Raw genomic sequence first — 72,089 nt, 5'->3', positions numbered from 1 at the left:
TTCAGGTCTTAGGTCTCTGATCATTTGCTTACATTCAGGAATTCCTTTTTAGTGTTTTTTTTAGCTCTCTTCTATTGCTATCTGAATCAGACCTTTTTAACCAGCTTGCTATTCTGACCCCCAAGCTGCAGATGATGATATTGGTTTGGTACTTCACTGTGATGAGCAGAACATGCTGCAGGCATGGGGCAAAGCCTGCTGCTCATACCTGGAGGATGCAGAGGGGACTTTCCCCTGCCCTCTTTCCTAAGACAAGTCTCACAAACAGGCTTCAAGCTGTTTGCACATAAATGCTGCACTGCCACCCACACTTCTTCGGTCTGCATACCATAGGTAAACTCTTTTGGCTGCATGAAATGCAGATATTCACACCAGCAAAATGTACACACCTTACCAGCCTTGTTAATTCTTACCTGTACCAAAAAACACGATGCTGTTTGAGATACCCAGAAAAGGTACTTTTTAAGCATTTGTCATTGCATACCTAGTGCATACAAAGTGCTACTCTTTGCATTTACCTCTGCAGTGCAGCATTTGAGAATGTACCTCTATATATTACCTTACTGTGGGCCACAAACACAAGCTTGGTGTTAAAATCATATCATTGTGACAGTTGTCCAGCCTATACGTTAGGAGGACAATTCTGCAGACTCATTTGCATAGCCAGCATGGCAAAAATCTATTAAAAGAAGGAACTTTAGAAATAAAACCCTGGATGCTACAAATCTAGGACGAATAAAATACTAAAAGTTACGCAAAATCATGCAGACCTCATTTTGGACTAGCTGAACTTACAAGAACAGCTGCTTCAGACATTTTTTCAAGAGAATTGAAAGGTACTGGAGGAAAAAGAATTTGTGTGCATACATGCATATCTTGTGCATACACACAGGCACATACATTATATTTATTTATGCACCTGACACGATTTCTCCTTTACTGCAAATAAAGCATACAGGATCTTAAGGACTACCAATTAATTTGGTGTATTTTATCTTCAGATATAGAGCACAGCTGCTAAATGACAGAAATGGATTGAGTGCCACAGACTTTTTTTTTTCCTCATCTGGTGCTGATATAATTTATCAGAAGCAGAGCTGGAATGCCAACCTGGACCAGCAGTCAGCTGCAGCCCTGGCACATTAGCTCCCAGTTCCTTCTGTTAGTTGTGTACATCCATGTATCTACCAGCCTGTCAGGCCCAACTTCTGAACACCTTTAATGTGCTCCAAAGATAAACACTTCTATATGTAGGACAGGAAATGAGGCTTCTTTTGCTGATAAAAAAAAGATTTACAACAAGTGTAGGGAAAGAACCATTCCAATTAAAACACCACTTAAGCATTTTTTTTGTCCTCAATATCAATGAAATCAGAACACCACTGTAATTCTGTTTGATAATTTTAACTTAGTTTATTAGAAATTATCCCCCTGAGCCAATAGCTGACCTCCAAAGCACTCCAGCTTCCTGTGGGATAACAAAGAATAACATAAAACATGCTACTGTGAAATAAGCATGGCTGGTGTGAAGTTTGTTCCTGTGTTGTCCGATAGACAAACCTATAGCAAGTATTCAGCAGTGATCAAATAAATATCCAGAGACCTTTTTCTAACAGACAACTCAGCAATTTCAAACAGATTTCTTGAGCTAATTCTCTTGTGGTATGGTCTGATACAGCAGTGTTAATCTCCTACTTTAAATCAAGTCTCTGTCATAAGGGTCTATTAATCTCTCCCAAGTTATCAAGTATCTTAGTGGTAGGAAATTATACCTCTAAATTGAATTTTGTTCTCTTTCAGTGTAGCAAAAAATATTTTTCAAACTTCTAACAGGAACTGTAAAACCTATGATGCCAACAATACATTTAAATAAATAAAAGCCATAATTTAAAGCCATTCTCTCCCAAGCCCAAACGTTACAGCGAAATAATAGAAATTGCTTACCTGAAAAGGAGAAATTAAACACAAGATTTTAAATGAAAGTGAAGCAGAAGGTTAACGTTTTTATCTTTTTATAGCAATTGGGGTTTTTTTTAAGAATCCTTTATGTCAAACAATCTCCAGGCACTAATAAAACACTTACTGATTCTTAGCATGTACACTTACTCTACAAGATATCCTAACCTGCAGTTTCCATTATTTTTAACAGAAACAGATACCTTTTACATAAGTCTGCAAAGTTAGTGCCCCTTTGTTTCATGGGAGACAAATTTACAGTAAGTAAATATCTCTGCATTAAATTTACTATGCTTAAGTTAAAATTAATAACCATAGGTGACAAAATAACTTGATTTTATGGCCAGCAATAGAGCTGCAGGGTGACTAGCGGCAGGAGACACCAGAATGTAACTGCAGCATCAATAAATTTTATGGCCTTTGCTTTCCAAGAAGAGCTCCACATTCTCTGTAAGGTTTAGATAGACCTGTCCCGCTGGGTTATTTGAATCTTATCTACTGCTGACCATTACCATCTCACCAAGTGCAACAAACAGCACTGGTCAGTGCTTAGATCAGAAATGCTGCCTGCATGGTCACACAGCAGTAAATACAGAGACCTCTTACGCATCAACATAATAGGATTTGCATTAAGCAGAGTGTTCAAGGCCACAGGGCCAGGGCATCACCACTCAATTGATGTCAGCTTTGCAGTCAAACCAAAATCCAGGCAGTACAAGGAATCAGCTTGACTTACGAGGTTTGAGGTAAGACGGATTCAATTTCACTTAGATGAAATTCACATTACAAAAATAAACACAAGAACAACAAACTAAAAAAAAAACCCATCCATGCTTGCTATGGATTTATTCTCTCTGTAGCAATTAGATTTTTCTCACAAAAATGGAAGTCAAAACACTTGGCACAAAGCTGTTTCTTTGGGAGAGGCTGTGAGGTGGGAAGGATAGTGTTACCTTTTAAGTTCAACTGGGACACAGGGTGTAAGAATTGAATACCACCAAGAGCACTGCAAGATTGGAGCAAGAAGCATTTTAAATGACTGCTGCCTCAAGTTTAATTTTAGCTGACCTTCATTAACTGTTCGGAGTTGACTTGTATTAAACTTTCCTATGACAAAGGTCTCAGAGTCTCCTCGGACATCACTATGATCTTCCTCGCTGCATTTTCTAATACGTGCCAACCTTTAAAGCATCTGCTCTAATAATCAAAGCTGCTAATGAAAACTGGAAATAGCTGTGAAAGCTAAAGGAAAATTTATTGTTAACATTTTTCAAGGCTGGCACAAGCATGTGCTTGGTGTATGTGCAGGGAGGGCAGACTCATCCAGACACAAAACAAGCAAGAGGAGCCAGCTGAGGGGGCTACGGTGGAGCACATCTCAGACTGCTGGTTTTTCTGGTGGCATGAATTAAGATTCGATGCAGAGCAAATAACATAGCTAAAGCGTTTCCACAAAACAGAGCTCTTTCTTTCCAACCTGCTTTCTTTGTGACAAATGGAAGGATAATTCTCCCTGTCAACAGAAAAACAGAGAAAGATGAGAAAGGGAGGAGGAGAGAGAGAAAAGAAGAAGCAACAGAGAGAAGGGCAGTTGCAGCTACCAAGGCTGGAAGGAAATAGCATATCGTAGAGCTAAGAAGCCTCAGGTGAGCATTGCAGCAGCCCTCCTGCAGTTTCTGCAAATAATTAGAAGTGAAAGGAGTCTGTTCTTGTCCATGCATCCAAAGGGGCCCCGACAGTTTTTATAGTTCCTTTGTTTGCCCATCAGGCTTCTCCCTCAAGACATTAATTTTATCCTCTTTTAAGTAAAGCTGTTTTACTGGCACATTTGAGTGATATTTGCAGCCCGAGCTCTGAAACAAATATATGATGTATTCAGAAGCCTGGGCACACCACATTTCTGTGGAAACTTCTTCCCCAGTTTGCCCTAGGTACCCTGTAATAAGTAGCAGAAGAAATGCCTCATGAAGACATTGATTTTTCTCTGGAGACTGCTGATCAGAGTCTTTTCCTACCACAAACTCTGAGATCCAGCAATAAAGAGGAAATATGGTCTTAGGACAACATAAGCAGAAACACATGCTCCTTCAAAATTCAGAATTTTAATAATTCCTCAAGACTACATATGAAAATACAGATGGCAGATGGGCAGATTTTAACTTCCGTGTTTCAAGCTGGTCTTATACATGGAGAAAGAGAATTTGAAGAGAGTAAATAGCTCCTCAGAGGTAAGTGTCCTCATTTGTGTTACCTGAATTCAGTAAAGATTTAGATAAATCACTGCTCAGAACATAAATTTAGCAGTTTGGCAATAAAAAGATATCAAAAAGGGGAGCAAATGACAAGGCACATTATTCAAAGGTCAAACTCACACCTTCCACAGACAGCTGTCTACAAAAAGAAGAGCAACACACAAACACTAAATTCATTAGAGGAAAGAGGAATTGGACTAATTAACTCTGTATTAAATATTCTTCATTAGAGGCATATTTTATAATCTTCCCATTCCAGCAACTTATACCAATTTACAAGCATGAGACCATTTTCTTAAACAAGTCATTGATAAAAATTACGCTTTTGCCCAAAAGTTAAAAGCCTTTGGAAGATCAGCAAAGGTTTCTGAATAAAGACCTACCCTTACCCACCAATTTACATGAGTCTGATGAACAGGATATACCACATGTAGTTTGGCCTTTGGCAGCTGGAAAACCTGGTAGCCTACAAAGATTGAAATCAGATAAAAATGTCAAAGTAATTAAATTCCCTTACTTAAGCAGGTTCAGACATACTGAACTAGTACAGGTTTATGGTCCAGGATCAGAGTAGTTTTTCCTAAGGCAGCAAAGTCAATGGAAATATTTTAGATACTTCGCACTCCTTTTTTGAGGGATGGTAGGAGTTGATGCTTGGCATAAATCACCACATAACTCTGTGTCATCTTCAAAATTAGAGACCTTCAGACCCTGCAGATTCTTTGCTGGTTTACTGCTTTCTATCCTACCTTCCATCCTGCTCAGAAGCCTTCCTGATGCTGTGAAGCTTGATTTGCCTGAAGGGGAGGGTAATTGCATGAAATTGAAAGATCTGATATTCCACAGTCATAGGAAAAATAAGGTATGTTTTTTAAAAGTAGCATCTCTGTACTCTGAATGAAGAGACCAGCACATTTCTGGAAAAATCAAGGAACTCCCCACCCTTGTTCCCCAAATTGTTGAGTTTTTTAAGCGCCATCCATTTCAAATACAGACCTAATGTCTTTTCATGTAGGTAACTGCTCATCTTAAAAAGATACAACTGCACTGGGCTTTATTTTATTAAACCAAAAATCATATTCATTGCAAATATATATTGAAGGTCCAGATTAAATTTAGAGTCTGTACATAACAGAAAGAAAATGCAGACTCCAAGTATTAGATTGCACTAGTGAGAGCTTGTACATATAGAAAAAAGGTAGGATCAACACCAGATGGACTTTTGGGATTTTTTCAACTTTAGGCAGTTAGTCTTGGAACAGAAGTTGCCAGGTGATGTTGAATGGATACAGAAACTGACCCAAATAAGAGCAGCATGACAATCACCATCAAGGCTTCTGAAAATTAAATTCACTTCTGCTTTAAGGAGAAAGTAAGATTTGCCTGCCATAGTATAACTCCTACTGCTTAAAAGCAACTTTTCAACTTTGTTACAAACCAGAAAGCAACGCTTAGATCCTTATTTATCTAAAAGTTAAGGAATTAGCATTAAACCATGGGGATTTGTAGCCTTATCAGAAGCACCTCTCCATTCAGACCATCAGTATCTGGGTGTAAAAGCCTCCAGCATCAAGGCTACAAAGGCTCTTGACAAGATGGTGCTTCTAGGGCAAATTAAAGCACTTGAGTCACACTTGTATGGAGCATCCCCACCAGTTCACTGGTTATCAGACATGACTGCCTTCCAGACAGACCACAGGAATGAACATATTCCCCTACACTTTACCAAGCATATGGTCATGGTGACAGGGCAGGACAAGACACTGAAAGCAGAAGCAAGTTTTGGAGAGAGTTTGGTTGATTCCCAAGCCCTTCAGTTACCATTTTCAAAATGTGCGACTGGTGAGCACTAAACAGCATTTTCAAGATACCGAGGTTTCCTAAGCACAAGTTTATGACAACCATCTGCTCCAGTTTGCTCCAGCTGCCAGAATGGCTCAGCAGGATGGGTGAGACAGAAGAGCAAGTACACTCCTGAGACCCCACTCAAGGACGGTCCCCAAGGAACAGAAGTAAACCCTGGGTAAAAACACAGACGCTATGTCTGGATACTTCCACAAATCGCTGCCAAGCTCATCCTCTCTGCACGGTGTCACACAGACACACAGAGGCTGTCTCCGTCCCTCAGAAGTTTACAGTCTAACTGCAATAGCACAGCCTACGTACAGAGACACAAAGGCATTCACCGAGGTTACAAAGGGGGTCAGTGGCAGACACAGACATCAAACACGAGCCACAGCAGTCTCCCTGTCATCTGCCTGTCCATTGAACTTTGCTGTCTGTTAACTACAAAGATACATGACAGAGCAAAGGACCCTAGTGAACTCACATCAAACCAGTCAGGACTGAGTAAGTGAGAAGCTTGGTACTGGAAATAAGACAGAGAGACAAGCAGAAACAAAACCTACAGGCCAGCAGGGCAAGACACGGTAAAAGGGTTTTTTGTTTGTTTTTTGGTTTTTTTTCTGTTAAAGACAGCAAGAAAAACCTTTTCTTCAGGCATTTACACACATACACAAAGTGCACATTGCTATGAGCTGTAATTACACACTGCTGGACCTTTAGACAGTTTAAACCAAAGTATTAATGCACCTTGTGAAAAGCATAGCTTTAGTTTACCTGTGATAAACTTTACGAAGTTTATCACAGTTGTTCTCTCGTGCATTTATATTATTTCAGTTTATTCCTCTGGTAGCATTACCAGTGAAGACACAGGAAATTGTCACACAAGGTACAGAAACTAATGAATAGCAAAGACTGAATGTACATTTGCCTGGTCTAAGACAGTTCTTAAATTGCCACAATCCAGTCAATACTGAAGATGGAGATTCTAAATACACTAAAATAAAAACACTTCCACAAAGATTCACAACCTAAACAGAGACTATTTCCAAAACAAACACACAACATAAATAAGGTGCATTTTAAAATTATGCCAAGGTGCTAAGGACCAAAAGCACAGATATGACAATTAACCCCCATGTGTCCTGCCCATGGATTTGAATTTTCCTAAACTGGAGACACATTTCAGCAGTTATTCATGCCACTGTGCTTAATGGCGAGCATCTCACTTCCACAGAAGGGAGCCCCTTCCCACATACAATTTGAAGTGGTGCCCTTTCAGCAGAAGCTTAACTTGCTTTAGCAAACACTGCCAACAAATCTAGCTTAAGGCTTGGGGTGGGGGGGATATACCAAAAGGACAAGTCAGCAGTAGGCTCATTCTGAGCTAGTATCAAACATAAAGAAAATCCACCACGCTCCAGCAACCCTCCTGGCTGAGCCCAACCAGTCTTCCCAGTCTCAGTGGCAGAAAACTGCAGCCTTCAGACCAGGCAGGGAAGAAAAAAGGATCATATCTCTACAAGGCCCAGGCACTTTTCCCATCTGCCAGCAGAATGACATATCTGTTCTCAAAACATCCATTATTCCACATTTATATTCAGGACACAACTCACCTCTTTCCTGAAGATACTCTTCACTTTCAGAAGTGTGCCTCTACCATTTATTTCCTCTTTTTTCTTGCTTATGGTCCTACACCTAAGAACATCACTAATACGTCCCACAAATCAGGGGTAAAGCACAGTAGTTGTCTCCAGGCCACCTCTCCAGACCTAATCTAATACAAAATTTAGATCCCCCATAGAACAATCCCATCTTTCAGCTGACATACACCGAAACTCCATGCTGTCGTAATATCCACAGGAATCCAAATACCAATCAATAGCTGCATCACTTTGTAGAAATAAAGTCAGCAATTAGAAGAATTAATCTAAAATAATGTTTATACATTGACCTAAATATATCAGAATAAACTTACCAGCACAGAAAAGCTGCCTATTAGACACCTGTGAAATCTTTGCCCTATGCATGTTAACTAGTATCATTCTTCAAGCGTTCAGTTTTCTTTCCAATCCACGTAATTTGTAGACCAAAGGTGTTTTTATATACTGGACAGCACTAGGGTTCAGTTTCCTTTTACCAGGGGTAATAAATTTGACTAGACAGCAACAATTGCTTTTTAATCTAAGCAAACTGGTATGTCAGAGGCAATCAGTATGGCGAAGCTATCCCAGGAGTATCCTAATAATCCCAATGAATCACTTGGTGTTGTATGAAACTGAATAGCTGAACTCTTAGCACAGAATGTCACAAGCACTTAATGCAGCAAGTATATGCAGCTGCAAACAGCGAGCTCAGGGACACTTCCCTTCCTAGTGTTTATACTCCTGCTCAACTTCTGCTCTTTTGGCATTAACCAGTTTCCAATCGTATTAGCGTATTTTATTTTTTAAAAACAATTTCCCATGGGAAAAACCTGACACAAATTTGCTATTCCTACCAATGGTTATAGGTTACATGCAGAGAAAAAGTTCAGGGAAAATCTCAGAGGGCTCTGATATAAGAGAAAATCTATCAATATAAAGTAGCTAATAAAATAAGGAGACCAAACTGCTTCCAATGAGAGACTTTTTAACACACAAATTACCGACACAAATGACATTGATTTCAGAGGAAATATTTCAGTGGACCACTGCAGCACTTCTTAGTGGTGTTTTGAGCCTAATCTGTAGCATTTCAAACATATTAAGTGAGCATTTCAAAAATAATGTTCTCCAACTAAATTGTATGCCATTTATGGAAAGACATGCAATAATGCCATTTTTAAACCCGAACTAAAGGTGCAGTTTGTCTTAATTCCATTTTTATTAATATATTCTATTAGTTTGAATTACATGCAGATTTTTAAAACTGAAGCTAGAAATACTGCTTTACACACATAATTAGAAATGTTTCAATATACCTAACTGCACAGAACTATTTTCAAATGAAACTAGCCAGTAATTAACCTAAGACTAAGTCAGTAACTTTACACTAGGTTTCCTTATGTGGTGTGATTCATACTGCCTCTAAACAACAGCTATCCCCACAGAAGTACTTTAACTCTGTTGGTGTCCTCAGAGTGTAAAAATGTTGTTGAATTGACAAGTGTGTCTATAAAACATGTATCACAGTCTCTTGTCTATCTATCTTGTCTCTTGTCTGTATGATTACCTATAGTAACTCTGGATAAAAACAGATGTTCTGACTTGAAAAGCACTTATCTTTACAACTCAAGAATCTCTGAGGAGGTTTAATCTAGTTGATTTAAAGCTTTGCTTCTTAGCATCAGTTTAGTAGTTCGCTGATTTTACTTCTTAACTAGACAAATGCTCTTCTATGGACACACTAAAAATTCTCAGAAATAATAGCTGCATAAACTACTGACTTGCCTATAATTTCTAAAGCACAGGTGAGCCTAATATCTTTTCCTACTGTGCACATGAAAGTCCCCAAGTATCTGGAAAATTCGGGCCAGCCAGCCACCATCTTCTTTTCATTCCCTTTTCAATCTTATTTGACTATGGAACATACAGTAGAAGTCATTAAGCTGCATTTCACAGTTTATGGTTTTAATGGTTTTGCAACATTAGATGCACAACACATTTTCAAGCATCAAAAACTAGGCTTTGCTATCTAACATTTCATAAAGATAATAAAAACTAATGAGCACTCATGATCTATGATCTGACAAGACATCTGTTCTGTTCTTTCCAAGACAAAAGACTCACCCTGCCTTGTTCTGGCACAGTGGGAGAGAACAAATATAAACCAATTAACCATTCTAAACTATAAGCTATATTAAGTTATAGTTTCTCAACAGGCTTTTCATACCCTGTTGCTAATAGGGCACAGGTGTCCTTAAAAAAAAAAAAAAAATCTTTCAATGCAGTAATTAAATCCTGCTAATTTCACATGGTCAGCTGCAGTCAACAGCATTGTTCAGTTTCAGCAGGAAAAACCCCTCTTCAAAACAAACAATGACAAGGTTGAGGTTACACCAAGAGCCCACTATGAATAGCTCCCTTCCCATTATCTACATCTTTACATCGTGCTTTCTTATTGCAGGAGGATTTTAGAGGAATTTCATTCTGATCTGTTGGGGGGGGGGTAAGTAGTGCAAACATTACAAGAAATCCTACAAGATACATCACAAGGGACATGACTAACGTGGGGCACAGAGGCAACAAGAATAATCTGCTCTACCATTGTGAGGCTGTAACAGGGAGATCTGTCATAGGAAACTGCTAAGAACAATAAAAATCTGCCTCCGCCTTTACATTTCAAAACCAGCTGCCAAGCATGTTAGGTAAACTGTTTGAGACCAAATTCAGTTTGTTGTCACCTACAGTATACTACAGAGGTGGGAAAAAAATTTCTTTTTTGTCTTCATTCAGCCTTGCAGTATGACTTACTTGGAACACTGCAGGAGCATGCAATGTTTTGGCTTCCTGGAAACTGCTGTATAGTCCTGTAAATAAAACATGTGAAAGGGGAAAAAAAATCACAGATTGCATAGCAGTTAACGAACAACATTATTTACAGTAAAACCTTAGAAAAAGACAAAAATCCCAGTTTGCATAAAGAAAACAAATACCCAATGCCTGATAAATACCTTATACTGCTCAAAACACTGTCCTCCTATCAATCTACCTTGCAGAAGCACATGGTAATAATAAGCAATAGAACCAGGGAACCAAGCACAGCCCAGCTGTGCAAGAAAGCAAAGTACTTTTGCTGAACTGAAAGATCCAAGGTAACTGGGATTTAATATTAAAACCCTACACGTCCTCAAACATATTACCTATTCAAGTAGCATAAGCTTCCTCAAGCAAGTCAGAAAAGAACAGCACATCCCCCATTTCCTTTCAGAAAGGGAATCAAATCTTGCAATTTCAATGAAGATTATTTGGACAAGCTTCAGTCCATTTCTCTGCAATTCTTGTCATCCCATTCACCTTTATTCCGAAACAATATTGCCTTTTTTTTTGTTAACATTTCTTCAGTTCCTTCTCCTTGTTCTTTATTTACCTTTCTTCCCTGATTTCAGAATTTTAGTTGGAGTAATTTTGGCAAGTTTTGGTCCTTTTCACTGCCCCTCATTTCATCTCATTCCATTTGGTTGTAGTCACTCCATTTCCAAATATTCTGAGTTTTTTCCAATTGCATTTGTTTTAACCATATCTCCTTTCCAGAGTATTTGTTAGACTTTGTTCTCTGATTTCAAAATTTCATTCCCTTTCCTGAAAGCAGCTTTCCCTGAACTGTTCTGCTGGAAGTCTGCTCTTTCCACTAACTAAAACTGGTATTCTCCTCATGTTGCAGCCACAGACTCTGCTTCAGAATTTAAACCAACATTTATACAATATGTGCACAAACAGAACCAAAAAGGAAGTGAAGCTACTAAGTTCATGTATAAAGCTTAGTCCAGACAAAAATTACCATGGCAAGAAGGTTCATGGATTTTTCTCTCACGCCCACAGAGAGGTTATGTATACTTAAAATAAATAAAATCTAAAAAAAAACTAAATAAGCACTATATAAGCAGCCTAAATCAGCTGGTGAACTTAGGCTACACATCTATTAGCATTTAGTGTAGGAAAACATCAAAGGATCAGTAGGAAACAGTTTCTGCTGTGGACCTGAACCTTAAAATTTGCATGTTTGGTGAGTTTGCTATGACCAGTTAATTTGGGCTCTTCAGATCTGTAATATTCTTCTGTGATATTCTTCATATCATTTAAGCCTTGCAGACATAAATTTGCTGCTCATCCATTAGCATTTGGTACATTTTTGGATCAATTTTTTTTGTCTAGTTTCATTTGGACAGAATTCAATTTGCATTCTCCAAGGCAAAAGCATGACAAGCAGGGATGACCAGATTAATTTACAAAGAAAAAACATACCCGCAACTGAAAAAACATACCAACAGCAAAAAAACATTCCTAACCTGGATCAAAATAATAATGTAGGCCTACCCCAGGGTCCCTAGAAAAGCAGTCATGCAATAGCATCATCAACCCCAACATGTGCAGCTACTTATCAAATGTGCTGCACTCCTGCTGTGTATTTTCGGATATTATAATTGTAAAACATTCTAATTCTATATAAATTTTGACAGGTTATTCTAACTATCATAGTTTAGTCAGTTAACCTCCTAAACTCAATTTACTTCCTTGTGCATTTTTTTATGTCCATCCTTACACTTTGACTTCTCAAATACTGGTTCCATGACAATTTAAATTATAGGAAGATTAATAAAAACCTGATAGAAAAAAGAATAATCTGCCCACAGAGACACAAAATTTGTCACATTCCGATTCTGGTTAAAATATTAAAATTTAATTAATACCATTTGAACATACAATTATATCAAGGGAAGAGGAAAGGCATTCAAACAATGGATATAGATCTTAAACAATATTTACAAATTCTAAACTGCAAGTTGACTATAAAGTCACAAATACTTTAAATATTTAGTAGAATATAGTGTAAATTCTAATATAAACTAGATAAACTCAATCTGTTGTTTTTTTCCAGTCATAACAGTCTAATCTTTACATATTATATACATTAGAATGCTAAAAAGTTATAAAATTTTCTTTCTGTTACTATGCAAAGAAATGGAAAATACATCAGCTCTTACTGTACAATATTCCAATTGAACTTTCTGTAGTGGTCTGCAAAAATAAATGGCACTTTCACATGCAACAAGGCATAAAGTACAACTCTTTTCATTTGCAGTATTCCATCTGAGTGCAAAGTAAACTGCAATGCAAATGTCATTCAACTACATAGCTGGAAATCAAATGTAAACTGTGGAAAGAGATCTGAAAAACTTTCTCAGATTGAAGTAATAATGAAAAGCATGTAAACTGATTTCCATACAGATCTGTAATTTTAAAAAATGAAATTATGGCATACTGAGAAGTTTGTTATGATGGTATCAGAGCTACCTTGACAACACAATAATGGAGGAAAAGCTGATGATGATGTGCCAGTTCTCTGAAGCCCAGCCCTGCCAATGGGCTGCAGCATCTAAGATGTTTCTCTATTGACAGTTTCCAAAATTATTTCTGCCACTCAAAACTGCACATTAACAGTCAGATGGGTTTTCTTATGCCATTGTGTAACCATAACTTCCACAGTGCAATGCCACAAGAAGCCTGTCTTTCAGGATTTCTTTACTTGGGTATTCAGGTAACTTGAGCATATTGATACTGAAAAGAAAAAACAAAAAAGGATACCACAGTTCAGCAAAAAACTCAACATTAAAGATTTCTGATTAAAACCCCTGAAGAGACCATATGCATGGAAGAAAACAAGCCTGTGCAGACTTATAGTACCACTGAGCACTTAAATATATTGTAGGAAATTATGTTACTTTTTCACTTCAATAAGTTCTAATACAATAATTTAACTTCAATATTCCTTTATTAATTTCACTACCTTTAATTAAACAAATTCAAGTTGCAAACAATGAGGAAACATAATGCTACATCATTTGGGATAAAACCCACCACTTTCATGTTGGAGAGTGAATACTGCAGAAACTGTTTAAAATTTTTTGGACCTTTTAAAATTCTAAAGAACTGTACTTTCGACTGTGACTGACATGAAAAAGCTCTGGTTTTAAGATATTTTGATGAGAATAGTTAACATACCATGTGCTTGATGTTGGTAAAAGATTTGCAGTATATGGTACCGCAGCAATGGTAAAATTTTGCAATCCACTGCCACCCATTATGTGGGCAAAGCCACCATGAGGCACCCTGGAACTGAGAATATGTACAGAAATTAGATCAGTGTGATAATGTTATAAGGCAAAAAAATGTAATCTTTACACTGAAAATATCACTTACTTAGGATGATTTGACAGTTACTAATACTTTTACTAAAGTTCCCTTTTTCTTACTGATATCAAAATTCTCATTGTTAAAAAGCTTTTAATTACAAGACTGAGTAACACATTGGTCCACTTACAATAGGCATCATATTGTTTGACTGACATTTAAGATAATTCAGCCTGCAAGAAGGACTCATTTCTACAACCAGTTTTTGTAGCAGAATGTTCATGGAATCAGAATATTCTGAGTTGGTAAGGACCCACAAGGACTGAAAGCTGACTCCTAATGCTGCAGGGATTGCACCATGTGCCTAACAGCGTTGTCCAAACCCTTCTTGAATTCTGTCAGGCTGGTGCTGTGACCATTTCCCTGGGGAGCCTGTTCCAGTGCCTGACCACCTTCTGGAGGAAGAACCTTTCCCTAACATTCAACCTCAAACTCCCTGATATAGCTTCACATCATTCCCTTGGGTCCTGTCTCTGGTCACCAGAGAAGAGATCAGTGTCTGCCCCTCCTCTTCCCCTCTTGAGGAAGCTGTAGACTGCAATGAGGTCTCCAAGGTCTCCCCTCTGTCACCTCCAGGCTGAACAGACCAAGTGACCTCAGCTGTTCCTCACACAGTTTCCCTTCAAGGCCCTTCGCCATCTTCATGGCCTCTTTGAATGCTTTTTAACAGATTTATATCCTTCTTATATTGTGACATTATCTCAGTTAAGACAAACATGTCTATTTATGTTTAAAGTTTAAGCTATATCACAAAACAGTTTATACTCTGATTACTATCTGTGGGACAAATGACCAAAGTGCCCTTGACATGTCTGTTCATTTAGTACTTCAGACCAAATATTTCAAGTAACTAATAAAACCATTACTTCAGTCACACTATAGCCCAGTGATAAACTATGGCAAAACTAGAACACACTAAAAAAATCGACACCTTCAGGAATGCAATCTCACTTAATCGTATTACTCCTTTTTTTCTTTCACCAACGTATTATTTAAAGATTACTCCACATGTAAATGGGCAATAGCTCATTGTGTTCAGACTCCCTCTCTGTCATTCTAAACTAACAAATAGAATAAAATTCAGATATTCAGATATTTTCATAGTATCGACTTAAGCTGACATGCACTACAAGATAACATCTTGCTAGCACAGCCCTCCCATCTAAAAAAGCCTCAACCCCCACTCAAACTCCACTATAATGAAAGGATAAAGGAAGTTGAATGCACTAGGAACAATGCCACCAGTAGGGAGAGGGTGATTATCCTTTCTCTGCACTTGGGGAAAAACATTCAGCTCCCAACTCCCCACTACAGGAGTGACAGGGACATAATGCAGCAAGCTGAGTGAAGGCCCATAAGGATTATAAGGGATTGGAGCACCTGACATAAGACAAAAGTGAGCTGGGACTGTTCAGCCTGGAGAAGTGAGAGCTCAGAACAATCTGATCAATGTGTATAAATATTTGAAGGAAGTACAAGAGGCAACAAGCACAAACTGAAGTCTAGGAAATTTCCATTTAAACGTAAAGAACACTTTTATACTGTGAGGAGGTCAAACACTAGTAAAAGTTGCCCAGAGATGTTGAGAGGTCAGCATTCCAGGAGACAGTCAAAACTGGTCTGGACAAGATCTTGAGCATCCAGCTGTAGCTGACCCTGCTCTGAACACCATGTTGGACTAGACAAAGAGATTACATCCATTGGTTAGAGCATGGTACTAATAATGCCAAGGTGGATCCCTGTATGAGCCATTCGCTTAAGAGTTGGATCTGATAATCCTTGTGCATCCCTTTCAACTCAAGAATATTCTGTGAAAGTTAATCTCAAGAGGTGCCTTTCAGTCTCAGCTGTTCTGTGATTTTGTAGCTAGCAAAGAAACAATCTGATTAAAAAAAAGAAACCTTCCAAAATATGTAACAGCTGTTAGAATTCTGGATTACAGGTACCTATACTAAAAGCAGTGCTCACCAATCAAGTGACTGTAAAAGCCAGAAGCAAGTGTAACAGAAGTAATGTTTCTACTCACAGTAAAACCACCTGGCAAAAATGCAAAAGCATAATGGTTGCTGCTGCTGAACGTGAAGGAGCTGGGACACAACTCACAGTAACACCTTTTAAACATACCTTTTAGAACCAGCTGTAGTATCCAACACAAATCTGTATTACCTAGCTTAACAACAGCAGTGTTGAGCATATAGTTCTAACACTGCAACACAAAGTAACCACTACGGAGAGAAGTGCTGATTATTTGCAGCATATTATTTCTGACACAAATGGAATTGTGCTTACAGCAACAATTCAGAACAGTGGTAAAAGATCAGTACTCTTATACCACAGTTTTGGCTCACATTCCAATACAGTCCTGCCTCCTCTGCAAGGACTTTTTTTCTCCGCTCTGATAAATATCCCACGTTCAAATCAGCAATAAAACAGAGACCTAACTGCTGAAAATTTCTTTCAGCCCATTATTATCTAAAAGTTTTTTCAATGTTACTTATTATAATATTTTCCATATAACAAGTCAAAATTGTAAAGCACGGTCAAAGCCTTGAACATTTAAAGGAAAAGATTGCTGCCAACTTGTGCCTCCAGGAATTAGTTTTCTCTGTAAGCAAAACATTGCCAATATAGTAAAGAAAACCTTCCAAACAGATGCCAAAAAAAAATCACAATAGCTGTGAGTAAGAGCAACAACACAATTTCATAGCTCTGGAAATTTCTACGTTTACATCTGAATCATGACTTTTTTTACCTATTTTTCCACTAACAAGTTTTGCATATATTTCCTTGGAATGAAAACACTGTAGAAGAGATTTTAAACTTGTTGTCTTATGTTTTCTTATTCTTATGTGACAGGAGACACATACATCTCTCATATTTAACAACAATGCTGAATTTTTCTTAAAATAGCATAAGCATATTGCTTATTGCTCAAGAAAAACTACAGTCCCCAAAGAAGTTCTATACAATCTTTGCAGCTGTAGGATACAAATAAAGTAGAATTTATAATTTAGAATCTATCAAGCTGTCAACACTTCCTTCCAACTGTTCACTAAAAAACCCATCAGAAGTTGCCAGTGGAGAATTAACAATAAATTAACCAAATACTATTATAAATACCAAACAGATCAAGGGGGAAAAAATAAGAAAAGCTTGTAGAATTGGCAATATCATCTCGAGCAGCTGTTACCTAAGAAAGAATAAATGACATCATAAGTGAACTTTCAGATCCCCAACATGAGCCTCAAAAACATTTAGGATTTTTCTTGAGTGTGCTAAGACCTTCAAATATGCTCAAACTTTGCTCACTACAATTACTTTACTATTAAAAGATGTCTCAAAATTGGTATTAATGACAAATGCAATGTTATCTCCACTGAAACTACCAAAGCAAGACTTCATAAGAGAAAAAGAGAAAGATGTAAAAATGGGGGAAGAAGACAAAGGGCAAAGTCTAAGAAATATTTAGAGACGTCAGAGAAACACTGAAGACATAATCATAAATCTAAGTATTTTATTTAATTTACTAGATTTATTCCACAGTCTTTGATTGGAAAGAAAGAATACTTCCACTTCACACACACAGAAAATCAAGTGAATGTACAAAAGAGATTAAAGGGAAATGGAGAGAAAAAAAGACTTTTAAATGTAGCCTACCTACCTGTACCCATAGAAACAAATTCTTCACTAAGGCAAGAAAAATATCATAGTTTGAAATCAGGTATACTTTTAATGTAAAATTTTACTTAAGATACCAGCCTGTCTACTATACTAGGCTCACAGAAAAGTCAGCATCTAATCTTCCATTTAAAAGAAAGTAGGACTGTCTGGAGACTTATGTGCAAAAATGCCAGCTGCACATCACAATTAGAGGTAACTTTCAAAAGTTAAATAGTTATGGAAAAATATATCTGTTGCATTTCAAACACTGAAGAAAAAACAAAGGGTTCCTCCTAGCTGATACAGAAAAGAAAAATCCTGAGCGGATTGTTTTTAAATTCCAGACCAGAGTTCTCAAAGCCACACTAAAAATTTCTTTTGTACTAACAAGAAAATGGGTAAGAACAAGACAGTAGGTGATTTGTGACCAAAACAAATGATGCTGATGCACGTATTAATGAGACAGTGTAACTGTTTACTTGATAGAAAGTGTCCCTTAGAATCCAGTAGATTAGCCCAAATGCCGTGAAAATACTGAATTCCACTTCAGTATCATTTGGAATGTTTTTAAGAAGCATTTGAAACATGACCTTACATTTTAAAGATCCTTTTTTGCTGTCTAGATTTAGAAATGGACAAGTCTACTAAAAATGAAAGACTGGCAGTTGGCATGCCACACGTGCAGTTACAATTTCAGGAATCATTTCTTCAGAGGACAAAAAGATAAATGTGCATACAACTAGCTTCTTAAATCATCCATGATCCCTAAAACCAAGGAAATTCATAATAAATCAAGTGAAACTAAAAGAATTTGGAAACCAGGCCATTTGATGATACATCCGTGACTGTGAAATTCCTTAATATACAAGGTAGATTTGATGATCCTAATTTGTATTTTACCATTGTTTAACCACAAAACTTATACACAAAAGGTCAACTACTCTACTAATCCTAGAATATTAAGGGAACATCAAACTAAGAAGATGGTGTGATCTCTGCCTGCTACCAGAAAAAGACTGGATTGCACAACTCGGGTGTCATATTTATGATTTTGTGAAATGTCTGTACCCACAAGCTCAGCAACCCACCCAGCTCACAGGGGCATTTATTGCTAAAGCATTCCCTCACTGCCCCCAAACCGTAAGGGAAATAAAAGTGGCTTTCCCTAGAGAACGAATAGATTTAGTACAGAAAACCTTTATAAAGCAGACAGTCTTCCATAAGGTTACATCTTTACTTCTCTTGGCACATTGCACTAACGTTAAATTCAACTTAGGGTGAGGAGAAGGATATTCTGTGCACACTGACTGAAGTGATACCTACTTATCTCATATATTACAGCCTCAGCTGATTACTGGAAAAGCCAAGAGTCATATAAATATGCAACAGGAACAAGAATATAAAGCTCAGTTAAATTCACTACAGCCTTGTCAAGAACGGCCTGGACAGCAACAAAGGCCTCTTGCAAAGTGGTCAAGTATAATAAATACATAATCAATCATTTTGCAGTAAAATGTACAAAAAAGAGACAGTGAAAGTATTAACACACACTTCGTCTACTTTGATCAACATATAGAACAACCAGTATACAGAACAGCTTCTAGGAGATCTTTTATGGCCTCTCAAGTCTCTTATCTTATTTCAGAGTATCTAGACAATGTATTTGTTCTTACAGAAGAGTCTCTCACCTGCCAGTAACAAATTGTAATAGTAGCACTCTCTCTTCCTGAGTTAGCTCTTCCACCACGTCCCAGAACCACTAAATGACAAAGAAGTTAGTTTGTACTTTCCTTTAAATACTTGTAGTATGTGAAAATACACTGATGAACCAATAAATGGAATATATCTGAGTTTGCTACTTAAATTATGAAATTTTTTTGTACCAAATTCATACAGATTTAAGTTACTGAATGTAGAAATACAGTATAAAAAAACCTCCACAAATTTCAGCCAAAATAAGCTTCTATACAGATAATGACAACAAAACCACATTTTTTGGATTAAATAGTGTACATTATTAAAAAAAATACATATATATATATAATTTTACCTGAATAACTTGGTCGCCTCTCTCATAACCACTGGTGTATTCTGTATTTTTTAACCAGTCATTCACATCAATTTCTGGCATACCAGACAACAAAAGCTCCTTCAGGAGAAACACAGAGATTGTGATTAGTCCTCCTGGCTAACCCCTTATTTCTAGAGTTTATGCTATTTTAAGAAGTAATGTTTTAAGAAGTAGAAAGCTTACAGTGCTTTTTCAGTTTATTGCAACCTCATGGAACCCATGACTAAATTTTAATACATGAAAATTCTTGAATTCAGGTAACTTCACATGATCTGTTTAATTTAAGTATGCACTAGCAAGAGGGAAAAAATATTGCCAAAGAACCTAAAAGAAAAAAAATCTCTGAGTCTTGCCATGACTTCAGAGAAAATTTGAGATGTGTTGGTTAGAGAATATCAAACCACCAACAAAAATTTACTGGAATTTTACTCTGTGACTTAGAAAAAGTAAAGACAATAGACAGCATCTCCTTACTCTTAAAGGATTTCTGTCCTCCTCAAGGAAAATATGCAAAGACTTAAAGGCCACAACATGCTGATTCCATACTGAAAATACAGTTTAAGGAATTTATTAACTGCCATGTTAAGTTTCAGGAAGATGGTAATCCTGAGTAATTAGAAAAAGCAGGAAAACACATAATGAGATCCTCACTGATAGATGCTCAGGAAGCAAAGCCCATGTGAAAGCTACAAAATCTTTATTTTGTGGTTACTGATCTTTACTTCTACATCATTTACCTGCTGATGAAGTATGCTGAACAAAGTGTTTAAAAATACATATGCATTTCTGCTTACCAGTTCATATTCATCAAAAAGTTGGATCAAAGATGGTGGAATGAACATATGGAAGCCTTGTAAAAAGGCATTTATCTGAGGCTGAATGGCTCTTGTCATTCTGAGCTCTGTCACAAGCTGGACATACTCAGCCTGCAATGTAGAAAACAATATTAAGATAGACCCCAGCAAAACCACACAATGCTCAAACTCAAACACACAAATGCAGTTCTCAATGCATTACACATCTCTTCCACTGTAAGGTAGTAAGAGTTCCTTTGCATTTTTCATGTGGAAGCAACACAAAATAAGCCCCTTCTGCTCTTCCAACTTCCTTCCTAAGAATTCCAAAACAGAAGTGTTTGAATTGTTACATAAACCAGTCAAAAAACAGACTCAGACTAAGATAAAGGAAGTAAACAAAACTAAACTTGTCATGCCTACATTTAATACAACCTCCATTAAGCTCAACTAAGAGCATAAACACATCAATGTTTGTAAGCAAAACGACTCTATTTAAGCAAGCCAACATTACTCAGGAAAAGGGGCTAACTTCTGAAAGAATACCTGTGAGCCACAAAACTTCCTTGCTTTCCTCCTGTCTCGGAAGCCTAAAATAATACAAAATAAAGCCTGCAGAGGTAATTAGTCCTAATAAGAATTTTATTTTTTTAAGAAAGTCTTGAAAAATCTCCTTAGTTTTTAAAAAAGAAAAACACCATAAAACAAATTTCCACCATAGCCAGGGAATAGACTATAACAGGCTTTAGAGATCTGGGGGCTCCATTCCCTTTAAAAGACACCAGCCAGAAAAGGAATCTACCAGAATTTTGCTTTTGTTGAGAACACAAAAGCCTAGGAGGTGTTAATGGAAGAAGGCTTTTAGAAGGAGACAAGTGCCTTTTAGAAGGGAAAAGTGCCTACATTCAAATTCTATAAACGTGTCTCATCTATCCCGACCAAATTACAGAAGTTTCATAAAGTTTCTTTACTCAAGAAAGAAGTTTTCTACTTGAAAACAAAATTTATTCTTAGATTATTTAAAGTACTCTGTTTAAAGAAATGCTTTGACTTCATAATCATGACTTTTAATAAGAAAATCATGAAATGTATCTCCCAATTAAACCATCTGAATTATCAGCTTCCTTCAAGAAAACAATCTTACAAAAATACTTCTTTGATTTTTAATTTAAAAATACTTCAAACTAAACTTTTAGGTTCTGAACCTGCACAAAAGCAACCAAGCATTTCTTCTTTCCTCCCTTTCAGAAAAACAGAATGAAATATGAAACATTTCAAAACAGAGGAATATTTTTTAAAGGCAGCTTCTTACATTCACACAGCTGTACAGAGGGATTGTTTGCTTTGCAGTTGAAAGATACTTTTAAATGCATTATCACCATTTTATTAGTTTGAGAGAACAATTAATTTGTGAAGCGCTCTGAAGAAGAGGAATATGACCTAATAATATCTTCAACTTCAGTACTGCTCCCAAAAATCTAGTTTCAGTCTAATAATCTCCCCAGATTGCTTCTATTATCAGTGGAGCTGACGACACCTCCCTTCTCCGAGGTCTGAGAGGCAGCCAAAGGAGATTAACTGCACTAGACAAAAGTCAGTCTGTGAATACAGGAAAAAAATCAGAAATTTTTGCAATACTAGGATTCAAAATAACATTAACACTGGTTGTCTGCAATGATCAGAAATGCATGTTTTACATCTCTTAAACTGTTTTTATGTAAATTAGGCTACCCAGAAAGAGAGTGTTGTGGAAAGAAATATTTACAACCTTATTTTCAAAATTCAATTTTTTAAAAAATTACTTATTTTATGCATGACGAAATACTACATTGAACACTTTAATTATGACAGAAAGCAGTTGCTGTACTTTAGGTGTAACAAGAAATGTGTAAAATAGCCTGGAACTGCCAGGCATCCTGGCTATCAGCACTGGCACATGATGAAAGACCTGTAGCACAGAATTTACATAATACATGTCAGTAAACAACCTGGTCAATTTGTTTTGCTTTCTGTGCACTTCATTTACATTTTATTCCCCTCTGAAGCCTTAGGAGCACATTACAAAACAGAAATACCTACATCATTTTAGATCTCCATATGCATTTCTACATAGTACATAAAGTTATGATCCAGCCTTCTTTAAGGAAGGGAGATTTGACTGAACACACTTTAGACGGGCATTACAAATATAACGACAAAGTCTTTGGGTGAGGGGTTGTTCTGTATTTTACTTTGAGGTAAATAAAGCAGAGATCATGCTTCCTCGATTTCACAATCCCATATACTGTGAGACAAGGATCAATGGTTATGATGATTTTCAGATTCAGAGAGCAGCTCCTTTTTAAAGCTGCCTGGAAAAAAAACCACCTACTTTTACTGCCAAACAGAATGGCCAGCCCACAGACAGGTTCTGGGAGGACAAAGAAAGCCATAGGATTGTCGAGATCTGCACCATTCTTTAATACAACATATAGTCAAACTCTGACTAGGCCTTATTTTATTTTTTTCCTAAAAAGTAGAAAGCAAAGTGATACGCAGCAAAGAGCAAAGATTAATTCAGGACAAAGCCTGACTTCTCCCTTTGAAGTCTCTACATTATCATGACAAAAGGCATTTGAACCAAGCTATAACTGTATTTCAGCTGAGTTACATGGACACAGCAATTGAAAGACATGAATATTTGCATCATCTAATTGTCCCACAACCATTCATCTTCTACACAGTTGATATAAAAAAAGAAAATTAGACCATTCCAAGAAAATAACATTTCACAAATAGCTCTTACTACTGCTGCATTTACTGTTTCAGTTTTCAACGAGAGAAAGGGACGGTTTGGGTGGTTTCTGTGCAGGGAGGGGCAAGGGTGTGTTTTATTTTGGTTTTGGCACGAGGAATTTTTTTGTTTAGGTTTTTTAAGGGATAAAGATTCATTCATAATTTAATTTTAACAGGTAATCTGCTAATGTGCATACACAGCAAATTCTTTTAGAAGCTGAATTTTCTTTTCCCAGAGGTATAATAAATACAATGAGTTTTAAACAGTGATCTATTATTCCTTGGATAAAGGCAGGGGAAAAAAATATATCACTTGCAGGAGAAAACGAGATTTTTTTTTTAATAAGGTAGACACATTCAATTTAAACTGATAGAACAGCTAAGCTAAAACGTACTGCAAAACTATGTCACATTAGACAAACTGGAAAAAAAATCCCCCAAAACCACTAAAATACACATCTCCAATTTTCAACAACTTGGCCACTGTCAACAACTTTGCCAGTGAACAAAACAGTGCCATCTTACAGATGATTTTTGACTTCATATTTTGCAACTTCAAATTCAAAAAACGCATTAATAGTTTCAAAGCTACCACCAGAGTCACCTCTTTCTTACCACCTTTCAAATTAAAGCTACACAAACTCTAGTCCCCTCCTGCCATGCTGACGAAGGCTTGATGAGATAGAATAGAGGCATCTCCTCTACACATTTTCAATCACCCTTTTTAGACTGTGCCCCAGCTCTAAAGTTAAGAGAGCAAAATAAGCTGTTAACAGGTAGCACCCTCCTGTGGGCAAGCTTCTAATTTTATGCTACTGAAAACAGGTTTTAAACAGTTGTTATGAAACTACAGTTTATGTTAAATGCGTCTTTTTTATATACTGAGAAGCTAAGACTGACCAGATACAAGAATCAAGATCTTTGCTTTTTCCAATAGATAATAAAGAAATTAATCATCCACGACCTTCACAATTAGACTTGTTTTACCATCTGTATTCTTTCACGAGTGACTGTTGCAGAAACCAGTGCACAATCAGGCTAATAATACATATTCCTGCCATTGCAATGACACTCTATCTTAATGAAAATGAGGATTAAGGCTACAAGAATCAGCGCCAATTGCTCCAACACGAACTGCAATGTCCTTGCGACAAAGGCTGACACCAAGCGGCTGTTCCCCAGTGCAGCAGCTGTCCTTACCACTCCTGAAGCCAAATGCTTACTGAGCTCAGAGAATAGGCTCGGCCAGTCCAACACAAATAAAAATCAGAACGCAGCAGGACCAGGAGTCAACACCAAAAAAACTGCAGGTCTACCCGTGACACTCCTGCAGTTACTCAGAACGTTTAGTCAATAACTGCAGGATTCACTTAGATTCAATGTTTATTATAGTTTCTAGACAATTTTTCAAAATCTGGCTGTGTTTTCCCATATTTCTTTTTTTGAATTAATTCTGCAGAGGAATAGGGAGCTTTTCAACCTGTTACCATTGAAGTAAATTTTAAAAGTAGGTTATTTCCATACACATCAAGTGACTTGCAAATAGCTAAAAAAGCGTCCTGCAGACTTTTACTCTGTCCATTATCTGTATGTTAATTAGAGCACACCAGCACTATATACTGGCCTAGCAGGCAGCACACTTTGCAATATTACCTATAATTTTATGTTTAGCGATTGCTACTGTTCTACTTTCTTGGTTTTTATACCCAAGACATAATTTTAGGACTATTTGTAACTTTAAAATAAATCCTTCATTTAAATTGATCTTATTTCACTTCCACAGGTCTATCAGAAAGAAGAACCTCTAATTTGAACTCTTTCAAAGATTTTAAGTAGTACTATTTATGTAACATGCTAACCTAGAAAAAGGGGAAAGAGTGTTAGCAACTGTGATTTTTTTAATATTTTCTTCAAAGCAGGCATACCATTCATCCTTCCAGTTATTCAGAAAGTCAGCCTGATGGCTTTTCCTACACTACCATCTTCTGAATAAACCTGTGTACTCACCTTGTTTTCCTGTGTAACAAGTATGCTTGCACCCCCTGGCTTCAGTGGCACTTCTTCCATTGCTCCAAACACATCAGTCTCAACAGAGAAGGTCAGCTCTAAACCCAGATCACTGATATCATTATCTAAAATCCACTGCAAGTTCTTTGCATACTCTGGATCAATAGATGCTACATCCTGATAATTTACAGGTATGCCTGGGGAAAAAAAAACAAACAGAAAGACAAAACTGCTCAAATAAATAGGATAAAGCAAAAAGGGTTCTGACTTAATACATGGTAGAAGATTGCCCTCTAGAGAGAAACCAGAATAATGCAGTAACAGGAAAAGAGAGAAAGGGAGGCACTGTTGCTAAGTACAGCAGAACAGCATATGCTGTATTTTTACAATACTACAGAATCAAGTTTCCTCTGTATGTTTTTCCTCCTAGTGAAGCAAACGACATACCACTCAGGCAAAACCAATTTGCACAATTTTAGTTCACTAATGGATTTTAGTAAAAGCATCTACTCATTCTGAACACAAAACGTAAAAGGTTTCCTACAAAGTCTTAAAGTTTTCTACCTAAATTTTAGAAAGCAAATACCATATTTCTCTATAAAAGTATCTTCTCCCCTGGAGCATTACTTAGGGGGCGGGGGAGTGAAACTATTATTATAGGAATTTCACATTCCAAACTGAACCTGCAAATCATTTAGAATCATTAAAAGGAGAGTTGCTAGAAGTCTGACTTTTCTCCAGGTACAGAAAGTGCCTATTTACAAACCCCTTCAGAGGCATGATGGCGCTCAAGAACATCTGAGCAAATGGGCACAGAACAAAGTGAGCCTAGTTTATGCAAGAGAGCTACCCTCTTCACAAGAAAGCAGACCTCAATTGTTGTAACTCTGGCATGATAGACATTTCAGCTGTACCAAGATAGATACACTACCTGGGAAAAGGGGCAGGGGGTGAGGGTAGCAGTAGCTTTAGAGAAAAGCAAGTTATTGGGAAGTACTGTCCTTGCTTCACCATCTTCCATGCATTGTAAGGGGTGACCATTGGTAGAAGCTCTAGCACACTATGGATTGTGGATGCAGTACCCCAGAGAAACACAAAATTCAAAGGTTAGCAGCCACTGCAAAACATCCAAGTGTAAAAAATGTTACAGTATTTCCCTGGAAGAGCTGACAAGCACTGAAATGGTGTGTACACTGCTGTAAGGCATTGTTTTTTCAAATAAAATCAAGCAACACTCCAGTTTAAGAGAGGCATAAATAACTTACTAATTAAATATCATTGTCATCTCTCTCAAAACAAAAAATCTAACAGCTGTCTAGTAGTTTCCAGAGGACTTTTACTTTTGCCAACCAGCAAGCACATTTGCATTTGACACCCAAAACATGGGAATAATGATGTCTCTGAGGGATATATGCAAAATGTGGGAAAAGAAGACTGAAAACTAGGAATCAGAGACTCCTTTAGAGAAGAAACTCAACAAGTGTTATGATGAAAGCATACTCATAGTCAGCATGTTGTGAGACCAAAGCACTAAGCTCAGTCATTTGGTTGACAGATATTTTACCAATGAATAGACTCAAGCAGGCAGTTATAAAAAATTCCATCAGAATTATCATGACAAAATTTGAATCCCAAAAAATACTATGTATCTTTATCTTGTATACCCTTGAGGTCCCTGTAGTTTGGAAAGGAAGAGAAATCTATCTTAGCATAATTGTGAGAAATAGGTGTTTCTGTGCAACACAGAACTTCAAAGAGATACTACAGGTAAGATCTGAGACAAGCTCGTTCATTATTTAAAGTTTTAAGGCCTTCAGTTCAAGATACACTGTCCCAGAAATTAATTTTCACTTTTGTTTATACCATTTCAAGGACTATTTTCTATTATAGAGAGGAATGTACAAGTAGATAGAAGAGATAAGAATTTATCCCCTATGGATCTTTGTAAACTGGAGGTGGAAGTCTCCTTTTACAAAATGGAAAGTAACTGTATCTGCAGAGAAATACAAAGTAACTGGAAAACACCACTAAATAACCATCTGCTCCTCTCCTGTTTAAGCAGAAGCCTAATAGATAAGAAGTGTGAGAAAAATGAACCTAAGAGGTTTTACTGATTTCTGACCGTATTTCTCCCTGTGCTACATTTGGAATAGAGTGCAGCCTAAATAAACATGCAGACCTATGGAACAATGTTTGGTTTCACAGCACACACACCCAAAAAAATCATGCACACTACACATCTAATACCTTATAAAGCACATTAGTTGTGTGTTAGCTGAGTCATCACATAAGTTGATGATCTCTCCTCACCTACCGGACATTGTTGCAGGAAGATCTCAACTCACCACAGTGGAAAAAGGTAATGCACTCACCTGAGTCTCAAAGAAATGTATGAGCATTTGTTCATACAGGTTTCAGCTTCTAATTAAGGCCCTTCCACATCATGTCTGTTGACTAAAAAGAGGAGTTCCTCTCTGAAGGAGATTCACAGTATGCTTCACATACAGAAGGGCTTCACACACCTGGTGGGTCCAGTGCCATCAACAGATGGATATACTTTGGCTACAGAAAACAAGGATCTCAGTGCAAAGTGAGAAACCAAAGGAATGGAAACAGTCTCAGAATGCAAGAGATTTCATACTCCTTTACTTCAGGCCTGGCAAGTAGCTGAAGGGAATTTCTATGTCTGTAACCAAATAACTAGCATTTGGTATGAACAAGAGCTAGCAAAAATAAAACAAATCTGCTCAGGAGCACCCACTGCTGTGCAACTCTGATTCCTTGAACAAGAAGACAGGAGATGCACAAAGCTGATGGAAAAGGCCTTGGGAAGGTTTAAATAAATCACAGTGATTGAGGCAGAAAAAGCAACTACTTTGAGAAGTGGAGATATAATTTTTCCAGTTCTTTGTCTCTGACAAGTAATAAGGAGTGATAAAAAAAATATTTTTTTGACCTTAAATAAGTTGAATGTGTATAAACTTCTAGAAAATTCCAGGATGCCTGTAAAACATAATGTTGGAATGACAAGACCTTACTAAGGACCAGTTAGATCTTATTAAGAGACTAATGACTGCTGCTTGGTTTGCAATAGTTATTCTAGCAAACTGGAAAAAAAAAAAGAAAAAAAGTAAGTAATAGGTCATCTTGTCAATTCAGAAACCGTATCAGAATTCAAGCATATAATCACAAACCAAAACTAGGAGGGAACCCAAAATCATTAGCAGTCATTTCCAAAAGACGTGACAAGAACAATGTTTCACTATTCTCAAGGTAACACTGAACAGCAGAAAAATAAGATTTTATTTTTTGTGAATACATCACAAAGAAATTAGCCTGTGAGAGTTATTCATAGCAATGAAAGCAGCATGGCCAGGAGGTCAAAGGTGATGATTCTGCTCCTCTACCTCACACTATGAGACCCATCCACTCAAGAGACTGCATCCAGCTCTGGGGCCCCAGCATAATGACAGAGACCTGTTGGAGCAAGTCCAGATGAGGCTACAATGATGATCAGATGGCTGGAGAACCTCTCCTATGAAGACTGAAGGCTGAGACAGTCGGACTTGTTTCAACCTGGAGAAAATAAAGCTTCAGGAAGACCGTCAAGCAGCCTTCCAGTACCAGAAGGTGGCCTACAAAAGAGTTGGAGAGAGACTTTTTACACAGACAAGTAGTTACAGCACACGGGGGAATGGTTTAAATCTGAAAGACAGTAAGTTCAGATTAGATATTAGGAAGAATTTCTTTACTGTGGAGGTGATGAGGCACTGGAACAGGTTGCTCAGAGAAGCTGTGGATGCCCCATTGCTGGAAGTGTTTCAAGACCAAGCCGTACAGGGCTTTGATCAACCTGCTCTAGAGGAAGGTGTCCCTGCCCAAGGTATCCAAGATCCCTTTAAACCCAAATCATTTATGATTCTTCTACTCATTCTTGATGTCAGAGTCCAAGTCTTAAGTCAGCACCAAACTGTGCCATGCCATGATACCTCTACTTTAGACTTTCCTGTGTGAAGATCTATGACTAGGAGAGCCTGATGAAGCATTGCCAACATGGTGCTGCTGCAGACTGGCTGTGGTCCACTGGCCCTTGCCCAGCACAGAGAAGTAAAATACACTCCTCTGTGAAGATCTTAACAAAGATGACTGAGCCTACACCTTCAGTGAATTGCAAGTGGTCTCTGAACACTTTCATGGAGAATAAACAGTAAACCTGAAGTTAAGAGTTAATCTCTCCTGGACTCAGCAAACATCACATGAAGACCACAGGTAGACAAAACGATTACAGAAAACCATCAAGCTACCTTATACTTCCAAAGATCAGCAATCGAACACAAAGGAAATTCGGCATGCAACAGCAAATAAATTTATGTACTTGGGGGAGTAACAAGAATGCACTGGGAATCACACCTTCTTTCAGGTGTTTTTTCATAACAATGCAGATGACAGGCATCTTGTTCACCAATCAAGAGGCACAAAGCTTCTTAAAGAAGAGCAGAGAAGAGCCCTAGACCACAGATACCACCAGCTAACAGAGGGTATCCTCCACTAAAAATGTTACATTTCTATAAAAACATCTGCCCAATCCTCCTGAATGCTACAGTAAAAGCATATGAATTAACTTCTCTCATTAAGGAGACAGGATGAATCTGCATTAGTTCTGAAACCCTATTTTGGGAAATAAGTAGTGTTTGTTGGAGTAGGTAGACAGAGATGTTTTCAACAGCAGGGCTTCACCTTTTTAAAAACCATTGCACAAGTGAAGAACTTCAGACATGATCAAGAATGCCTGATAGATTTTTGCCAGAGTTCACAAACGTTCTCAACTTTGTCTTAAGTTAACTAGGGAACAATTATTTTCATTTCTCAAGAATGACATCCAGAAGAACAAACGAATTTCACAACTCTGATGCAAAGAATTGTTGTGACTCTGAGGTACATAAAAGACTAGCAAGACATTAATTTCCAAAGCCTTTTCACTTTTAACACACACACAAAAGTAAAAAAGAAAAAGGCTTACTACTCAGACAACTGTTAGGACTAATAAGCAGGACTTTAATAAAACCATACCAAGAATATGTTTGTAGAATGACCTTGTGAAGTAGATGTTCACCAGCTGCCTGTGATTCAGAGCCAGCCCCAGGATCTGGCCTGCGAAACGGAAGTAGTTCAAATGATCTGGATTTACAGAAGAGTTGCTGTTCGGCTGGAAAGTTGTTCCTATAAAACAAAAATATTATCATGTTCCATTACTTTTTTTTTAATTAAGCTTTTATTTATCAAACACCCTAAGCATCTGAAAACACTGCAAGAGTTTTATCTCAGGGTTTTGAAAGTCTGTTTAGGGTTTTTTGTTTACACAAAAAAAGATGTCAGAAAGAAATGTCTTAGAATGTAATGAAACTACAATGACACTGCTTAGCCACTCTCCAAGGTACTGTTCTGAATCATCAACAAAAGGGTAATTGCTAAATTTGGTCCTCCATCTTACTGTATTGCTATATACAAGTTTTACTCACTCTAATGGGCTTTGTTTCCATCAACTTGTGAACATGCCCAAAGGAAGGATGAGAACATATCAATTTCCTTTCATCTGTCTCCAGCCAGATACAGGCAGGAGACAGTCCAGCCCTAGTCTCCTTGGACAAGACAACTTCTAACACGCAGACCTGAACCTCTCCTTTTAGCCTTCATGAAATAATCTGTGCCTCTACACAGATTTTTTTGGATTACAAAAACGCTTTTATAAAAAAATGACACCCTAAACTTAGGGGGGAAAAAAAAGAAAGGGCAGAGACATACCATCAGCTGACTGGGTAAATAAGGCATAATCTGGGTTAACTATTTCACTGGATAAGATATCAAACCACTCACGCACCACACCCTGTCCCTGCATGTCAAGAGAACAAAACATATTAGTACACAAAACTTTCACTCAATAGTTATGCTGAGTAACCACATTTTTTAAAAATATTTTTAAAGTAGGTTTTAGTTCAAAACCACACTTGTAAATGAGAATTAATACTTCCATATGGAAATTCCATAAAAGAAAACCATGCACTTTTACCCACCATGCCTTCTTCTCCATGAAATCTCACAGCAATGCCCTGCTTTAATTTTGCACAGTTCGCTTTAGACACAACTTCACAGCTACTCCTAAAAATAGAATCTAAATACAAAATACCGATTAATATTTTCATCTTCATTCATAATCTTTCAAAGACACACTAATTCCATTTAGAACACAATACCTCTGTGAACCAAAAGTATGTCATTTTCATTGACAGGCCTGTGCACCATGTCTGAATCTGGCTGCCCGGCGTGCAGATGTTCATAGAACCATTCACAGCGATCTTTAAATGGCTACGGAACAAGGTGCAAACCATATTATACACATGCATTCCCCTGAATAATTCCTCTCCCATAAGCAAACCATTATGCATAATTCCCAATTAATTTTTGAGATGTGCAGAGTTACCCTAATATGCTATACAGTATTTTGGGAAGAAGAAAGGACTAGACATGTGCTTGAGTGCTTGCTGAAGTTGGGTCTGCAGAAAGGCTGGACCACCAGTTATCCCAAAATAGCTATTAAAGTTTTCCACAGAAGAGAAAAATAGCACAAAACTTCTTACAGATAAGGGGAGAGCATGAAGGAACTTAAATAAGAAATAAGTCATTGGCTTCTGTAAAACTACTGATAATCAACAACACCTGAGCATAGAAGCACAAGTGAGATGAACCAGCCCTATTTGCAATAAGGTTCATTGCTAATATAAAAGAGCCCAAAGGAATCAGAAACATTATAAATTCCTAGGTGAGAAGGTTCTAACTTGTTTGACTCGGTGTTTATATTGGTATTTTGCAGCTCTTTCGAGACAGATATGACATAAGTATGGCCTTTCTCATCCCCTGCAATTCACAGCACATACATGAGTTGATTTAACAAACAGGGTATCAGTTCTCAGGGTCTCCTCATTATTCATACATAGAGAGTTTCAAAAACACACATTTCAACAAAGAATGAATAAACAATACCCCCACACCATGTCCCAAAAATGAAACTGGATTAATAAAAGCAATTTATCTTTAAAAATAAAAGCACAGTATGGTTCACAACTAAGTAAAAAAAGCTCTTGGAACAGACAAAACGACATGAAGTTTCACTAAAGGAGATGCCACTATTACCAAATCAAGTAACAGTGACGTATTTATCCTCTGTTTTGTCTCAAAATGCAATTCGTTTAGGGGAAAGGAAAGCATTTTAAAGTTCAATCTATTAGATGTACACAATTAAAAACAGAAATTTCACTCTTTAGCTGAAAGTTGGACTTGTAAGACACATCCAACATTGGTTATTTCAAATGGACTCACCATGTATTTTAGAGAATTATGAAGACAGAAATATAGCTGCCATGAGTGTTTAATGACCTTTCCACATTACAGATTCAGAAGCACTAGAGGCCATATTTAGTTCTTTCATCCTCCCCAAATAGATTTTCTTTTTTTTTTTTTAAAACTCTTTGTATATTCACAGAAGTTGCAGCTAAGCACCTCCTGACATTTACCTGAGCTTTTATGATGTGCATAAATCTGGACATTAGTTCAGGACACTCCAGAAGAAAATGAAAGTGATCAAAAATTATTTTGGGATTTCTGAAAAAAAAAATAGGTTAGAAGCTATTAGAGAATAAATAATAATGCTTCATGAGGCAAAAAGTCTACATAAAGGAACAATGCAATTCATCATATAGACAAGTTTCAAGAGATTCTTCTATTTTATCACTTTTTCCTCTTGTTTCCAAACAACTTACACTACCTCATCTGCTAAACATGGAAGGATTAGAAGCAGCTCCCCACACAGAAGGAAGGTTATAAACCTGACAGTCCCAGAGAAACTCTGGAAACAGCCAACTCTACAAAGATGGTTTAGACTCCTTTAAGTTGTCACACATTTGAGGAAGAATGAAAGTTTTCATCTACCTTAAAAGGGAAGACCTTATTATAACAAATATAAGGAAAGAATCCATTCATCAAATTACTCTGTTGCTCTGTGAAATAGATTTTGATCACGAATCTTACAAATAGATCACTTAAATATGCAGAAGAGTTCATTTAAGTCTGAGTTCTGAATCATTAATCTACACTCCCTTGAGTTCAGCAAGACCATTAAATTGCATATTGTTCATATATCACAGTAACAATCTAAAAAATACAACTCAGTAAGAAGAAAAAAATGAATTATTGTCAGGGAGGAACAGAAGGGTGGATTACAAGGTCCATATTTGTTGAGGCTTACCGGTTCACAAAACACTTTAGGACATCATCATGTTTACAAACAAATTCTATAAAACGAGGTGACGTCATCCTGTTCAAAAATAATAAGATGTTTTTGGTTAGTGCAAATCAAAACTAATTTGAATTGCATAAATTGTTGAGTTGGTTTTTTTAAATACTACAGAAATAGAAACTGATGCTGTTTAACTAGTCATCATGAATCTAAATATTCAACAGCACTAAGATCTCACAACGAACTAACAGGAAAGGCAAAAATGTCAAGAACCAATCACCTTCCAGAACATCCACAGAGAACCATGCCCCAGAAAAATAATACTGGCCAATCTGAAAGCTTTTATTCAACTCAGTTTGGCAGAGAAAGAAAAACCCTTACGGTGATTAGGAATAACCAAGAGCTGTCATGTAGTAGGACCCTTGCTTTTAGACTCCTCAAGGAGCTTGTAATACCATCATACTTGCTTAATCTTCTACTCATGAGGGCCTAAGTCACAAATCCATAACAATCTTGGACAGACTACAACCTCAGTTACAAGTGGTCACACTTGCTTCCCTTTTAAACCAGACCTAAGTTGAACTGGATGTTCCACACAAGACTACATGTTTGTCAACCTGGGACAGAATTCCAAGTGAGCATTACTTTGAGGCTGAACTCTCCTTGTTATATGTAATACAGTCAAATAAATTTTGCCCCAGCCATCATTTTCATACACAAAGATAACTCACTTTTTTTTTTCTGAGCTTATAGCTCTTCTTATTGGATAATCACATTAAATTCAGGGATTAAGAACCAACAGTAAAAACAGCTAAGTTTCAAAATATCAAAATCCTACTATCTACAAGTATACTGTATGATAACAAAGAGCCATTAGACATTCAATACAAAATATGCCCCAGTGCAACTACATTCATAGCAGCAGCTCTACGGAAAACTTGCAGTGCTGTTTGGTGGGTTTAGGACCATTAGAAATAAAAAAATTGAAAAAAAAAAAAAAAAAGCATTCAAATAACTGAACTAGTGAAAGCATTAAACAGCCTAGCCTCACCTGTCACTAATAAAATGTGATCAGTATCAACATTCTTCCAAGAAAGTATGTATGATTTTAAAATGGTAATAGTTTGGGTAAGAAAAATTAATCATCTCCTCACCCCTGAGGCATCTGACAGGAGCAGCACATATAGAAGGCTTGAATGACAGCACTTAGCCTATTTGCTGTCATGGAGATAACATCCTGACAATCAGCACAAGCTTCCTGCTTCCCAGCAACATCATATGTTTTTAACTCGACAGCATCCGTGGACAGCTCTTTTCTTCCCTCAGTTCCTGCGGTGGCAAAAGGAGGCGCAGGAGTAGCATCTTGGTGATCAGGTCCTTTTTGCTTCAATAAAATAGAAGTAATGTTGGCAGAGTCCCTTTTGTTTTTCATCAGCTCTGTGGCTATCAGAACAAGCCATTCATCCAGAGAATGCCAGAGCAGTTCCAGTGGCTGCAATAAACACATGAAAAAACAGACAAAAAGGAACATGTTGACATTAGATAATATTAATAATGTGATAATCCTCTTAAGGCAAATAAATATCATGCACATTTTAAAGCTTTAAATGATCCTTTAGAGGTCATGTTAGAGGTAAGAGGCAAATACTCATTAAAAAATCTGCACTTGTAGCCAAACAGCACAAAGAGAAAAATTCATATAGAAGGAAAATCACGCAGCAGATGGAAGAAAGATAAACTCACTTGGAAAGAACTAGAGAACTGGACTATATGACAAAGTTAGGCTACACAGAGCACACTACTGCCTAACCACTGCAGCCAAGCAGGGGAACAGGAACATACAGATTGAGTTTCTAGAGTAAGAGTGTCAGTTCTTTTCAAAAAACCTGGTCAAAGGAGCTTCCTCTACCAAGAAGATGGAGGAAATCCCAAACACCACTGAGATTCAGGTTCACACACATGTCTAGTAAGAATGTGCTTTATGCATAATGTGAGCTCATTCAGCTCATTTTGATAGCACCTCAGATGTTTCAGAATAAGGGTCACTAACACCTAGCTTTAAGAAATAGAAACAAGTATCAGCAGAATCCCATATGAAATTATAAAGCTATACATTTTATTTTATTTTAACGAAGACACGCTTTTTTCACGACTACCTGCTAAATCCCAATATAATTGCCAGTACAATTCCCTCATTACACATTTACTCTGAGCCGCAGGCCTACTATAGAGAAGAAAAAGGAATAAGATCTGTGGTTTTCTCATGAGCATAAAAATGTCCACAAGGGCTAACTGTGTTGTCCCTTAACAGTGTTTAAGAGCTGGTTTCAAAAGCCTACAGCCTAGTGAGCATAGGGATATCAATCTCACAGGGAGATAATCAACTCATGTACTTCAAAGCATTCCAAACCTAAGAGTGAACTTCTAAATAGGTTCCTTTTTCCATGCATTACTGTTGCATCAAATTCTTCACCAGAGAAAACATTCAAAAACTTAGCAAAGACTGAAAGTTATGTTCTCATATTCTCAGATTGCTTTTGAAAATAGAACTGCTCACAGCATCTGTACATTATCTGGAACACTATCAGTTGCACTTCATAGTTGACACGTTCTCAATACACAAATTACTTCTTGTAAGAGCTGTGTATTAAAAGATCCTGATGAAATTCACCAGTGAAAATTTTACCACTACACTTCCATTTTTTCCCAATAGGAGTGTGGGGGAAAGTCAGACTGATCTCCAATACTGGTAGGCTTTGCTAAATCCTTTGTAGGTCACTCAATGCTTGTGCTCCCAGTGACCACACATTTCTCTAGATGGTGATCTGAATACCTCTAGCACAGGTAGCTATAAATATCTGCCATACAGGATCAAGCTATCCCTTCCAAGACCCATCTGGCAGAACTTTACCACGAAACATAATGTAAAAAAACTTTCTAATGGAAAATATGATTAACTGAATACAGAGAAGAATTTAAATGCAGCTGTACTCTTAACTCATAACTCAGGAGAAACTAGGTAGTTATCTACTAGAATATTAAAATCTACTTTTCTTCCCCTCAAACTTTATAATGTTTAGCTTGCCAGACACCATATTCCCCCAATATCTTGTGTTTTATCTTTTATTTCCCACATATTTAAAAGCACACCTTTCAGAACCTTTCCACCCAATTTGTTTTACCAAAGCTAGTTCTTCACAGCTTCCGATCATAAACTCATTTCAAAAACTAGTCAAGCACAGTCGCTTTAACACTTCATTTTATTTCTTTCTAGTCCAACTTCAGGATATAAAACACTTCTAAATATTGCCCATCACCTCCATATCCATTACTGTCAGCATTTTATGTTGGCATCCATGACCAGACCTTTCCAAGTGGCATATGGACAGATTCAAATCAAACCACTAGAAATGTTTTTTTTCAAACTACTAGTCAGCATTCTTCGTTCAATTCTCACCATGAACTTCATATTAAACAAAGACATCCACTCAAACTTCAGTTGTCATATTTCACAGTGCAGAAAAGTTTCTCTAGAATTATACAGCTGAGTCTGATGGAGTACCAAGTTTTTACAGCTGCACACCTTACCTCCCAAATGCAAGAATTTACCTATGCAATGCCTTCCTCTTTACTCATCTAGAAAGCAAGACCAGTAACCAAATCCATATTCAAACTGCAACACTGAAGCAAAATCTTTTGCCAGAAGTCAGATAGCTTTTTAAGACACAGGGTGCAGGAGATCACTAATCCATGAAGTGACTTTGTTACAGCAGAGAAGTTACCTCAATTCTAGAAAAGAACAGTATCTGAAACAAGGAAAAAACATTAAGCACTTCCCAACCTTGTTCAATTACAGAGAAATTTTGCAGTAAGTTTCCCAGATATGTGATCACACTGAACAGAACTTGGAAGAGCAATACATGGAAAGCAACGAGTGTAAACCTGGTCCAAAATTACTACTCAAAGTTTCTCACTGGTAAGATCTCATTTGAGTTAGCAGCTTGTTTCAAGCCTGGGAGACAAAATTCAATTATTCTTCTGTATCATACAGGATCAGTACCAGAATGTGTTATCATTAGCTAGTGCTTCCACTTTAAAACATCTGTATAGGCCTGAATCACATACAGGGAATTCTGCTAAAGCACAGATAGCCCTGTAATTTTCTTGACCTCATCAAGCAGTAACATTCCTCAGTAGGCTCAGATCAAGAATACTCATATTTTTAACCCCTTCCCAGCCACATTACAGTGACAATTCTTCAAAACATGTTCAATCAATACATTGATACAGAAAAATTTGATGAAGCATTACGAAAAGTCAGGTCTTTCTTATCTCTTCCCAAAAAGTGAAAAAGACCATCACAAGCACATTTTCAAAGAAAGGACAAAAAAGCGGAAGGAAAGGTAGGACTAAGAGAAAACTGGAAGTCACCCAATTCACTCAGCACTATATCTAACCTTCCACTACCCACTCTACTGTAAATTCAGGGAAGAACAGACTAAACCAACCACAACTATAGATTAACTTTGCATTGCCAGACCTGTGTGTCCATTCCCAAACAACAGTAATTTCTCATCAGCAGTTTTATATTTCTGGGTTTGAAATTTAAATCAATCTTTAAAATATTGTGGACACAACAGTGGCTCTACTGCATGGTTGCCTCACTCATGAAACTCCTAAATAAATTACAATAATTGCAATAATAATTTTTAAATAATCCTGAATTTTTTGTTTTGTTAGGTAATGTAATAGCACATTACCATGTACTCATGTTACAAATGTTACTCATTTTGCTTACTTATTAAAAACACACATGCTGTTTTCACACAAGTAAGAATTACTGATATTTTCTGAGACAACTGTGGCAGTTGTTTAATATAAGTCTACTGCACAAGACTTAAATGCACAGTAAATTAAGAAACAATTCTTTCATCATACATACTTTGGGCACACAGATAAGTGATTCTACTGATATACCACTTCCTTTGAAAATTGCAATTTAATGTTTTTGTTTATTTTATGCTGAGTTCTGAAATTATGTGGAGTTGAAAAGCAGGAAACTTTCCTTTTTTTCCTTTTTGGGCTTAGTAGCAGAATATCTTACTGGAGATAGTTATTGTATGAAGTGTGTTTAACATCTTTTTGTTATTTAATCTGGTATACTGGGAGTAATTTTCATTAAAACTGTTAGAAAGTTCTGGTGATTTGGGTAGGGCTTTGTTTTTCAAAAACAGAATTCTGGTTAAACCCACACTATTGCCCTATTTTGATGAACAATTCCAAAGAACAATTATTACATTGCACACTGTACAATGCACTACATTTTGCAAACAGTATTGTTCAGACTCAAGCACTAGTTTTATATTCATTACATAAATCAATTTGTTCTTAAAACTATTGTGCTACCAGAAGAACAAACATTTGCGCTTTCATGTTTTTTGGGGTTTTTTAACAGTCTAAAGCTTTTCTTCTTTCCAAGAGAAAAAATTTAAACAAAAACTGAGATGCTTCACTAAATAAGCTGGAATTAAGAGTATCATCTTCCACAATCTTATCAATATAGCTCTGTCTTAAAAGCCCTTACAAGTAATGTAATATGATGAACATACATCATCAAATAATTGCAGTAATTTCAAAACACTGTTTTCACAACACAGTGAAAGAAACGCAAAGGTAAAGAAAAATCCTCAAGTAATTACTGGCAGCTAAATTTCTTGATACAAGCTGTGCTGTGTAAGAGTATGGAGTAAAATGGGAGAAGAAAGATTACCCTGCAGTTCTTTTTTATTAGGTGCTCTGCAAAGTATGACAGTTGTATATCCAATGAAGACTGAGTGGCACACAGGAAACTGGGGCTTCTTTACAAAAAAGGTAATCTATGACTTTCTACAGAGACATTCCTTAACAAAGAAACATAAAAATACCAAACACCTTCAGGAACTAAACCCCTAAATGGCAACCATCTAAAGCATGTGTTTGAAAGCAGCTATAAATCAACCTTGCAAGGGTAGTAGTGAGCTATGTTTTAAACCACATAATTATAAAATCCAAGAACAACTCGGGAAAAGATTTCATTATCACATTGAGAACAACATACAGATCAAGAATTCAATTGTTTCCATTTGTCTTGTGAAACTGGGTAAAGCTTATTGATTCATTTGTGTATTTCCGACTACAATTTTGAAATTATATTAATATAATCTATTATATTAATATCATCATATTTTGAGACTACTATACTCTTAACAGAAATGAAAACAAAATTTACCAAAGTCACCTGGGTAACTAAACCTTCAACACCTAATAGACAATCTATTAAATAAGAAATAAAAAGAAATCATAACATGAGATGTGCATCAGTGGCTGAATTAATTCAGTGGGGAAAAAAAATATAGGAAAAGGAGAGAGAGAGGTTTAAAGGGATAGGGACATCAACCAAACTTACTTCCTGTTCATGAGATGTCTGATTAATGAATGCATGCTTTGTGACATTCATCTCTTTAACGTCTATCTTCCTAACAACATCATATACTTTTCTGACCTTGAACACCTGACTTCTTGGAGTTTTATTTCCATTGTAGCCCATGTCATTTCCATTACTGGGAGAGGATGGGCCAATGCGAAAGACATGGCAAAATATCCTCACGATCCTTAAGAGACTCTTCATTTGAGCTTCATAATTACTTGACAAGCTGGGGGAAAAAAATGGAATGTTTAAGTTTCTTTTCCTAGATGAAACAATTTAGTATAATAAGGAGTAAGCAATCTAATGGTAGGGTCTCACATACATGCTGAAAAAAACCCTAAGCTTCAAACTCCAGTAAATTTTAACTTTCATTTCCTGCATCAGCTCCAGAAGTCAAATATAAGCATGATGATTTTATCAACATGTACATGCAATTTTAACTAGAAGAATAGCAAATTCCAGATTTTCAAAATCCTTAGTTTTGTTTTGTTTTTTAATGCCCTTCTTATGAACCCCTGGAAGGAAATTCAACTTTCTACAGAAAGAATCTCAGTGCATGAAGTAAATTGGGATATCCAGATGCAAATGTTTTTCAACCCAAAAAAGAGAGCAACCAATGGTAAAAGTCTGCTGACTGATCAGATATGCTGCTACAGTCCATCCTCACCAGCTATTATTCTAGATGCCCATTAACTACCTCAACCAGAAAAGGGATCAGGATGCTAAGGATGCCACTATCAAGAAAAACACAATCCAAAAGATACTAAACAAAACCACCACTATGTTATTTATTTATCCAACAAATATACTAAAAGTTTTATGTCTCCTTAATTGAATTGGCAAACACTGAACTCTGTACCAAAACAGTGCAAAATATGAGATATTCATTACTTTATGCATAAGCAGAATCATCTCCACCAAACTCAACTCAGTTTTCTTAAACCCTAAGTAGTAAGAATGTCTTGAATGCATAACAAACTGCAAGAAATTAATTCTTTTTCTATAAAAACCTACTAACTTATAAATATTATAGAAGTGAGCACATACTCAATTCTATGCTAAAGTACTTGCAACTTAAAAGCATGCCTCCCAGCCAGAAGATCAGTAAACACCAGAAAAATGATATCTTATAGGGTGCTGTAAATGTCTGCTGCAATTAATAAAAACGTCTGTTGTCTGTTAATTCACAAACCTGAAACACAATTATTTGTAACAGCTAGCACTTTATTATGATCTCATTCACCCTATGTCATCAGCAAAGAACCTATTTGTTTTCAGCACTATATTTTAATGACTGAGAGTTAACTTTAAAAAGCAATGGACTAAGAATTTTACCAAGCTACCATACAAAGTACAACCTTCTTGTGACAATTTATACTTTAACTGGGTAAGTTCTCAGTAAATCAATGTAAGAAAGGAACAGAAAGAGTAAGCAGTGCTACAGTAGGAATGTTAAGTTTTTAACCAGGTAGAGAAAATCCCCTGACTGGCAGTTTGCAAACGTGTTACCAGAAGCTCTCGCCACAGCTAAAAAATAGCATTTGTAAAATCTTTGCTTAAATACCAAAAGAATCTATTAATAGAAGAAGCTAACCCAAGAAGTTAACTACTGAAAAAAGAAAAAAAAAAGAAAACTAACATTTCAGCTGAGGTTTATCATGTCTCAGCAGTGGTATTTTCCTGGTGAAATTTCCTGGTCTCCAGGATAAGGATCCACATATACAGAAAAACCTTAGAGGGCTTTTAATAGTTTACTGAAACTTCTACTGGCATGTTTGCAAATATTCAGCTATGTCAAACCTGCACCATCAAGACAAAATCATATCACACTTCAATTATTTTATTGGAAAAAGGGAATACATGGTGAAGATAATTCTAAGTGAAACAGGGTCTTTGCTCGTACTCAAGGCAGAAGTCTTCAGGCAGAAGTTTAGTGGCACTCCTGGATACTTGCTAGAAGCATTACAAGAAACAATTTTAGATACTTTTGAACTAAACAACAGATAAACCCAAAAGCAACAGGTTGTGAGTTAATACCCAGGAAATTAACAGAGATATTAGTTCACCCAAGTAAGAATATCATTATTGGAGGTTTTCATGTACAAAGTACATTTTACACACTTTTGCTGGAAGGAAAGAGAGGAAAGAGGCCCAAGCTCAGAGTATTCACCAAGTACTACCTTAATCCTTATTGTGTTTATAAGAAAGCAACTGAGAAATATTTCTTGAAGGAGAAATTAACTGCTTCTGCCAGGAAACCAAGCTGAAGAGGCACAGTTTTTGCAAAACTGCGTCTGTGAAACTGTCTCGGTATCGTTTTCTTTTGCTATCACATTTCTGTTGTGACATATTACAAAGTACCAAAGAGAAGCTGGACACTCCACGTATTGGCATCTCTAGAAATGAATCCTCATCCAAGGCAATGCAACCTTTTCATCTTGTCTTCAGTCTCCACTAGCCCACCCATACACAGCAATACTGCAGCACACAGCGGCTCAATCTCAGAGACAGTACAGGCAGAGAGTTACTGTTTCTACAGCCACACTGAGGGAGCATTGCTCAAATCAAAAGAGCAGTAACAGTACCAAATCAAATCTAAACAACAATCAGTTTAATTTACCTCTGAAGACACTGAAACAAAACAAATACTACTTCATATGATGTAATCCAGGTACTGCAACTTCCAATAACGTCGCTGTACAGAGCAAGTTTGAAATCTTTTCCTGCACTATGGTTTTACACTTTAACACCATTTATTTGTGGGAGATCTATTGGCTCTAAGGAAGCCTGGAGACAAAAACGTATGTGTTACAAGTTAAGCTGATACACACTGAAGCTCAGCAACAGCAGAAATTCTTCAAAAAGCTACCTTTGCAGCAACAAAATTTCATTAATGTCTACACACTTTAACCTCAAAGTTTAAAGGGATTCAAACCTTTACATTAATTCATCAAAGTGAACACCCACCAGAATAAGATTTATTCATGATGTAATGAATTTCCTACCATCATGCAGGAGTTCTGACCTGCTATCTACAAGCTCCATTTAAAAACATTACTAATGGGGAAGAAAAAATAGGCATCTAGGAGTAAGAATATACTATTTATTTTCCATCTCACTGATGGGTTCCTTGGACCCCAGCCCAAGATAAAAATAAGCTTCTCATGTCATAATCCTCTACAACCTATGCTGACAAGTTGCTCTGATTACAGAACACTCTCAAACCTCTCTTTGCCAAAATGCGATCTAAAACATGTTAATAAGGAACTTCACTCATGTTTTCAGACCCTCGACTCTTTCAGTAAAGATTTCCTAGTAAAACATAAAGGTTACACCAAAATACGTTAGCTGTTGAAAATAGTAAAATGCTCCAACAAATTGCAAAGTGTTTTGCACAAACTCAAAGAGATGCCACAAAAACTAGGAAAGCATACCAGGTAAATATGCTTGCCTATGTCATGTATCTGCCTAAGTTACTGCTGTTTGTGCTGCTGAGACAGCACACTAGTAGATGAATTTTTTTTATCTCATATATATTAGTAGCCATGTAAGGCAACCAGAGCCAGTAAACATGAGACAGGTGTCAGAAGTAACAAAACTCTCCTCAAGCATAATAAGGAAGCACGTAGAAACATAAAAATGTGGAAGGGAAGAAAAAGTGAGAAGGGTGGAGAAAAAAAAAAAATTTATTTGAAAGTCTACTTGTCTAAGAAGCTTCCCTTCCTAGGGCTGACATAGCCAAACTAGACAAATCAAAAACACACTTCTCTGGAACTCAAGCTTCTAGATACCAGCAGCTATACATGGACACCAACTTTTTCTCTTGAAGTCTTTGTGAAGACAGTGATCTAAACAGATATTATCATACAAATCACATTTGAGATCCATCTACTCCAGCATGTGCTGAGCATCGGATAGCTTGGACTAATAAAACTATTAAGTGGCACTAACTGCCGTGTAGTTCATCAGCATGTGTCCTCACACTCACCTGAGCAATTTGTGACCATTTGTTGTAGCAACCTCAGCAAGACTTGTCAAGATTTTAAGATACTGGCTTTCACTCTGCTGAGACAAGTGCTCCAGAACTTGCCGCAACTGAAGGATTAAAACAAAAGCAATTGCATAGTGTCAAGGAGCATCAGATCAACAAAAATTTATCAATTATGTAGAATTCTACCACCCAAGCCTTAATATCTAGCAATAATAATGCACATCTATACTGTACAACCTTTAATCTAACCTCAGTTAACGTTTCATTATCATTTACAAAGATTACTGCAAAGGTACACGTTCTAGTGTCAATTCATGCACTACAGGGTATTTAATATTACAGAATGCTACAAACACTGAATGCACAACCCTGTATTATTAATTCATAAGAACAACTTATGAAATATAAAATGTAAGTCCTGACTTGTAACACATACCATTTCCTTATATCATCAGTTCCAGATAATATGAACTGGTCATTACCCAGGACTAAGCAGAACAGCTCAGACTTGGCCATAGAAAATAATTTTCAATGTATGATTACATTTCAGCAATGAAGCAGAACTATAACACGTATTAGCTAATATATTTTGCATACACTCTCATTAAGATCTTGTTTGCGTACACAGCTCCACCATTACTCAGACAGATGAAAAATTTTTCTCACTTATTTTCTTCACTTCTACAATATACGAAAGGTCTTTTTGTTCCATTGTTTTAGTTCTTTCTCTTTTAATTCAAATCATCTATAGCATCTCCCCTTGCATCTAACATACACTTTGAGAATTCCCTTCTGCGTCATTTCACGCTGTAAAACTCAATTCTGTCTCAGAAATTTAAACACTGACTTGGATATCCTCAGTGTTACAGTGGAAGTAATGAAGTTATAGAGAAAACGAAACTGTCAAAAATTTAGCAAACTAAATTAAGTAAATTGGCAGCCAACACGTTACTAAAACTTTTTTTTTTCAGTCTGTAAGGTTGCTTGCAGTTATTTTGAAACAAATAATGTACTAAAAACCCACAGTGAGCTAGATTTACAAGGGGGAAAAGGCATCCCATGCTTCTTTTCCCTTACACAATCAAGAAACAAAACCTTTTTCCTTGATTTTTCTTTGCTTTAGATTGTACTACCCCACAATAACCAAAGAAGAAAGGTATAAGAGAACCACTAAAAAAGAAATAGAGTAGTTTAATCTATAGAAGTAATAATCAAATGAAATTGTGGGTGCAATCTTTTCCACTCTAATTGTACAAGGCAACTTTATACAGATGAGTGCTCCTACCACAAACTTTTAAGTTAATTCCAGATGATTCAGCCTCAAGACACATTCTAGAATGGAGGTCTGCAAATAATGACTAAATAAAGGAAAATAAGCCCTGTTACACTAAGTAATTGTATATGTAGGATACTCTAGGAATACTCTACCAGCACCTTTGTATTGAAGTTTGCAATGTCTGCTCTTTAAACTGTCTAGATCACTTCACCAAATGTGCAAAGTCAGAACACTAAATGAAAACAGATCCTATATTTAATTCCAAATTCTTGTGTTTAAAATTATGTGAAGAATGTACATTTTCCATGTGGAAAGAAAGATACCTAGTGGTAAACTAGTGTGGTACTGATTGCCACTGATATTAAGCGCTCAGCTCTCCACCACATACAGAGAGATCCCTGGCTATAACACACAGAATCCTGTGTTACCATGTTTTCCCGAAGATCTTCATTCTGTGTCATTTGGATTATTGTCTGGAAAAGCCGAGGATGGTACTGTATTAAGACTTCACAAGTCTCTCCATAACCACCCTAAGAAAATGTATTAATTAAAAGAAACATTAGAATTGAGAGTTAGACAATTACAGGCAATAACATCTATTAAGGATTATAGCATTTTTTTAATGCTGGAGAAATCCTATTCTAAAAGAAATTGAAATTCAAAAATGTAGCAAAGTTAGGTATCCCAAAATGTTTGGGAGAAGACAGAATCAAATTTTTTTCAGTATACTGGTTCACATATATCCACTCCCATTTTTCTGGTCTTTGAAACATTTTCCTACTTACCAAACTAAAGGTACAGTTGAACAGCACTTCAGCCAACAATTGCCAGAGTTTAAAAACAGTGCAATATTTCACTTCTCTTCCTCTTGCTGACATCTACTTAATTACATCCAGAATCTAATCCTTCAGAACAAACATTTTCTAAAGGCTCATAAGACACATATTTGACTTGTTACAGGAAGAAATATGATAAACCTATGAAAGGGTTATTTAACTTTAAAATCCATACCCAAATATGATTCCACTTGTACCTTAGACTAACTTCACACCCTTCTGAGAAAAAATGTTTTCTGGGAAGAACAGAACTTGATTTTGTGGTTTATTTGTATCAAATCTTATTTAACACAGATGCATTTTAACACCTGAATATGCATCAACTTCCACTCTGGAAAGATGACCATATAATGTGCTAACTGTTGCAACTCCAGGGACTCCTCCTTGAATGACAGGTGACATTACCTCAGTAAAAAACATACATTAAAAAGATGAATTTAATTGTTTCTGGTACCAAGAAATTAAGTATTAAAAATTAACCCACCCAGAATCTGTAAGAATTAATGAAAGTCATATCTTCAAGATCAAGGTAATGTTGGCAAGAAGTGTATGAATCTATAATTTCAGTCTTCTAAAAACATGTATCAACTTTGAAAAACAAACCTGTAAGCACAGAATAAAACCCTCAATGTAAAAAGAAAGAAAACATATTGTTTTCTCCATTCTTACTTGGCATCATGAACTTGTATACTGCATGATCTCGAACACAGTAAGATCATCACTACAAAACAAACACCAGGTGTCACTACTCACACCTAAAAAAGTTAATAAGTTTTATGTGTAAAGAGGTGCCCTATGGATTGCAAAACTGGAGACTGACACAGAAACTCAAAACATTAATCATAAAAAATATTAACTGTACCATTAAGCACACACTAGTAAAATACTTTTAAAAAAACACCTTTGGAAAAGACCTTTAAGATCATCAAGTCCAAACATTAGCCTAGAACCACCCCTATGTATGTTACTAAACCACATGCTCAAGTGCCATATCCACAATTTTTTGAACACTTTCCAGGGTGGAGATTCTACCACTTCCCTGGGCAGTCTTCTCCAATGCTTTACAGCCCTTTTCAGGAAGAAATTATTCCTAGTGTCTAATCTAAACCTCTCCTGCCATATACTGTCTTACAGGTCTGTGGCTGCAGAAGACCTTGAAACTGATCAGACTCCATATGCCTTTATGTAACAGTAAGTCATTCTGTCATAGCAAAGAAAAAAACTCTGAGTTTCACAATCAAGTCAGCAGTGAGATAAAACGGTGATCTGGCACTTCTCAGTGACCAGAGCTGAGGACTTACTTAGTTTCTTATATCCAAAAAAGAAATACTGTAAGTAACCTAACTGGATCAAGGTCTTCCACAGATAGTCTGTGAAATACAGCTTTAAGAGTTAAACATTCTAAAAATATCCCACAGGTACTGGAGACAGCTCTCTTGCACATACACAACTATTTTAAGTGCAAGTCTTAGGCACATGAGAATACCTCAGAAATTAAATAACTTGAGGTTGAAATGATTTGAAAATACAGAAAAAAACCAGAAAATTTCAACTTTATCCTGACAAACTGATGACATGCACAAAGGTAGTGTGATGTCCACTCACTCCAGTGATTTGTTTTTTTCAGTTTTCAGTTCAGTTTTCTAATCTGATTACTAGCAAAGAGTCAAAAGCTTCCATTCAATCGTGTTAGTTACACACCAACATTCAACTGATCTGACAGAAAAAAGTGTAAGTGTTCACAAATCAAAAAAATTCACTTTAGCAAGCAATAGAAGCAGTACTTGGTATCAAACAAGACAAACTGTTTTGCAGTTGAAAATGCTGTGTTAGTTGAAAACATGTAAGAATTTTGTTCCTCATCCAAATACAGAAATATCTTTGGAAAGTATCATCACCATGTAAGTTTTGTTTGCTTTTAACATCAACATCTACTCAAGAGAAGAGAAAATCACTCCTTTCTGCATGTCTTGACCTCTTACTTGTTTACAGGTAAGAATTTAAATTGTCTACTACCATTATACCAAGGATTCCCAAACTTTCTAGTCAAACAGAGTTCTGGAAACTCTTTCTCATGAGGCTAATTCTTGCATCTGACTTATGCAAAGGGTAGAAATTATGAACCTGCCTGTAGGATCAATATCATGATAAAAAATTACGTTTTGGACTTGTTTTGCCAAAGGACTACCATCTTACATAGGCCTTAAGAATAAAAAAAGGTAATAATGATTAGGTGACACTGTAGCAAGTCACAGAAATTCACAGAAAAAGTGTTGCTAACTTAATACCTGTACACAGAGATCCAGTGGAGTAACTCCGTTCTTGTCTGGTAAATATTTGGCTCCTCTCATCAAAAGAATTTGTGCAGTGTCTCTCTGACCATGGCTATTCAAAAGGAGAGAAGAAAGACAGTCAATACAGTATTTATGATCTATTATGAGTCATAAATCTGTTTTTATTGCATCTAACCAACAAAACCAACATAAGCGAGAAGAAAATAGTTACTGCAAAAGAGCAGTGCAAAATTCGGGCCATTTATAAAGAGCCACCCTCATCATTCAGAAATGATTCATCTTAGCCTCGCCTCAAATATTTATGAGCTGCATTTCCTGCAAAAAGAGAGCTCTTTCTCAATTTACATCCTAATTTACTTCACAGAGGAAGTTCTCTCTGCCAAGTTCTTTGCTCACTTCTACCATATTCGCAGAAAAAACAATCTAATTGTGCTTCAACCATCAATAAAATATTAGCAAGATATTTTTATTGATTTTTTTTGCACAAGAGATAAATACACTACTCAAATGGTTCTAATTTCTATATATAAATGTCTTGTATAGCCTCTAGAAGTGGTGAGTTTTACTTTTGTATTAAAAGTCTATTTCAGTTTATTCACTAATCTGCTAATAGGTTGTATAGGACCCTTAGTTCCCTCGAGTTAACAATTTCCCAACATGCCAGCATTGCCTAGAAAACAGAGAACCAAGAGAACCAACTATTTATATCTCTCAACACTTTCCCAACACTTTTCTTCTGAAAAAAATGAAAAATCGAGTACTAGTGATCAGAGGTTCACTTCATTAAAAAAACATGGAACAATTACTTGAATATTGCCTTTACCACTATTAAGTGCATATACTGTCAAACGTAACAGAAGCATCTAAAGGGTGAAATGAAAGACTGATAAAAAAGACGTAGCAATTAAAGTTACAGATACAAGTTTTCTCAGTGAAGTTTTATTTCTCAAGCTAGTTTGCAGTACACCCTTTACACCAACGTGTATGAGTATATGGCATCCTGGAACATATAAGAGGCTGCCTGCATCTTCAGCCTGATAGGTGCAACCTATCAGTTCAAAAAGGGCACAGGTAAAGTGACAACTGACAGCTGAGGGGCAAGAGGTAGCTTCACTGATCTCTCAATAGCTCCCAAACGAGCTCTCCTCAGTCCTGTCCTTCAAGCCCAGGAAGCCAACAGGTTAATCTAATGTACCAGAATTTGTCCCAATGCAAACAAACATTTAAGATCAGAAAGGAGCTAAGACTAATGGCTACTTGCAGCATCTTCACTGTAATTCTCTAGACTAAGTGCACAACCCAAGACATTGACAAAACAGGTGTTTGAGACTCAGACTTTGAATACTGATACCCTTTCTGCAGCTATCACCAGCCACTGCTACCACATCCTGCCCTCCCTGTTATCAGGGACCTACAACCTTTCTTTCCAGGTTTGCTGTAGGACACACCCTGTTCATTCCACCCTGCCAGCTGCTCCAGTTGGTAATTTCTAAAGAATATAGCTCCTGTACTTGCCTCATTCCCTTCTTATGAAAATCCTCCAAGCCAAGACAGGCTGCTTACTTATTTTAAAGTGTGTACAAATATCAGTCCCCAAATCAAGGACCAAGGCTAGCAGCTATTTATTCTCCACTTCTCTTCTTCTCAACTGCCACAAGTCAACATACACTATCTCCAGAGACCACAGCTCCCAGAACATAACTCTTAGCAGGCCTGCAGGTCAGTCCATTTCTCCTTTTGCTTATAGCAACAATTTATCTTATGTGAACTATTCAACCTGTAACCAAAGCACGGGGATTGCAAAAACTGTAAATGCTCTAACAAATTGCAGAAATGCTATAATTAAAAGATCATTATCATATGTGATTAACTTTGAAATATAACAAAACTTTGAAAAAAACAGAACTGATCAAAGCAACAATGTAATTTTAATTCAATATTATAACTTTAACACATATATGCACATTTCATGTATACTGTAATACCATACTGTACATTAAGAATTGCCAAACTTGTCTTATAAAAGGCTCTGGTTTTAGCATACTCAAAATTATCTACGTTGGCAGAATTCATTTTTTCAAAAAAAGGTTGAGCAGTCATCAATTTATGACTCATGCTAGAACATGCACAGGTATGTGTTTAACACGTCTGTTAGAAAGAGGTACACAAGGCTGCAGTACTGTAGTACTAACCTAAGTATTTAGAAAAGACACCAAACAACACTTAAAAGTGAGCCAAGATTAAATACCAGACAGCTTTTATATTTCCTGTATGTTGTAATTTCTAATCAGTTATTGCAAAAGGGGAAAAAATATTTCACTTTTAGCCAGTATTCAAAAGTTAAAGGTATATAACCTGCAAGCAAAATAAAGCGGAGTTGCTCCAGAAACGTTCGGCCTGTTTATATCTGCACCGCTGTCCAGCAAACACTGCACCGTCTACAAGAGAACAAAACACCAGCTTTAGAAAAAGAGCACTGGAAAACCCTACTGGCTTGCATGTCTAAAATATTAAAACACTGAGCAGACTCTCAAATAACTTTTGTTACATTTCAGTTGCATAAATTTGGTACATTTATAGGTAAAAGTCTTTCAGAATTTGACCTTTCAAAATCCAGCACTGACAAGAACAGAAAGGATCTGGGTAGAATTACAATTTATTCTTTTTAACAGTAAATAGTTTTGGTGGCAATCTATGTAACTCTGTGGGGCTGTAATGCAGTTCAAGTAAAGTATCCAGACATACTCTGAATATAAATAGTCCTAACGCAAGGCCAGGCATAAAAATTATTCACATAGATCAATAACAGAAGAGTTTATTTGAATTTGTTTACTTCTAGAGTTAAAATTGCAAGTGACCCAACTCTGTTTTCATTTTTTACTCACAGTAAATTAATACTTCAGATTTCAAAATCATATAATAGCTTGCACAATTATGAATTAAACATATTCTGAAAAATAAGGAAAAACACTTTCAAATATTTAGCATAACATAAAAACTTGATATTAACAAGCCTATAACAGCACTACAGAAGAGCTGAACAGTATACAGTAAGTCACCTAAACTCCCATAAGCACTGAGATCAATCACTTCCAGAAGAATAAATAAGTTGTTCCCATGGAAGTGCATGCAGTCGATACTAAAACACACAACAGCATTCTTCACACTTGTAGCCATTATCATGTGCATTACTACTCTGAAGTTTTTTAAAAAAACACAGTAGCTTTGAGGCATTACCAGGTTCTTCACAAATCAGTTGTGTTCATACAATTTAGAAACTTACTGTCTTATGTCCATTTTGACAAGCTACATGAAGGGCTGTCTGTCCCATGGCATCTTCAACATCTACATTACTGACATGCTGAACAAGATCATGAAGCAATTCTGTTCGTCCATTGACAGCCAACCAATGAATCTAAGTACAAAATGATACACATTTCCTTTAGCAATTATATATATATATATATATATCTCCCATAAAAACGATTTTAAATCTGTCTGTATTATTGTCAACACTTTCACAAAGAGAAGCTTTAAATAATATTAAGAGAAGCTCTGAACAATATAATCACATGCTTAGGTATTTTGATCACATCTTTTGATTCTTTACAGCACTGGACACACAGAAGTTTTGTTTAACATGTATGATGGCAAAAGCTTAAAAAACAAGAATCTCGAAATTCTTCACTCATTTTTAGAACATCATGATAATTAATAGCACTTACTGCAGTCAAGCCTTCATTATTACAGATGTTGACATCTGCGCTGTATTCCAGCAGCTTGCTCATACACTTTTTCTGGCTATAAGCAGAAGAATACATTAAAATCTAGTCAGGGAAAATCACTTACAAAGACTAAATATCTTCTCAGAGCTCCACTAACTCTAATTTATCACTGCTCTAAGCACAAAAGGTGGTTCCAATTTATAAGTATAGAACTGAGCATGTGAAAGAAAGTGATCTTCACAGACTCAGACAGTGCAAGGGTAGCAAATAACAACACAGGGCTAAAATCAAAGCTGTTTTTGTACAAAGTGCAGAAGCACTTAACCACTAACAGTTTCAGCTCTGCATGAACTACCCTTTCAAGACAAAAAGCCAGAGTTCAGCTAATAGAAGCCCATGAAGCTCACCACTGCCTGTACGTCAGGGAACGTGTTTACAGTACACCACAAAATCATAACTTAATGAGACAGTCATTGTAAAACTATGCAAATCATTGGTAAGTACTGTCTTAATAAAAGTAGAGCTTTTTTTCCTAATTCATGTTTTGTTTGCTTTTTTAACCTTTTTTAATGCTCTAAGTGCTTTACCTTTACAAATTTATTTTGTTTTTCGTTTTTATTTGGTACCTTTCACACCTTTCTTATACCTCATTTCCACATAACTGTCTCCTGTGTGTGTTTTTGCACTTCTTCATAAACCACTGGCTGCTTCTTTCCTCTCCTACAAATACACTTCACACATACCCATACATAGCAGTCACTAAACACTATCACCGCCTCACGTGAAGTATCAGCTGTGATATAATTCAGTTATTTTATCACATACATGTTCTAAAAAGAAAAATACAACATTACTTTTATAGCTGCATGTTTTCACATACTACAATTCAAGTAGGATCTTAAAAAGGTACTTGCTTGCTGGTTTGGAGTGTTTTTTCCTGCCCCTCTCCTAACACTGCGCACGCCAACTTTGTATTCCTTTTCTTGCAGGGAAAATTTTCTTAGAGATACTATTCAAGAAAAATCAGAAGTCTCTGATCCCCTCCAAGCCCTCCAAAACATCTTCTTACTCAGCTAACTGGAAGGTGAATGTACCTTGTTCAATTACTGTTCTAAGAACCATTATGCCCCTGATTAACAGAAAACACTAAAATGACTGGCACTGGAATTGGTATTTCAGACATGACTTACTATTTATAAAAAAGTTATTCTATGAATACTCAAAGTAAGGATTTTAACCTCCACGTTCTCTATTTTCAAAACTGAAAACCAAAAGCGATTTTCTGAACTATGCAAAAATATTACAGAACATGCCAGCTCAAGTGCATTATGAACAAAATTTAAGAGTTTAAGCATTTTCAAAACTTACCCATTCCTTGCTGCTAAATGGAGAGGAGTACATCCTGAGATGTCCTGATAGTTTGGATTTGCTCCTTTTTTTAGTAATAGAACAAGGCATTCAACTGATCCACAGCTAGGAAGAAAACAAGAAAGGGAAAAACTGTAACAAGGATATTTACAAATCTAGATTGGCATAAAGACCAACAGCAGTACTATGTACAGATCACACTCACTAGAACATCTCTATAGAAAATTGTTTTACACCTCATAGTTCAGGCTACACAAAGCTAAAGGAAAGTCACTTAATGCAGTGAGAAGTGACCAAATATAACTTGTAGCAATACATGAATAGATGCCAGCCTTCTCTGTGATTTTAAGTACTTTAAAACATAATGGTGAGTCTTTAAGACTGGTAATTCTTTAACCTATAAACTGTTTTAAAAGTTTTGCTTTCGATTTCTTCTCATGTCCTTCATCCCTAATCTATTAACAGGACTAAATTTTCCATTAAATATTTTGGGCTTTGTTATACTTCCATGTCTGGAAGTTATGTTTTGAAGTTTGAATATCAGGAAAATTCTAAAACTCATACAAATATTTCTTTACTATTTATTTTGAACCTGTAATAAAGAGCTGAACTCTTACTTTTCATAATATAGCAGCTCTTCAGAATAACCAATATCACTAAGAAGACAAACTCTGCATTACATGTTTATCTTGCTCCTGAACTTTTCAAGAGGAAGAGCTGATTGAGAAGCTAAACAGAGTATTTTTGTATCTGTTGCAACCAGCTAAATAATTTTTACAAATCTTCCCAATGTCAGAACTGCTACACAACAACCCAAAGAAACTGAGCACTAACTGCACAATATGTTCCAAAACTAGCAGCTTGATGACCCCTTTGTGATCCAATAACTAAATCAAGATAAAAGACCATCCAGAAACTAAGTGTAACACAACTTCTTGTATCTTTAAAATCAGTAAGTACAGTGTATTTTCAAATATACTTCTAAAGTGTATGCTAAAAATTTGCTTGCACTTTTGTAAGTACTTCCTTAAGTAAATTTTATATAAGCAATATGCAATTCTGAGATGAAATCGTTGGGAAACAGCTATTTCTAAAAGTCTGTTTAAGAAGCTGGTATTTTCACATTTATTGTGACCATTTACTGCAATATATATGCAATACTACTACTATTTTTTTTTTTGCTTTTTTTGACAGTTTAAGTGTATGAACTTCCAAGATATTCAAAAGGGAGCCAAATACATTAATTCATCAGTTTAAAATTTAGTTTCCTGAAAGGTCATGTCAAAAACTATCTGGTTCATTTCCATTTATATGATGTTAACCTGCCCGTTTATGGGCAGTTACATATCAAATAGTTATCCCTATTGAAGAGCTATACAAACAATAAATAATGTAGATCAAAATTTGTACTTAAGCCCTCTATCCAGGACACAACATTTATTAGAAGTGACTGCCCAAGTAATATTTCCCTCAGTTACAGTCACATGAAGTATTTTGGAACAGCTGCTTCCCAACAAACATCCAAATGCTTCCCACTGTTTTAGAATATCTCAAAAACAATCGGCACCTGCAAACGAGAGATCACCTCTACAAAGGCAAGAGTAACTCAGCTATACAGGATAGACAACTTGACTGCATTTTTTTAAAGACTTGATATTTCACAGAATGGTAAAAAAGTATCTAGCCAGACCTCCATTACTGGAATTTGGAATGCCATTTGATACCATGTGTAAAACCTGTCTTCTTTATGAGGCAGGCACATTACTAAGAAGAACAAACAAGATACAAAAAGTGTGAAAACAAAATGTTAACTGACACTACAGAGTTTTCCAGCTTACATTGGTGCCTTAGATTTGTGGCAATATTTTCACTGTTAACTTCTGGACTGGACTCAAATAAGTCTTACTTTGCTGCAATATGAAGCAAACTTCTCTTCACACGTCCAAAGGCATAATTCACATCAAATTTTGAATTTGACAGAAGCTCTGAGACAGACCTTCAAATAGAAAAGTAATTTTTTAATTTTAAAAATAGCTCACAATATCCAAGCAATGTTTATACTGTAAGTAGTACAAATACTCTATTTCTTACTTAATCACTAATTCTTTTCCCTCCAACTGATTACTAAGAGACAAAACAGTTTTTAAGCATTTGCTGATTAACAATACCTTTCTACTTCTTACTCTACATAAAAAATGAACTGTCACTGGGAAACTATTTCAAATGTAAACTAGTAAGAATTAGACCAAACAACCAAATCACTTCTTTACAAATATGAAAAACAAGTATTTCAACACCTTTGGTTTAAACAAAATATAAATTCCCATTTTCCTCCTAATCACAATCATCCCAACCACATATCCAATAGTTTTCCCAAACATAGGCAAAGTTCAGAGGGAAGATCAGTATGTGAAATCATAATGATGAAGTAGAAAGATACAAGATCAGGATAAAAAATGTAAAGACCTTTCAACTTCTAGCAATGGGCCAATCACATAATTTAAAACCCTTGCATGCAATCTCAAAATACTACATAGTAAAACAAATGTCTATCCTGGCTGGAAAAACAGCTTACTGTTTCAGTAAGAGTTACTGCCTGCTTCCCTATAAAATTCATGTGAAGGAAGCACCACTTAGCTGGCATTATAAAGCCTCCAGGTTCCAAGCACTTTGAGGACAACTCAGTAAGAAAAACAGCTGCTCATCTGAGGAATTCCAAAAGTATCAATCTCATTGTCCAACTCTTATTCCATGTCTTTCTGAGATGTCTAATGAGACTGAAAGCTTCTATGTCATCCATAAATACACACTCAGAGCTAAGACACAGTTACAAAACAACACTTTTGCTCTTATCATAGGACAAATTTTCCTATGTGCTTCAACAGAACAAATCTCAGTTCTGGTCTACAGCATAAATCAAAACAGGAAAAAGTATGCTGGGATGCACACAGTCAGTGAATAACTTCAAATTAGAACGTAACTCAGCAATTCAGCAGCAAGACTTCTGAGAGCACTTTATGAGCTACAACTTCAGCAAACATACTGGGTTTTTCAGATGATAAAAAAAGAAAAGATAAATTTAAAGAAGCTCTCACCTGTGCTGGTCAGCCATAACCATTGGCATGAGTGTATAGACAGCAGTTTCATTATCTAGGAAGAAATTAAATTAGTCTGTTACCATAAAGATATCTTTTACATAAAATAAATGTATCTAGCAATACTTACTTTTTTCACTGTTCTATAGATCATTCTTTTTACATAGATTCTACACACACAACGTTTCATTATAAAGAAAAAGTCAACATACTTAGGCAAAAGAGAGAAAATTGCAATACATGAAATTTCAATTTTCAGTGGAGCATCAATTTCTTTGAATTGACAATTTTGTAAATTAAACCAAAGTTTTTAAGACATGAGCATTTTAAAAACCTGAACAAAACAAAAACACTTAACTATTTAATTTTAAAAATAAGGAAGTTTCCTGTCTTCCAAGGTGACTTCCATAGTACTGAGATTATGATTTTGTAGTAGTGACTTCTTTAAATTACTTCACGACCTTTCCATTTTATCTCTGTATTTGAGGGCTGTAAGTTTCATTTTAATATTTAATCTCTAATCAGTTTCACGTTTCACACTTGTAGGCAAGAAAGAAAGGCCAGAACATAAAGATCCACATCAGTCGTGGGAACACACTGACATTCAGCCACACAGCCTCTGTCATCACTACTGCTGCAAATGCCAGCACTGCATGGGTGTGATGAGACTGTTTGGTCACTTACAGACTTCCTGAAGCTAAATACTACTTTTAGAAGATTAATTTGACAAAATTTAAAATCTTTTAACATATAACAATTATAAATAATATTAATGTGCAATAATTTTTATCATTTTATGGACAATTATTATAACTTTTCCCTTCAACAAGCTACCTATTTTTGAGAGTAGAATCTCCACAAGATTGTTCATGTGGATACCAACTTATGACAGGAAGGGCTATGCTTTCTGAGAACTCCGGTATATGGTTACAGGATTGTTCTCATAAAATCTTTATTTTCAAGTTTTTCCTCATCACCTTCATTGATCCAAAGTTACAAAGCAATCAGAACAGGAAGAATTAAAACAGTTCCAAACAAGCATAGTATTTCATGTCTTTTACATACCATGCCTCTACACATTCACTACTTCCCCTAGGTCAGCAAGGTGACATTTACTGAAGATCCTTCAGAATTATGAAGTGGAATCCAAGGAACTGTTACCATGTTGCAGCTATGCTATTTGTTGCTATTATGGTTCTACAGTGCTCCACGATTACTGCTGCTATCAGCTATTTGAAGTTGTGTGTCCCTAGCTAACAAAAGAAAGAATATTGCAGAGAGTCACCAACCATCACCAAGTTCAAGTCTGAACTCTCTACAAATTGTTCCTCATGACAGAGTTCTGTGAGCATCAGGTAACTCCATCTCCAACACACACCCCTAGAATTTGACTGCTGGGGGAAGAACAAGCTGGGAGGGAGTTGACACAGAGAGAAAGAGTCCTGAAATAAAATTACATTAGCTATGTAATGCTAAATAAATATTAATTGAGAAAAATATTTGAACAATATTAAAAAAACATCTATCCATTATTAGCTCCCAGTATACACAAACTAAAAAAAAAATATATATATCTTGAGCTCCATTTCACAGAGCTCTTGGCAGGAACATAAAGCTTTCCAAATAAAGCAAAAAAAAACCCTAAAGAACATCAGTTAAATGTAAAGATCACATCCTTATATATTTCCACAATCATACCCTATGCAAAACACCAAAAGAAAGGTGAAAAAAACTTTTAAATAGATCAGCATGCTTAACTGAAATGCTTAATACTGATTCTAATTAAGTTTTACTATATTGCAACTATAGTGACCTAGAAAAAGACAACAGTCAAATATGAGTGTAGCTGGGTCATAACAGGCATTTATGGCACAGTTACAAAACTAAGCCTTATGCTATTTTATTAACAGAAATCACACTGTGGAGCACATGCAGATTTTTCCCAGAGTTTTTCTGTACAGAAGTAATTAAAAGGGTGTGGGACTACGGAGCTATTATGCCTATCTTTTGTGATTAAAAAAACTCCAACTGACATAAACTACATGACAGCAGATAGAGAAAAAGCATTACACACCTCATGGACTCACTGAATTTATATGCTATCTAACTTGCATGCATTTCAAATCTTGATTATATTAAAAAAAATTGATTATAAAAAAAAGGCACACACCAAATGTAGTGTCAGGTGCAAGACCCAGTTTTCAGGCACTGAGCCTTAATAGGAGCATCCAGAATTTGTGTCAAGCTCTCAAGTGTCCAGAAAACAACTGCTGCAGGATACTTTTTGGGAGAGTGATTTAAAAAAAAAAAAAAAGTTTAAAAAGTTCTACTTGCAAGCTCAGGGTATTCACTGGCACTGGACTCAGGTGTTAAGACTTGCTTTAAAAAAAAAAAAAAAAAAAAAAAAAAACAACACTTGAATACTTGAAAATCATCATCCAGAATCCAGCCTGGCAAGATGCACTTACTACTTTATTTCCTCAGAGATACTGTCATGAACCTGGCAGAGATCACAATCGTAAAGAAGTGTCAACACTGTCCACATAATACCCTAATGGCTATGGTACATGAGATGGAAGTTCAATACCTGGATTTATGGCATTCTTCAGCCTAAGTAAATTCAAACATACATCTCCATTTCCTGTGAGAGAACTGTGACTCTCACTTTAAGGATAGAGGGGTAAACGATGTATCTTTCAAATTAAATGTCAAATTAAAGTTATTCAAATGTGATGGGGGGACAGGAGTGGGAGGAATCATAATTCAAGAGGCCAGACACAGTACAAAAGAAGTCACCAAACTATATATTATCCTAGACAATGTGGAATATTCCAAGCTGATCCTGTCAGTACATGTTTGGGACAACACAATACAAGCCAAACCTGCTTCTCAAGAACAGTTTGGGCAGACCTGCATGAACCTAAGGAACACCAAGGTCAAGAATGAGGATACCTAATGAGCTAACAGAGACCCAGAGTTGGATGGCCATTGAACAGAGACCTTCTTGGAATACAATTTGACACTTCAGTGTATCTAGCTCATTCATCTCCTTCTATCAGTCCCACTGATTCATTTCATGCAATTCCTAGGGAATGCATAGAACTCACATTCCTTCTACACTACAGGGTGATAGAAATACTTGTTCCAAGGGTCTCAGGGCTTGCACTTGCAGTACAAGGTGATAGAAGTACTGGCTCCCAAGGTCTCAGGGCTTGTACTTGCAGTGCCATTCCACATATATAACTACCTTTGAAGAGTAAGATAAAAATGTCCGAGATGTGAAGAAAACAGATAAAATTCAGACTTGATTTGCCTACATTAGAACTAGAGTGAATTTAAAGCAGCTCCAACTGACAAGGGTCGTGCAAACTGTTATTCATATTAGCATCTTCAGATAGTTAAACTGGCGCTACTCCATTATTTCTGTAAGTCTAAGCTTAAGTTAATAGTACTATGCCCATTTTCACTGCTGCCATTCAAAGCCTTACAAGCAGCAGCAAAATCTGCCTGAAACTTGCCTGTCAAGTGAAATTTATGAGCAACTGCACTGAAAGACACTGGAACTGTGATGTAATAAATATGAAAATAAGTGAAGGGTGTGAAGGGAGTTCAGGAGGACATCACGAAGTCCAAACTGGGAATGCACAGAGAAAACAGAATATTACTCCCTCTCCTCCACCACTAGAGATGAAAGGTGGCAGACAGGCAGCCAAAGATTCACCCATAAAAGTAAACACTGAAGAAAGAACAGTGACAGCATATGACTCACAAGAAAATATGCAATGCAATATCCAAGAGTTTTACAGTTAGTCCTCCCAGAAACTGGACCTGGCTGGAACGCCAAACCACATGCTGTAAGAGCCTGAAGCTCTGTTTTCAAATTCATCCTGATATGGGGGACCAGCATCCATTTGAAGTAGTTTAGAGTCAAAAAAATTAGGCTGTGACGAGTGACAGTGACTCATAACACCCTTTCAAACAAAATTCAGCACCATTAAAAAACAAACAAAAACAAACAAAAAAAAAAGAAACCCAAAGACTTGACATCACTGCTGTTGCATCGAGGAGGCACCTGGCGCAGGATTTAAAAGCGAACACGGACGGTGTCCGGCACCTTGGCCGCCCACTCGCCCGGGCTCAGGGGCGGCAGCAGCCGGCAGGGATCCCCCGCGCCCCGTGGCGGAGGCGGCGAGGCAGCGGGGGAAGGAAGGGGAGACACCGCTGTCACCGTCAGCACGACAAATAAACAGAGTCTGTCAGAAGCCCGTTCCCCATTCTCCCCCAGCCGCCTAACTCATCCCCGCCTGCCCGGCCGCGGAGGCCGCCGGGACCGACCGCTACGTCAGGGCCTCGCTCCTACCGTCCGGCAGCTCCACGGTGCGGGCGCGGCGCAGGGACCTCGTCAGCCGGTTGAGCTGCTCCATGGCTCTCTCCATCCTCGGAGCGCCCAGCCCGGAGCCGCAGACACCCCCCGCTGCCGCCGCCTGCCCTCAGCCCATCGCGGCGCTGGCGGCGCCCAGGCCGCCGCCACCCCGGCAGGCTGCGCGCATGCGCGGGGCGGGGCTGGGGGCGGTGGCCGTCTCCCTCAGTTTGCTTTTTTCCCGAAGGAGGGAAAGGGATGCGGGCGATTCATTTTCAAAGATCGTGGGAAATGGATCTTTAAACGTTTGCTTGTTACAAATAAAACTTTAAAAGTGCTTCCTGTTGAAGCCGCCCCTGCCAGGTGATCCTGCCCGTGCGGGCTTATTTCCCCGGAGCCACGGAAGGGAATGGAGCTGCAAAGGCACCTGAGCGGGACAGAATCACAGAATCAATCAGGTTGGAAAAGACCTCTGAAACCATCGAGTCTGACCTATGATCTAGCTCCACCATGTCAGCTAGACCATGGCACCAAGTGCCACACCCAGTCTTTTTTTAAACTCCTCCAGAGATGGTGATTCCACCACTTCCTTGGGCAGCCCGTTCCAGTGCCTCATCATCCTTTTTGCGAAGAACTTCTTCCTAATGTCAAGCCTAAACCTCCCCTGCTGCAGCTTAACACTGTGTCCTTTCGTCCTGTCGCTGGTTGCCTGGGAGAAGAGACCAATCCCATCTGGCTACATCCTCCTTCCAGGTGATAAGGCCAGCCCTGAGCGTCCTTTGCTCCGGGCTAAACAACCCCACATCCCTCAGCTGCTCCTCACAGGACCCGTGCTCCAGACCCTTCACCAGCCGCATTGCCCTTCTAGTGCCAGCACAAAAACTAGAGACACTTGGAAGAGGTCTGTATTTCCTTGTACAAGGAAACAACTACCAGCATGAGCCTGTCAATTAATTTCTTCCTCTGGCACAATAATACATGTTGTCAAGCGTGAAGGAGCATTCAGTGTTGGGTATTTTGGCTTTAATTATGCTTCAGGTGTTGATGCAATCTTGGCAAACAGGGGGAGTATGGGCTACATGACAATGCTGTAAAGTTAGAACGAAAAAATTATGCAAAATTTGAATGTGAAGAAAACATACCCCCACAAGATTTTATTCAGGATCAACTTCTAAATGCAAGAAAGTATGTGGGACTCTATGGGGATCTGTTGTGATCTGGTTCTGTGGAATGCTTTCATTGTTTCATTCTGTAAAATGCTCCAATGGCTTTGAGTTGGAAAAAATGAAGAAAAGCTATCTAAGATTTGAGAAAGCTTCAGAAAGGACAACGTGGACAATCAAGAATCATAGAATCATGGGATAGTTTAAATTGGAATAGGCTTTTGAAGGTCACCCATTCCAACCCCTCTGTAATGAGCAGCGACATCTTCAACTAGATCAGGTTGCTCAAAACGCTGTCCAACCTGACCTTGCATATTTGCAGGTTTGGGGCATCCACCTCTCTGGGCAACCTGTTCCAGTGTTTCACTACTCTCAGTGTAAAAATCTTTTTTCTTATATCTAATCTAAATCAATCCTCCTTCAGTTTAAAACCATGACCCCTTGTTCTATTGCAAAAGACCCTGTGAACTGGCTTCCATATAAGTGAGAACTGACTTGGAATTCTGCTATATGGAAAAGAAAGACTATACAGGACAAAGCAGAAGTGGAAAAATAATGAATGGCATGAAGATATGACCTGGAGGAAAAAAATAAATGTAATTTATTACCAATTAAAACAGAGTAGGTTTATGAGAAACAAAAACTAAATTTTAAAAATCACCTTCTCCCCCAGAACTCCCTTCTTCCTCAACTTCATGCCTAAATTATCCACCTTCTCCCTACCAGCAGCATAAGGGGACAGGAAATGAGGGGCTGTGGTAAGTTCATCACACACTCTCTATGCTGTTCCTTCTTCCCTAGAGGGAGGACATCTCACACTCTTCCTTTGTTCTGGTGTGGAGTCACTCCCGCAAAAGTCAGTCCTCCACAAACTTCTCCAAAGTATATCCCTTTCCCAGGCTGCAGTTCATTAACTGTTCCAGCATGAGTCCCTTCCACGGAGTGCAGGCCTTCAGGAACAGGCTGCTCCATGTGGGTCCCCACAGGGTCACAACTCCTGCCAGCAAATCTGCTGCAGCACAGGCTCCTCTCTGCACACAGCCTTAGAGAGCTATTCCCTTTTATTCCAAGTTTCTAGGGGCTGAGGTTAGACTTTATTCCAATTTCTAAAAGTTCTCACTAGTTTAGAGGATTAATTACGTTACTGTTCAAGGTCCCTTTCTTTTCTGTGAGAATTATTCCAGATACACCTAATATTAGCACTACAATATGTATGAACAACTATTCATAGAAATCAAAGAAGATAAAAGTGAGGAAACTGGAGAATGTATGTTTTATTCTAAATTAGTATCTTTTGAAACCCTCTGTAAGTACAGTAATATTCCTTCAGTGCAACACTGCCATAAGGCATATTTGATGGCATCTTTTAAAAGCACCAAAATACTGGGCTGAAACAAAAACATTAGGAATATGCAATAAGTCACAAAATGTTATAAGTTTTTATGTATTTAGCTTCTAATTCCATGCTAAACACAAAATATATTCAGGATGCATCCTCAAAAGTTAAATGATTGATACAGCATTATAAAATTCTTAGTAAATTTTGTTCTAAATATTGAGTGTTTTACTGTGATCTGCAATCAACAGGGAGGAAATGCTATTAGTGGACAGTGAAGAGGTAATACAGGTTCTTACTCTTACTTAGCCAGCCTTGCTTGATCTCATTGTGGTTTAAATTCTACTTAGTTCTTCTTGGGAAAGAGAGTGGATAAAATCTTGGTGGTTATTGTCACAAACTGCTCAGAAAAGAAGGGAATGAGCATACGTATGAACTGACTCATTTCTATAGCAATAAGCTACACAGTCTCCCACCCCTAAAAGCAAGGCCTTTCTTGACCTAAATACAGGTTCTTCTACTCTCTGTCTCCTGGGGTCTTTGTTGTGGTTTAGCCACAGCCCACAACTCAGCCCATCCCAGCTGCTCATTTACTCCCTCCCAGTGGGATGGGGAAGAGAATCAGAAGGGTAAAAGTGAGAAAAGTCACGGGTTGAGATAAAGACAATTTAAAAGGTGAAACAAAATCTGCACACATAAGCAAAGCTAAACAAGGAACTCGTTCACCATTTCCCATGGGCAGGCAGGTGTTCAGCCATGCCAAGGGAAGCAGGGCTCCACCACATGCAGTGATGACTTGGGAGGGCAAATGCCATCACTCCGAACATCCCTGCCTTCTCTCCCTCCGTTTTTGACCCTATTTCATGTTTTCTTGTACAAACTCATTCTACTTGCCAAGACAGTCCCAAAAAGATAGGACATATGAATGGGCATTTGCAGCTTTGTAGTGTTGTTCTTTCCACTACAGCATGAAGAAGTCTACAATGTTTGATATCTGCTTTAATTGATGACTGTATAAAACTTCAAGGAAAGAAAAGCCAGTGGAGGCCAGAAAGCAATCCAGGTAGGGGTGACATGATTTCAGTGGTCATTGTCAATGGTCACAACATTCAGAGGCTTATTTAATTCCAGTTCCACCCAGTTAGTGTGAAGGCTGCATATATGGCTAAGGTTTCTCTTTTTAGTAGACTACTTTGTAGTAGACTTCATCATTCCAAAAAAAGTCTCTATGAGCTTTTAGTAGATTCCAGAAAATTTCTACTTAAATAGTGTGCTTTTTCAGTGGTATTGCAGCTGTCCTTGCCTATATTGACTGCTGTGGAGAATTAGGCACCTCTGCACAGTAATTAATTCTGTCTAGTTTAGAAATGGGTATTGCACTAGAATTAGACACCTCCAGGGGTGTTTGTAAGACACCTGTAGTAAGACTTAAGTCTTAAATTGAGAACTTTTAAGTGAGTAAAATTAGCTGAAAATAGTAAAATTAGCTTAATTTGTTTAGACTATGATAATACTTCCAAATTTTATTAATTTTCTTGATGTCAAGGAAAAAATTTATATCTCAAGGAAAGATTAAGGTTCCCAACTTACCACCTAAGCTTCAAGTCATTTAGCCATTGAGTGCAGTCAGCAGAGTTCCCTCCCTTCAATGCTGAGATAAGGGGACCTCAATATATCTGTCCCTTGCACTTACATATCTGAAGATGTCATGTTCAACTGCCTACGAGTAATTGGTCAAACTTACGTTTCACAGTGAATTAAAACAAATCAATTATCAGCCTTGTGAAAGAAACATTGTCCTTGACTCATACAGGAAGCTCATTGCTGTGAGCAGTCTCAGGGGGCACGAGAGGTAGACCAGTTCTTTTCAAAAAAGATAATACCAACCTTAACAGTTAAAACTCTGGTACTTGTGGCATTTCTTTTTCTACAAGAAAAGTTTTCTTCAGAGATAAAAATCATTTTGTTTTTAGTATTGGGAGGAATACAGATTGTAGACAGAAATGGAATACAGTACTGTGTAAAACTAAAAACATTCAAGTCTTTCACTCTGTTTTTTCCTCTGTACATTCTTCACAAAGACATACAAAATTAGAAGAAGTTTACGCTAGTTAGCCTACAGCATGGAAGTGAGGAATTGATATTGATTTTTCCATATTTAAATGGCAGTGGGAAATTTGTGGCATAAAGACTTATTAAACTTTAGATCTCTGGGGTTTTTTCACACCTTTTCTGTCTTTAAATAACTAGTTATTCACAAAAAGCCTTCTCTGGACAGTGCTGAGCCCAAGCATCCAGTCCTAAACTGGACCTTTGGTCATCACACAACACCAAAATATAGGAACAAATTCAATATGTGGGAAAGTGCATTTAATCTATACTTTGTTGTCTCCTTTTGCAAAAAAAAAAAAAGGGGGGTTCTGCTCAGATTCAGTTCAACATTAGTTTACAGGAAAACTGTGAGACAGGACTACTTTGAAAAAATACTAAATCTCTGCAGAAAGGAAAAATATCATTAAATACTTAGAAATATTTTTTTATTTTGCCTGCAAAGAACTCTAGGATCATTGAGTCCAACCATTAACCCAGCTCTGCTATGTCCAGCTCTAAGCCGTGTCCCTTAGTACCAGTACTGCACAACTTTTAAATACCTCGAGGGATGGTGACTCAACCACTTCCCTGGGCAGCCTGTTCCAGTCATTGACAGCCCTTTGGGTGAAGAAATTTCTACTAATATCTCATCTAAACCTCCTCTGATTCAGCTTGAATCTGTTTGCTCTTATCCTATATCTTGTTATGTGGGAGATGAGACCAACCCCTGCCTGACCTAGTCCTTTCAGGTAATTGCATGGAGCAATAAGGTCCCCCCAAGCCTCCCTTTCCCCAGGCTAAACAACCCAGGTCCCTAAGCTATTCCTTATAAGACTGTACTCCAGACCCTTAACCCACTTTGTTGCCACTCACTGGACTTGTTCCAGTACCTCGATGTCCTTCTTGTAGTGAGGGGCCTGAAACTGAACACAGGATTCAAAGTGCAGCCTCACCATTGCTGAGTACACGGATATGATCATTGCCCTAGTCCTGCTGGCCATACTGTTTCTGATACAAACCAAGATAGCATGGTAGTCCATGTTTCATCAAGGAATGAACTAAAAATCTGAAAAGAGTATGATATTTTTATGGGATACTCCAAATAGTCAGGCGTGAGCCAAAGTTCTTCCTCCTGTAATTCCATTTGCCTTGATTCCATTCCCTAGCAGTGAACTCCAAGTGCAATCTGAGCTCTTCCTGGAAGCAGCTCTGCCAGCAGAGATTTTCTTCTCCACTGCATTGCAGTGTTAGGAGTCAGCACATTTTTGGAGTGTGGCTTGGAGCCACTTTTCCCAACAGCCATGTGCTCCTTGTGGACTGAGTCAGCTTCTTCTGGACATGCCAGCAGACTAAGGTTGAAAACTGCCCGCATATACTGTGCTGGAACTTGCCTGCAATGAAGATGAAGCTATATAACTGAGGACCTTTGCAGAAATGTAGTGGAGATCAACTTCAATTAGCAGAGATCTTCAACTACCTTCCTCTGCCCCATGTTGCCACCAAAGAACATAAGATATTCACAGGCAACATGTGCACAGTGCTTTCTCTCTGTTCTTGAGGGGGCTTGTCTTCATACGATCAAAGTGTGGTTTGGACTATAAAGGTCATCTAGTTCCAGCACCCTGCCATGGGCAGGGACACCTTCCACTCGACCAAGGTTCTTAGAGCCCCATCCAACCTGCTCTTGAACACTGCTAGGGATGAGACATCCACAGCTTCTCTGAGCAGCCTGTACCAGTGCCTCATCACCCTCACAGTAGTGAAGTTTTTCCTATATCTATTCTAAACCTGCCCTCTTTCATCCTAAGGCCATTCCCCCTTGTCCTGTCACAACATGCCCTTGTGCAAAGTCCCCCTCCACCCTTCTTGCAAGCACCCTTTAGGTGCTGCAAGGCCACAGAGGATCTCCCTTGAGTGTCCTCTTCTCCAGGACAAACAGCCCCAACTCTGTCTGTTTTCACAGGAGAGGTGTTCCAGCCCTGTGGTCCATTCAGTGTAAATTATCCATTCTTATTTCTGGGCTCTTTGGGATTGAGGAAATTAGATGAAGGCACTGCAGTCAGAGAAATGTGCATAATCCCAAGGAAAACAGTAATAGAGGATCTATACAAATCTCCAAGAATTCCACTGCTAACACAGCTGCATGTCTGTCCTATACACTAATTCATGCAGCTGTGTTTTCATATATTTGGCCATGTAAAATGCTACCAGTGAAACTTCAAGCACCGTTCTTTGTCCTTGGATAGATAAGTTTATACATGTATACGTGAATCTATGTTTTTCCTGAGATTTTTTGGATCCCAAAATCTACCTTTTACCTTGTTATCACTAGTATTGAGTGTAAGAAAATATAGCTTTAAATTGTTTCACTTTTATGTGTTATTTTTACTGGAAATCAATTTTTAATTTGCATATCTGTCTTAAAAACAATCAATGCAACACCACATTTTTGTCAATGGGGTTAAAAGTCAATAATAATAATATGGATTATCTCTACATTTATTTCCACTGTCAAAAGAAATGTGAACTTGGCTGATTTCAGATATGATTTCTGACCCTCATTTTTTGTACTAGAGATGCCAAAGCAATACTAATAAAGGCTGCATTAATTATTAATAATTAAAATAATTTTATATTTTATTATTATTATAACAATAATTAATTATTATCGTAATAATGATTAAAAGCCTCACAAAATAAGATCTATTATTTCTATAACTTCTCTTATTTTTGAGTAATATGATCCTATGTAAAAAGATGCTCACTTTATAATCACTCAATGGGATTTCTTGAAGTCATTTTAATATATTATTTTAATAGACAAACTTAGTTCCCTAGATAACATGGAAAACCATGTTCCAGAAAAGTACAAACTCTGTATACTTTGACTGGGTTTCTTTTCATTTTAGGATGAAATTTCATCAAGGGGGGAAAATTGCTCAGAGAGGGCCCTAAATGCACCACAGCTGCTTTGATTCTGCCAACTGACGGCCAGCAGCTATGGCTCAGAACATCACAAAAACTCCCCATCACTTTTTCTGGTTTTATTTTATCTGTCTGGTTGAACTGTCTTGCCTTTTATTTCTTTGCTGCTTTGCTGTGAGAACTGTACTAAATCCTGGTTTCTCTTTCTGAGATTATGGCACTGCTGCAAAAGAGGTATAAATTTTTTTAAGATAAGGTTTAAAATGTTATCGTCTATTTTTACGACCCACATGATTTACATTGACTGTCAAAATTTCTAAACTAAAGGACCATCAATTACAGCTTATGCAGCATCCATTTCTGTACTCTGTGGAGCAGTTAATGCTACTTGACGCCTACCTACATTTCCTTAAAGCTGGATTGCTGAAATTTGTCAAAAATACTATGTCCAGGCTTGAAGATATATTTTTAAACTTTCTCTTTGCCTAATTCACCTAGGCTCCTGGTCTGAAGCAGCTCCTGCAGTTCTATTTCTGCTATATTTGTGCTACGTTTCCCTTGCATTAATTTTTCAAAAGGAAGCTTTAATGTGCCTCAAAACAAATCCAGAGTGCTCAAAGATTAGAGTGAAGATACTTTGAACTATTTTCATAATGTCATAGCTCTTAAGTTTGCATTGTCTTTACTGGAGCTTGAAAAGCTTACGACTATGTCTCATATTAAAAAAATATCAACATTCAGATTTTAGTAAAACCTATCTTCTGCACAAAGCAAAAGAGCAAGAAAGATATAAACATAAGGCTTTTTTTTTTGCTAATCATTATGCTTCTCTCAGTATTAGTTTAGGTGGAATCAGGGGAGAGCCAAGTATTTAAACACCTGCTTGGCCAAGAAGAAATCAATAACCGTTCTGTCTTTGTCTCTCTAACGCTGGTGATGTTGTTCTTGCAAGATTATTTCTGGCTGTCATGCTTTTTCTACCACCTCTCTGGTTAGTTGTGTTTGCACCTTTATTCTGTGCAGAAGGAGCTCTCTACAGATGTTATGGAAGTTTTTTCTCCAGATAAAGATGGCCATTTATTTATATTATCTCATGTTTCTAGAACATGTATATTTACAATTCTGCAACAATAAACATGACTTAAGGTCCTGTAACTCTTCATCACCACACTCAGAGATCAAAAAAGGAAACCTACAAGGTGAAAAAGGCTGAAATACTATCTTGCATCCTGAACAACAACCTAAAAATGTTGAATGAACAGTGGAGCCATTATTTTGTTCTATTTGCCGCAAATTTTGAGTTTATGATATACTGAGGTTTTCGCTATCTCTCCCTGTTTCAGGTCCTTGTTAATTCTGTAAAAATTGCATTCAGGTTGGCACTATTTGCTGTCATTCTATAACTGTTTTGAACTGATTCTATTTTGAAGGACAAGCAAAATCTATTAATCTGTTCCTAATAAACTTATTTTCATCTTGGGAGTATATTAAAACTGGGCTATTTTTAGTTGTTGGAAGACAAGGAAGCATTCTGTCAGTCAGAAAAGTTCAAAGGAAGGCACTCTCTTTTCTCAAGAAAATAAATAAATGGATTAGTTACATACACAGGGTTGATCTATCTGCACTTGATAAAGTAACTGAAGATATCTGTCCTGCTGTTCCTCTGTTACCTGCTGCTGATGCTACACAGGTGGACTCCCCTCGATATCCCAGACCTCATGTAAAGCATTCCTGCAGACATTGCTGATGCCTATGAACAAGCTGCTCAAGTACCAATAGAAGACTGCAGAGTTTCAGATAAACGTCCCAATTACTTTCTAGCTTTGTATCAACACACTGTCAGTTGCTAATACCTGTCTAAGAAAGAAATTTCTACCTTAAAATTTAGAAGAATGTGAATATTGAGCCTCTTAACACAATCCCTGAGATCAGAAAGATAATTTGGCAATTTCTATAGTCTTTGAACTGGCAAAAATAGTATTCTCTGAAATGGATCAGATTTTGAAGAGATAGGAGGTGCATCTTTTACCCTTGCAGCACTCTAAAATGCATGATGAAACCTTGGGAAGTACAGCTGAGTCCCAGTAACTCTCTTGATTCAAGACATGCAAAAGACAGGTCTCACTATACACATTCTGCTGGACATGGTAACTTTTAACTCACAAAAGACAGAACATGATTCAAGAGACTTTCAAACCAAAGGAGACTCCCTTGTTACTCTAGCCAACGCCCTGAAGTTTGCATATTGTTCTAGGATAGGATTACTAACAATTTTTAAAATATTCAAGATGATAAATATTACCATGTAAATAAAGACACAATTAAAGAGACTCTGATTGCAGTGGTAAAAATGCTTTTGTGCATTAACAATTCAACGCCATAAAGCTCTGCAGGGGAAATGAAACAGAGAATTAAATTTTGATACAGCATTAATTCTTCTCTCAGCTCCCTGTTGAGGTTTTTGAATAATTTTCAGAATCGTGTGGCTAATACATCCTCAGTAACATGGAGAGGATGTACAGTAGCTGTTTAAGCCACGGGATAAATTCAGTCTTTCCTGAGTTCGGACAGAAGGCGTCATACGAAAAGCAACCACAAGATGTCAGTCTTAATGAATTACACTAAGTTATTCTGATTGGCTCCTTTCCGATAAGTAGCTAGGCCGGGGAAAACTATTGATCATGTTGAAATATTTGTGGAGAAAGTGATCTAGCAATAATATTGCTAGTACTAAACATATTCATTAAAATGAACGGCCAGATCCAAATATAGCCCCTGTGCGTATTTGTTTCTTCTAGAAGATTTAACCCTTCTCTCACAGGAAGGACATAGCAGGGACTTGTCCCTCCCCGCTTGCCCTTTTCCACACATTTTCTCTAAGCATCTTCCATCAGAGATGGGTTATCAGACTATATAGACTTCGGGCTTTTGTTTCTGTAGAGCTATTTTTATTTTCCTAATAATCATGACCATTTTTTATCCTACATTTCTGAATGTTTGTGAGATAATAAGAAAGTCCCATTTCCATTTCCAGGCCAGGTTTAGAGACTTCCAAGTGACAAGTATCGATCATTGTTCCTGGAATACTTTACAATCAATTCCCTCATAGTTCACCATTTGAGCCCTGACAAAGGAGCTGTGCTCTACATTGCTTTTTTTGAGGGACACTCTGTTTACTTCTTGCTACTCACATCAGCACTGTTCTTGTATTTGCTACCTTTTTAGCTCACCTTTAGCTACCTTTTTTGCTACTGTCAGCAGTCACAACCTCCTGTTGTTGTTTCTGCTGGTTGTTCATACTGTGCTGCTTTGGTCTGTTCTGATCTGCATCAACACTGTGGTTTGTTTCTGTGCTTCCGCTCAACCCTTTATTTCTGCAATCCATACAATCTTTCGGTTGTGCTTGAAAAGCTGAAGTGATATCCAGGATCTGTAAAGAGACCTTGTGAAAAAAGGCAATTTTCCAGCAGGATCTTTCCCATATGCTGAAAAATACAAACAAAACACTGAAATATGCTTTGACCCAGATTTACTTTCACTTCCTTTACTGTGAGATCCAGCGACAAGCTATAGCATTTGTTTCCTCAGCAATTGCAGATAGGTTGCCCATAACATAATTAAACC

The 72,089-nt window shown here is 37.1% G+C and overlaps 1 protein-coding gene across 4 annotated transcripts; it reads right to left on the bottom strand.

Annotated features, from left to right (window-relative positions):
- Positions 1-12,409: 12,409 nt before the first annotated feature.
- Positions 12,410-61,144, bottom strand: HACE1 (HECT domain and ankyrin repeat containing E3 ubiquitin protein ligase 1). Of its 4 annotated transcripts, none has more exons than XM_014880416.2 (24): positions 60,951-61,144; positions 56,591-56,645; positions 55,402-55,491; positions 53,496-53,600; positions 52,128-52,203; positions 51,686-51,817; positions 50,758-50,840; positions 48,397-48,493; positions 45,701-45,802; positions 43,994-44,100; positions 39,985-40,231; positions 34,694-35,031; positions 33,549-33,617; positions 32,818-32,905; positions 31,501-31,612; positions 31,321-31,418; positions 31,052-31,139; positions 30,320-30,469; positions 25,250-25,446; positions 20,468-20,599; positions 19,653-19,751; positions 19,291-19,361; positions 13,754-13,867; positions 12,410-13,309 (listed from the first exon to the last, which is right to left on the bottom strand). In XM_014880416.2, exons 1-24 carry the CDS (start codon positions 61,024-61,026, stop codon positions 13,207-13,209), a joined length of 2,829 nt encoding a protein of 942 aa, XP_014735902.1. In that variant the 5' UTR covers positions 61,027-61,144; the 3' UTR covers positions 12,410-13,206. The 4 variants fall into 4 exon arrangements, with proteins under 4 accessions (XP_014735902.1, XP_014735903.1, XP_088018095.1 ...); XM_014880417.2 differs by having other exon boundaries at positions 40,081-40,231; XM_088161969.1 differs by lacking the exons at positions 56,591-56,645; positions 60,951-61,144 and having other exon boundaries at positions 55,334-55,474.
- Between the last annotated feature and the right edge of the window lie 10,945 nt (positions 61,145-72,089).

Source organism: Sturnus vulgaris, chromosome 3, assembly GCF_052056855.1.
Source record: "Sturnus vulgaris isolate bStuVul1 chromosome 3, bStuVul1.hap1, whole genome shotgun sequence".
Lineage (NCBI taxonomy): Eukaryota > Metazoa > Chordata > Aves > Passeriformes > Sturnidae > Sturnus > Sturnus vulgaris.
Note: the sequence above shows the minus strand (reverse complement) of the source record. Positions and strands in the feature narration are given on the sequence as shown.

Coding starts and splice junctions, on each gene's coding strand:
- HACE1 (XM_014880416.2), bottom strand. CDS start 61,026: ATGGAGAGAGCCATGGAGCAGCTCAACCGGCTGACGAGGTCCCTGCGC. Junction 50,841..51,685: donor GTCAAAATGGACATAAGACA/GTAAGTTTCTAA, acceptor GTTCTCTTGTAG/ACGGTGCAGTGTTTGCTGGA. Junction 35,032..39,984: donor AGACATCTCATGAACAGGAA/GTAAGTTTGGTT, acceptor TGTTTATTGCAG/CCACTGGAACTGCTCTGGCA.